General features: G+C 41.0%; 1 protein-coding gene across 5 annotated transcripts; it reads right to left on the reverse strand.

Moving 5' to 3' along the window:
* On the reverse strand, window positions 29,049-53,767 carry LOC109834211 (internal alternative NAD(P)H-ubiquinone oxidoreductase A1, mitochondrial-like). Of its 5 annotated transcripts, none has more exons than XM_020402182.1 (9): window positions 53,723-53,767; window positions 52,340-52,930; window positions 51,223-51,436; window positions 38,193-38,353; window positions 38,043-38,108; window positions 37,784-37,947; window positions 37,582-37,696; window positions 36,531-36,710; window positions 29,049-29,449 (listed from the first exon to the last, which is right to left on the reverse strand). In XM_020402182.1, the coding sequence occupies exons 2-9, from the start codon at window positions 52,898-52,900 to the stop codon at window positions 29,294-29,296; spliced, it is 1,617 nt and encodes a 538-aa protein (XP_020257771.1). In that variant the 5' UTR covers window positions 52,901-52,930; window positions 53,723-53,767; the 3' UTR covers window positions 29,049-29,293. The 5 variants fall into 5 exon arrangements, with proteins under 5 accessions (XP_020257771.1, XP_020257769.1, XP_020257768.1 ...); XM_020402180.1 differs by lacking the exon at window positions 53,723-53,767 and adding an exon at window positions 53,613-53,640; XM_020402179.1 differs by lacking the exon at window positions 53,723-53,767 and adding an exon at window positions 53,524-53,606.

Below are 72,089 nucleotides of genomic sequence, written 5' to 3' on the forward strand. Positions count from 1 at the left end.
ACTCGGTTATGAAAAAAGCCAAGTCTGTATGCGGGAGAGTTTTAGTTGAGATCATTTTCATCATTTTTGTTCCACTTAACACAAAAATAAATGTTACACTAAAATTGGCATCAAAGTGATATGGGTTTGAAACTTTATGGTATCGAAGTGCTGAGATACATTATGGTATCATACTATCATAGTGATGAAATTTCTAACTTTAGGACGCGAAGTGAATCGAAGCCATATATATACGTAAAGATGAAAAGTTGCTTTAAAAAGATTGTGAATACTGTAATTGTTCATTTTTAGTTTGTCATGATAAACGTACTCTATAATTTAGTCTTGCCTTTTAAAATCTTTAGGCCTCAACATATAAGGTGCGTATAATGAGTGGATTATATCTCGCGAGTCAAGTGCTCAGATTGATAGAGGCACAATGGAACCGAAGTATACCAGGTGCTATCGATCTGGGGCTACAGATAACTGCTTTGATTACATATTTTTCTCCGGTATGTAACTTTAACCTTTTATGCTTATGAGCATTATACCATTATAATACATCTTCTATATTAGTTGTGTTTTATCCAGAGAATGCACTATCATGCCTTGGTGTGTCCAAGTTGTTTAGAAATGAGCCTATGCCATCTTGGACGGTCGCGTCCGACCACCGAGGGATGGCTGCCTTTTTGCGTGTTATATCCGGTTTGCTATTTAATTTAATATTGGCCTAGAAAGTTGATTATTACTATTTAGGATTTTGATATGGTATCAAACAACTAGAATGCTTTTGATATGTATACTATTTTGCCTAAGCTAAGACACCCCGAGGTGTCTCGGCCCAACCGAGACACCCCAAGGTGTCTCAGTTTGGCCGAGACACCCGCGGGTGTATCGGCGCGACACCCAAGGGTGTATCGGCGCTGAGACGCCCGAGGGTGTCCTGAGGCCCTAAAAAGTGGTTTTTTCGTTGTTATGCGGTTTTAACCGCCTGGATTCCCCGGAGCCTATAAATACAGCCCCAGGGCCCTCATTTTTTCGGATAGGAATTTTTAGAGAGTTGGCGAAGCCCTGCCGGATTAAAGATTAAAAGTGCACGAATTTCAGAGAGGAGGAGGAGACTTCAACGGATTCTTCGTCATAAAGAAGAGGAGTTCGTCAGATCTGCAGCCCGGTTCATCCCTTAAGATTATCCCGTTGCGGTGATCTTAAGAAGAGCAATTATCTCGCTGTTGCCGAGATAAGCGCTTCAGCTTCTTGATTCCTTTACGAATCGACAAAGCTCCGGATCTGATCTGATCGTTTGGTGGTCCACGGATATCAACGTCCTCGTCACAGGCCAAGATCCCACGCAAGCAGAAGACCGATAAACGATCTCTGTGCTGTTTGACGAGAGTTGTATTTTTCTTATTTTCATTGTGTAAGAAAGTCTTATAAAAAGACTAATTTTATTTTGAATCTGTAATTGATAAACGTGTAATAGATTCAGCAATGAAGATATCAACTTTCACCCCAAACAAACGTCAGTCAACGCGTTACGATAACAAAGTCAACGCTAGGCGATCCGAAATCCTAGGTCAATGCCGACCAACGCGTAACCCTAGGTCAACGTCAGTCAACGCGTTGCGATGAAAAAGTCAACGTCGGGCTAGCCGAAACCCTAGGTCAATGTCGGTCAATGCGTAACCCTAGGTTAACGCCAGTCAACGCGTTTCGATGAAAGTCAACACAAGTCAATATATCGTGATAGAGATGGTCAGTTCAAAGTCAACTCGACAATATGAGCCAAGATCAACTCACCAGTTTTGATTTGAGATTTCGACGACGGCCAGAGGATAAACGTAGCGCCGAGAGAACTTTAGCTATTCGTTAAAATATCAAATAGATTAAAAATCAAAGGAGTCAAGAATCAAGGCTAACTACGGGTCCTTTTACACCTACTGAAGGTTGGACTGATCATATCCAAAGTATTTCAGGCTCATCTATAAAAGAAACAAGACCGAAACACTTTAGAGGGGGTATCTATAAGCGTCAAAAATTACCTATAGATCCCTGCACATGGCTCGAGACAGAGAGAAGACGATGAACGTCGCTATTCGAGTCACAGAAGCTCATTTAACGATGAAAAACGCATAAAGTGAGCTGACGGACCACGCGAAACAACAAAACTTCGGAATAACAAAAACATGAACTGATCGGGAGCTCCGCGTCACTTACGAAACACGAAACACCCCTCGTGTCCCGTCCCGTTTACTCCACATGTGATTCAATCATGGAAGCTTGTAGATCTCCTCATCGGCTTTCCAATGCATATTGAATCGCGTAATTCTGAGTTCGGATGATGAAAATACAGCAAAAACGGATGGAATACACGAAACTAAGCTCCGAGCCAAACCAAGACACCCACGGGTGTCTGTAACCCAAAAAAGCTGATTTTGGTTGTTTTTGACGGTTTTTCGATCGTTAACCGCCTGAATTTACTCCAACTAATAAAATACCATCCATGAACGTGATTAAGTGATTACAACTGAGGATAAGAGGGAATCATCCGTTCTTATCTGAAAACAGGGGTCCCGAAGCCTATAAATACAGCCCCAGGGCCTTCATTTTTTTCAGATCTGGAATTCTCGAGTGTTGGCGAAGCCCTGCTGAATTGAAGACTCAAGGAGCACGAATTTCAAAAGAGAGGAGGAGATCGGATCGAGTTCGTTAGTATAAAGAAGAGGAGCTCGTTAGATCTACAGTTCCCGGTTCCTTCCCTTGAGATTGCCCCATTACGGTGATCTCGAGAAGAGTAGTTATCTCGCTGTTGCTGAGATAATTGTTTCAGTTTCTTGATTCCTTCGCGAATCAATGAAGCTCCGGATCTGATCTGATCGTTTGGTGGTCTACGGATATTAACGTCCCCGTTACAGGCCAAGATCTCACGCAAGCAGCGGGCGATAAACACCCGTTGTATTTGTTTGAAGGTGATCGTAATTTTAATTTTATTGTGTAAAGGTCTTATAAAAAGACCGATCTTTTTTTTAACTTGTTGTAACAACTAAAGTTGTAATAAGTTATACAATAAAGAAATCGATTTCCCACCCAAACAGGTCTTCCATTTTCAAGTTATTATGATAACACAAAAGTTTGGCTAAAGCCGTTTCATCAGATATATTATCAATTATCTAAGGCATGCATTCTTCATAGGGAATTTTCAACATTCAAGAGATTAAACTGAAATCTTAAAGGAAATACCGTCGTAGGTGTTCAATGTTCCATGGATGACTGAGGATTTGGCCATGTGGAGCTCTCAACTGATAGGTGCCGGCTCTGAGTTCCTCCATAACAGTGTAAGGTCCCTCCTAATTGGGAGCCACCTTCGGAGGAGATTGGTCCACTCCTCGCTCAGAACTTATCATTTTTTCTCAAAAAGAGGAAAGTAGCCCCACAGTGGGCGCCAAATTGTTGATGCTCGTAAACAAACAATCGACGGGGGTTGTCGAGTTATTGGATCGTCGAGATGTTGAATCGTCGAGAGGGGGCCGCTTTCCTTCTTCGACTTTATGCGTGGTTCTTAGAGCTCGGGGCGGACGAACCACCTGTACGTACAAGAATCGTGGGAGTACGGGGCTTGTTTCCCTCATGGTATCTCCGACGATCAAGTCAACTATCGGACTTGGGTGGGGGTGAAGGAAGAACAGTGTATCCTCCCCAAAATAAAAGGTGTAGTTTTTAAGTAGTAAGGAGAATCCAACCTCCAACCTCTTTTCATGACGAATAGCATATGTATTTATATAGGATGCTAAGAGCCGAATCGACATCTAATGAGAATGCAGTTTATGATGATGGCGAGGGGTGAGCTGGAGTCTGAGTCACCCTCTATTCGATACATGTTGATTGGTGAGTGACGTGGAGTCACTACTGTAGTATGGGGAATCAGCAGCCGTCGAGGCTTGTCAGCGGGTGATGTAGGGTCACTTCTGTGGTATAGGGAATCAGCAACCGTTGAGGCTTGTCGACGAGTGATGTGGGGTCACTTCTGTGGTATGGGGAATCAGCAGCCGTTGAGGCTTGTCGGCTGGTGACGTCGAGTTGTAATAATGATCATAAACTGTTAAAATAATGCTGAGAAATAATATTCCGAGTCGCCCTTGGGAAAAGTGTCGGTTGATCGATTGTGTATCATCTTTTGCTCGACTGAGTCCGCCCTTCGAGTCGTCTTGGAATGAAGTCGACTCGACCGACTGAGTCCGCCCTTCGAGTCGTCTTGGAATGAAGTCGACTCGACCGAACCTACTCTCGGGATAGCATATTTGTGGGGAACAGGGAACACCCCATAACAAACATATGAGCTCTTCGTTGTCCTCCTCTGGCACCGTCTCCTCTGCCTCATATTTCACCACCTCTTTGCCTTCAGTGTCAGAGATCGATCTGTTGTTTCTCCTCCGACGAGAACTTCGACGAATTTGAGGGTTTCGCCATTGCCATTGCTATTACTGGCCAAATTTGGGCTTGTTTTGGTCTTGGGAGGAAAAGAAAGAGAGAGTGGAGGAAATTAGTGAGAGAAAAAAATAAATAATATAGAGTTTTTTCTAAGTAATATACCCCCAAATCATCACTATGGCCGGAGCGTGCACCTAAGTTCAGTGGTGACGGAAGGGGATATCAGCGTGTCTGAGAGTAAAAGGAAGAAGAGGGAGAGAGGAGGAAGGAGATGTGTTAGGAGAGAGAAGGAAGAAGGAGCCATGACCAATAGATTTAGAGAGAAAAGAAAGGAGGAGATAAGTGCATTTTGGATTTTTTTTAATTGTTTTCCTCTCTGTGTGCTTAGTTAGCAGGGAATAATCGCTAATGAATGGTTGAATCACATAGATCTGTAGTTTAGGGGCTGAATCACATGGAAAAAAATTGAAGGGGTTGATCACATTAGGTTCTAGAAATTAGGGCCTTGACACACTTTTCCCTTTATTTTAAATAGTAGAATTTTTTAACAAGTCCTTATAATCTTTATATAATCTGGAAAAAAATATTTTCCGTGATGATCTCAGTTGATATTTAGTAGATGAAAAGCTACATTCTCATGCTTGAATAGTGTGACTAATCTAAGATTTTTAGAAAGTTGTGTCGCTACATAAATAAAATTTTGCAATTGTTCTAACGAATTTTAACATTTATATAAAAAAGTTTATAATTACATAATTAGTAACAATATCAAGTATGCTAGTAGTAATAAAAAAGTTTATAATTACATAATTAGTAACAATATCAAGTATGCTAGTAGTAACAGATTCTAGATTATGAACTTGAATTGAAAGATGAGCTTTCTAGTGGATAAACTTTAGGGAAAAATTCTCCTTAAGTTTTGCCATTTCTCAGATAAGACCCCTCTTTCAAACTACCAAAAACCCCTCGAGTTTTGGGGTTCTCAGAAAGCCCCTTCACCTTTCAACATCTTTCGAAAGAACACCTCAACAGTGTTAATCACATATTTCATGTGAGTGCGTAAAGTTAAACAAGGAGATATTTTTGCTAGTGAAAAGTGCGCGCGGTTCACACTTTCAGGGTTTTTTTAAACAAGAATTAAAACTTGAAGAGGATTTCCTAAGAGCCTCAAACTCTGCTCGAATAGGATTATAGTATTACATTTTTATGACAATTATATCTTAATTATTTGAGTATATTTGAGCAAACTTAATTAAACTTTGAGGTGTAAAAGCCAAGAAATTAACAAACGCGGGTTCTAACTCGTTTCATGATATAAAATTTAGAATAAATAAGTTTAACGTTTACGGCGCGTGCATCTGCACGTGCGACGGTGCTGGTTACAAATAAAATGTTTTTCACAAAGTGGTCCGTCCCTCTCTAAAGCGCTAATAATGTAGTGCGTACTAAATTTTTTTTTTTTTTTTTATTTAAGAAAACTACTAAAACGTTCTGTACAAACTGTGAGCACAGTGCCATGCCTGCGCTCGCCCTGCTAATAAATGTTAGTTAATACTAAGTCCAGCTACGTACTTCAATTGACAAGAATACCCTCCACAGCGCATGTCCTTCGCAGTATTATTATTTCGTGACTCCACATATTTTTTTTCCAGCTTCAGCACCACGGAAATCAACGCAAAAAACGGGTCCGATCAAAGGAGAGAAGACCAGCTTGCTTCTCTCCCGTCTGAAAAAAAAAAAAAAAAAGAATCCTATTTGGAGCCCTCTAGCAGAAAAACGTACAGGAAATAAACGTATAGATCTAAGCGAAAGCTTAATGTACTCATTTCTGCGGCTACTGTTGGAAGGTAAAAACTTCACATAGGTCCCTCTATAGTTAAGAATTTGCAATATCGGCCGCGTGACTGGGCCAAGTAGATGTCAACAATTAATGCCTGTTTTTTTTACATCTATAGGATATAGGATTTCATTTTTCCTCTCTATTGAATATCGTAACGATTAATCGATTATGCGATGCGCTACCTAATGCCACAATAGTTTCAGTGTGTGGATAATCACATTAATTTAGTCGCGCATAATAGCAAACTGAGAGAGAGCTTATTGTCGCTTCATCCCTCGACGCTTTGTCTTCAAAAACCCATGTCCTTGACACGGCCAAGGCCAAATCGGGGCATCCAAAGTCACTTTTCACCTCGTTTCTCAGATCCAATGCCGTCAAAATTAAGTTTGAAAATAACAATCAACTTGGTTCGAAAATAATAAAGGAAGATAGGCTCGCTACTAACGTCGACAAACATATGTCACGCGGTAAACTTGACATGAGAAGTTAAAGCCTCTCGCCTGTTCTTTCTCGGATACGATATTGGACTAAACCCCCCCTATTATGACCCGGCTCCAGACACGAGCAAGATATATTGAATTCAGCAAAACTAATTAATTATATACCAAAAATGGTTGCATACCCGAGCAAATAACACCAATGTGCTCCGCTGCAAAAATGAGATCATCATTTGGTACTCTTGATGGGAAGGACCACTGGCACTGGTAGTCTTACTGTACTAGTGGCAGCACGGTGCAGGTTTCAGTACAAAAAATGCAACACGTCGGTGGCATAGTCGTAATATCTACCCCAAAACTAGGTCAGGGTTCAGTGGCAAAAGCCTTTATATACCTGTGATTGATCTCAAGAGCTCTTCTCACTTACTCCGGATCAAACTATCAACCAACCCCTCGTCAGAACACATACACAGACAGCAGAGATGGCCGCTGGGAAAGCAGTGAGGAGCCGGAGGCGCCCTGGCCGTCCGATCCCGAAGAGGGGCCAGATCAAGGTTGCGATAGCCGTCGGATTGGCCCACTCGGTTGCTTCTCTGTTAACTCGCAGTGGCCGGTCCCTTTCCTTCCCGCGACTCACCCGGGCAAGCAACTGATGAGAACGAGAGGCGAATGAAGGGAGGGGGGGAGGATATCTCAGCATTAATCAGCATGCGTGCCTAATAAGAAAGCCATACATGAATAGACTCAATAGTCACATGAAAGAATATTTATTTACCCTTCATTTTTATGTTATTTTTAATGTGAACCGTGTTTTTTCGTGAGCTTAATTTTGTTAGAAGAGCAAAGAGAGTGAGCATAAAGCTGAGCATCCCTTACTCAGCACCCCCACATTGCAGGTCTTGTTATTTCAATACAAGGTATAATTGTAACGCACAGTCTTTTTTTTTTTTTTTCATGTTGCCCGTGATATTATATCAAATCACATGTTAATGTGTTAATTGCGAATAGACCTCCTGTAGTATTGCCAAATTACAGAAGGGGTCTATCCACACAGAGGGTCTATCCGCAACTGAGCCATACTACAGGGAGTCTATCTGCATTATTAACCCTTATATTAGCATGCTGCACTCTCTGTGCAGTCAAACTTAATTGGTGCACAAAAGTTTTTCACCAGACACCGTCTCCTTGTTTTCTCATTCCAAGTGGTATATCAAGGATGTGTCATGGAAAGAGCAGAAGCTGGTTGCGAATCAGGTAAGAGTTAAATCAAAAGAACACCATTAGCATCCTCTGAAAACATGGATTTGCAATGTAACTCTTTTTTGGACTAAATTCCCCGAAAAGGGAAGGAAAACATCGCATTTCTGCACAACTCTTACCAGAACCGATAAAATCATGTAACTCAACTGAAGGGGGACCTCAGTGAGAAGCAGAGGAAACCGAGGCAATAGCTGTTAGGGTTTTTGATCAAACCCCCTGATGCGATTTGGAAATAGAGATGAAAGAGAAAGAAAACAATCACAAACACACAAGATTTTACGTGGTTCACTTTTCAATGTGAGAAGCTACGTCCACGGCCGCCGCAGGAGAAAAATTCACTATTTTCGTCTCTTTTACAAGGTGCCCTAATCACCCATTAATAACTTAGGGGTTAAAACAAAACAAAGTTCAAACAGATAAAAAAAAACCCGACATAAGCCAAAACCCGACTCGCGGTCGACCGCAACGAACGATAGAGAGCAGAAAATGATTACAGGGTATCGCAGTCGATCATCGCGGTCAACCGTCGAAAGTCCAGAGACCAACCCAGATTCCTGGGCCTGGCGCGGTCGACCGTAGAAAATCCAGAAGCCACCTTGAGTCTTTTGCACATTTGCGGTCGACCGCGCGCTACCCGCGGTCGACCGTGAATCTGCCAAACTGAATCCTCGTCATTTTTTCTTGAACTTCTTCGCCGTTGACCCTGTTCCTCCAACTTCTTCTGTTTCCTCCTCAATCTAGAGTATAGGACAGGTCTGATAGGCTTCACATATCCTAACAATCTCCTACTTGAAGACTAACTATCAATCTCTATCACCTCTCTCTGCGACAACGACCTCCATATCATCATGTAATGAGGCCAACTGAAGTTGAACACAACTTCAGTTTCTCCGTAGTAACAACCTTCGTAAGCATATCAGCCGGGTTCTTACTTTCTTGAATCTTCACAAGTTCTAACATGTCATCATCCAATGCTGACCTTATGAAGTGATAACGGACCTATATAATGTAAAACAATATTCTCACTTTTCTGCCCCAACTCCTCCAGGAATCCCTGCAACCATATTAGCTCTTTGCTAGCCTCTGTCATAGCAACATATTCAGCCTCTGTAGTCGATAAAGAAACAATCTTCTGTAACTGGGAAACTCAACTGATAGCTGTAGTACCCAAAGTAAACACGTATCCTGTAGTGCTCCTCCTCTGATCTATCTCACCAGCATAATCTGCATCAATAAATCCCTACAGAACTAACTTGCCTCTCTTGAAGCATAAATAATTTTTTATAGTACCCCACAGGTACTTAAGAATCCACTTTACCGCTTCCCAGTGCTGCTCTCCTGGATCTGACATGAATCTGCTCATAGCTCCTACTGCATGGGTAACGTCAGGTCTCGTGCACATCATGGCGTACATAAGGCTTCCAATGGCTGACGAATATGGAACCTTCATCATATAATTTTTCTCCTCATCAGTCACTGGACACTGCTCCTTAGTTAACCTGAAATGACTAGCTAAAGGTGTATTGACGACCTTAGCACTACTCATTCCAAACCTCTCAAGCACCTGTCTAATATAATCGGCCTAGGATAACTACAATGTGCCCAAGAGCTTGTCCCTGCTAATCTTTATTCCCAATATCTGCTTCGCTGTGCCTAAGTCTTTCATGTCAAACTCACTCGACAACTGTTTTTTCAGCTTCTTGATCTCACCCATATCCGAGCCGGCAACTAACATGTCATCGACATACAATAGCAAGATAATATAACTGGTGTCAAACTTCTTGAAAAAACAACAATGATCAGCATTGCACCTGGAGTATCCGTTCTTATGCATGAATCCATCGAACTTTTTGTACCACTGTCTTGGAGCTTGTTTCAGACCATACAAGCTCTTTTTTAATTTGCACACCATCTTATCTTTGCCTTTCTGAGTGAACCCCTATAGCTGCTTCATGTATATCTCTTCCTCTAAGTCACCGTGGAGAAAAATTGTCTTTACATCTAACTGCTCGAGGTGTAGGTCTTTGATAAACACGTAAAATATGCATTATCTTAGTGTGTTTCAAGCATGATTTACGAGTGTTTAATGCATATTTCGTGTTTAGATCGAGGATACTGCTGTGGTTTGTGTTCTTATATGTAGGTATTGGCTTAAGATTGAAAGATTTGATGATCGTTGGAAGTTATACAAGAGTTTGAAGCAACAACAAGATTTCGAAGGCATGATTCGTGAAGAAAATGGATGCATGAGTATGAAGAACTGGAATTTCGACCATGATGCAGTTCGAATCAAGAAAAACTCAAAAAATAAAAGTTGTAGATCTCTTCAACAGATTTCCAACGCAATTTGAATCACCTCATTCCGAGGTCGTACGTAAAAGTTATAGCCAAAATACCGAAAACTGAAGAAACAAGCACAAAATCAGCAAAACAGCCCCTACCACACCCTGGTGTGGTGCAGACCACACCGGTGGCGCGGGAATTAGTTATTTTCTAGATTTTTGGGGACATATAAATAGATGTTTTGACTTAGGATTTTGAATATCTTTTGTTATGTTCTTTTAGCCATCAACTAGCAACTATTCTAGGGTTCAAGTATTAAAGGAATACATTAAGCTCTTGTAGAAGATTGGATTGCAAGTTCTTATTTTAAAGATTTCAATTGAAAGACGGGTTAATTCTTTCCTCTCTTTGATTTATTTCTTCTTATGATTGATTTGCATAATTATTTGATGTCTTCTCTTATTCCAATCATGTGTGAGTAGATTTCTTATCTAGGATTGGGAAAGAACCCAACTTTTTGGTGATTGATGATGAATTGATATAGGTTCTTGGTGAAAGTTTAAATCTTTGAACTTGATTTCTAGTGTTTTAATTTTGTTGATTCGCTTGATCACCGTATTAGCAATCATAGGTAATTAATTGAAGGACTGAAAGGTGAAGATTAATACCGGATCTCTAGAAATTAAGCAGGGAGCTCGAACCACGAAAGTAGGCTAGATTCCTTGGGGATTTGATTTGGATTAGCATAAAGCTTAATGGGTTTAATTTAATCTTGATTCCACGAAAGTGAAAACGTGAAACTTGGTAGATAACCCCTAGTCCTTGTGGGATCGACCTTGATAGCTACAACGAGTCTGTGCGCTTGCAGATTTTTCCTATCAGTCTTCAGCTGTAATAATACTCAGAACCGATCTGATGGTAGTCAATTTGACTACAGGAGAGAAGATTTCCGTGTAGTCAACTCCTTCTTTCTGCTGAAACCCTTTGACCACCAATCTAGCGTTGTATCTCTTGGAATCATCATGTTCCTCCTTGATTCTGTACACCCATTTGTTACTCAAGACTTTCTTTCCTACTGGCAACTTTACAAGTTCCCAAGTCTTGTTAGTGCTCAAGGACTTTATTTCATCTTTCATAGCAAGCTCCCACTTGCTCGCATCATCCACTCGGCATGCTTCATCATAACTTTCTGGCTCTCCACCGTCACTCAATAATATGTAATTCAAATGAGCTTTGGACTGTAGTGATGGATACTTCAGATTTGGCTTGGGAACTCTTGCTGATCTCCTCAACTCTCTAGCAGGCAAACCAAGCTTTGCATCTGCATTTGTCTTTTCTGAAGTAATGTCCTTCATCATCTCTTCTTCAGCCTCTTCTGCAGCTTCCTCATCAGAACTGGCCTCAAGGTTGCTTCCATCCGAAACATCATCTGACTCGAAATATGTAGGCTCAGGTTGTACCGAACTAGTGGACTGAACAGCATCACGATCCTTGTAGAGGATTGCTTCATTAAAGACAACATCCCTGCTCCTGATGACTTTCTTGTTCTGCTCATCCCAGAACTTGTAGCCAAACTCATCACCACCATAGTCAATGAAATAACATTTTAGTGACTTAGAATCAAGTTTGTTTCTAACATGATCATTCAAAAGAACATAAGAAACACAGCCAAAAACTTTTAGGTGAGAAAGATTTATCTTCTTTTCACTCCATACTTCTTCAGGTATTTTGGCTCCAAAGGCATTGATGGTCCCCGGTTGATTAGATATGCAGCCGTGTTAATTGCTTCTGCCCAGAATTGCTTTGGGAGCCCAGCTTGAAGTCGCATACTTCTAGCTCTTTCGGTCAATGTTCTGTTCATTCGTTCTGCTATGCCATTCTACTAGGGTGTACCTGACACTAATCTCTCCAATCTGATGCTACTATCATAGCAAAACTTCTTGAACTCCGAATCTTCATATTCACCTCCATTATCTTATCGAAGCTTCTTGACCTTCAATCCTGTTTCGTTTTCTATCATAGCCTTCCATCTCTTGAAGACTTCAAACACTTTTGATTTGTGTTTCATGAAATAGACCCAAGTCTTCCTCGAGTGATCATCTATGAAGGTCACAAAGTATAACCTTCCACCAGTGGACTGTACTAATACTGGGCCCCACACTGTGTGAACTAGCTCAAGCTTCCTTTCCTTAGGTGTCCTGCCGATCCTTTTAAAGCTTATTCTTTTCTATTTCCTGAATATGCAACTTTCACATAAGTCAAAATCAGCTGACCTCAAACTTGGTAGCTTTCCATTCGACTACATAACTTTTAGGCCTTTGTTGTTCATGTGACCAAGCCTCTAGTGCCACAAATTTGGATCTTCTTTGCTTTCAACCACTATAATAGATCCATGTGCATCTGTTGTCATGTAGAGAGATCTACTCTGTAGGCGTCTAAAATACCTATAGGTGTCCGCACACAGCTTGAGACAAAGAGAAGGCGATGAACGCTATTATCAAAGTCGAAGGGGATTGTCCGAGTCAAAGGGGATCATCTGATGCTGACAAGCGCATGAAGAGAATCGGCGAAACGTTGATGACGTGGCGACGAACCACCAGAACGTCCAACGCCAGGTGGCCGGCGTGCTCACTGGCCACCACCAAGTAGCCCGCATGCTAATCAACCACCAAAATAACAAACCAAGTAGCCCGTATACTAATCAGCCACCAAAATGGCAAACCAAGTGGCCCGTATGCTCATCAGCCAACTCCGAATGACCCGTACGCTCATCGACTAGCTCCAAGTGGCCAACACGTTAACCGGTCACCTCTAATTGGCCCGCGCACTCATCAACTAGTTCCAAGTGGTCCGCGTACTCATCGTCCACTGTCAAGTGATCCGTACATTCACGAAACACGCATAGCGAACCGAGGAAGCGTACCAGTCAGCGAAACAATGAAATACGCGTAAACAACGGAATAAGTCAAAGCCCGGAAAACCAAGAAAGCCCCTGGGGGCCGAGTCACGTCAAAACGACCCGGCCAGGCCAGTGGCTCGGCCATGGGTCGCAGCCACCAAATGGCTGCTCGACGGCCGAGGCCATCAATGTAATTCGGGCCCGTTCGATCCAAACCGCCGACGCCAACCAAGTGGCGATTCGGACAGTTCCGATCCAAAACTAGTTTTTTTTTATTTTCGCGGATTCTTTCGGGATTTGTTTGTTCCTGAGCGTCCTAACTGATCTGATACTATGGTTAATCAGTTATTAACTGAAGATAAGAAGGAATCCTTCATTTTGATCTAAAAACCCCTCAACCGGAGCCTATAAATACGAGATCGGGTGCTTATTTCTCAGGATCTGGAGATCAAGAGGTGAAACGCTGCCGAAGTGAAGAGTGGAGCCACGAATTTACAGCGAGGGTTAGCAAATCTTGACGAATTCCTATGCATAAAGAGTGGAGTCCGAGAGATCTGAGACCTGTCCCCTATTCCTCCGGATTTAAGCTTGATCTTAAATCTCGAGAAGAGTCGTGATCTAGCTTGGTTGAGATTACCGCTGCTGCGATTACTTTCTTCGTGAAGTAAGAGCTTTGATCAAATTAATCTGTTAACCGGATCTGATCCGCGGTGGTCCACGGATATTAACGTTCCCGGCACAGGCGAAGTTCCCACGCAAGCAACGGGTGATAAACGTCCATTGCGCTATTTGACAAGAATTGTACTTTTTGTATTTTTATTGTATAAGGAGATCTTATAAAAAGATCGACTTTTCTTATTTATTTGAGTTTATTGTAACGACCAAATTTGTAATAGATTCGATGGCAATGAAAACAGCGACTTTTGACCCAAACAACCTGGCGACCACAGTGGGAGCCAACAGCTTTGCTGCTAAAGCTGTCGTGTCGCAACCACGGATCCAGATCCCGGTTAACGAAGAAGTTGAGTACGAATTCGACCAACTAAAATTTGAGGAGTATCTGTCGTCGTCCTCCTCCAGATCCTCCGCTCCTGACAAGTGCAGGAAGATCAAGGCCTCTATTACTGCTGCCATCTCGCCTTGCAACATCCCTTCGGCCTCCAACGAGGTCGAATCTATAGATCTGGACTCCTCCTCAATCATGGAGATAGTCGTTGTAGCCACGCCAACTTTATCGAAGAGAGCTCGCCAAAGGAAGCGTCAACGCCTCACGCGCTAATTCGCAAGGGCTTTGGAGCCTGTTGACGAGATCTGCTATGAGACGTATCTGAAACTCAGAAAGAACCGAGTGCCCCAGTGGTAAACAGATACCCTCTCCTCCAAACCAACAGCGAATGAATGGATCCAAGTCAAACGGACCTGCTCAACCCTCAAGGAACGCATTCAGAAGCGCCACGCCTTGATTGCGTACGTACGAATTCTCGTGCAAGAAGCGCAGAAGTTGAAGCAAAAAGAGGCGATCAGGAAGCCACCGAATCCACACCAAGTCTGGAAACTAAAGTCCGAAACGGCATCAATAAAAATTCAAACAGCGCCCGAAACTGTCAGAATGCGTGAACCACCATCTAGTGGCTCGGCCAAAACCAAGCCACCAAATGGTGGCTTAGCCAAGGCCGAGCCACCAAGTGGTGGTTCGTGCCGGTTCATGCCCGGTTCGGTTCGGTTCGTATCTAATTCGGTTCGGTTCGCACCAGGTTCATCTCCTGCAGTCCCGTTTAAGCCTCCGACAGTCCATGTTTCTGTCCCGATGAATCACACACCTCCGGCAGAGCCCCGCAGCAGCATGGACTTGTCCCGATTCAAGATGAGGATGGCAGATCGCCTGGGTCCTTTGCACGAGGATCGAGGCAAAGTTCCGATCAAAAAACACTTGGGTCCGGTGACTAAACCCCGAGCAACTACTCAAGCTGGGGGTCACACATGCCCTCACAACAATTCAGAGCCCTTCTATAATGGAAAAACTCTTGTAACTGACTGCCTCGGACTGCAAGTCAGTATACAAAAGCCCGTTAAGGTCCCTCGCTCACGAAAGCGTGGCTCCAAACGTGTGACTCTTGAGAACACTATCAAGGCAACAAGTCCTCAGAAGGAAACGTGTTCGTCAGATGACGATGTTATACCTGAGAAGTCATGCCAACACGCGATAGATTGCTTCGGTCATCATGCTGATGAGTTGTACTATCGGGCTGGGGGTACGAATAGATCTCGAAAGAGATATTTCCGAGAGATGGACTTTCATTGTCCGTGCATCAAAATTATCAGGGCAATATTATCAGCATGTAGCTGTCCCAAGACCGCTCCACGGAGGGTCTTGGTATTCCAAAGGCTTTCTTCTGAAGCATCGAAACTCAAATCAAGGCGTTTTCATAAAAGAAGATCAGCCATTCGAGATGACGAATTCCCAGAAGTTACCATCAATATGGTCAGTAAGGGAAAGTCTCCGATTGTTTCAAGGGGTTCTAGCCCCGACTTTTCTCCAGGAAGAGGAGTCAATTCGGGAATAGCCCAACTAATGTCTCGGCTTCAGTTAGAAGTTGTTGGACCTAAACAATCCGCAGTCACGATTAACATGGCTGATAAGGGAAAGTTGACTCGACATTCTAGTTCTGACCCGCTCATATCGCATCGTCTAACCCGGTTGCAATCGGGAACCATTAGGCAAAGGGATTATCAGAGGATGAATAGAGATCTATCCTCGGATGATGAGGCATTATATGCTAATTTTGCAGTTGCTTCGGATAATACAGTATCCAGCCCAGGATAATCCCGTGAGGTATTCATGATCAACGCTGAACAAATGACCAAAATCATCGAGGATGCTTTGGCTAAGCAAAAAGAGAACTTCATGTTCGAATTAGAAATGGTCATGATGCAGATGAAGGAAGAGCATGACCAACAGATTCGGGATCTGTCTAATCAACTTGGTGAATCCAGCCGTCGCAATGTTGCTAACCAAGCAGGTAGCGATTCAGATATGGATGAACATCACAATGTTGATAACCCCCCTATTGACCAAAATGCTGGGGGTGGTCTCACTGAGAATAACGACGCCGGGGGTAGTCCCACCAATGATAACAACACTGGAGGTGGCCCTGTTGTTCCTCTCAGAAATCGTCTGAAGTATGATACGGACGAGGACGAAAAGATGAAGGACCTCAAGAGCAAAATCAACACTCTGATGCCTGATCAAGAAGTAAAGAGAACCGGTATTTCGTGTCCCTATCCAAGAAAGTGGGATTCAATAGCATATCTGGAGAAGTTCAACCTGATCAACTTCACACCATTCGACGGGAAGGGTTCGCTCACTCAACATCTGATATACTTTAAGTCTCACTTAGGCATGATCTCTGGCAATAAGGCATTAATGGTCCGGTCATTCGTCGGCACCCTTCGTGGGCCCGCTTTCGATTGATACCACCGTCTAAAGCTTGGAAGCATCAACAGCTAGGATGACCTGGAGAACATGTTCCTCACTCACTTCTTTGATGATGATGCCGATGTGTCAATCAGAACACTCTTCGATGAGAAACAAGAAGACGATGAGACGATCGACGACTTCGTCAAGCGCTTCCAGAATAAAACGATGAATTGCCAAGATCTGATTACAGAGGACTTCATCCTCCAAACCTGTCATAACAACCTCTCTTTGGACGTATTGGAAGTTATGGGAGTAGCACCCTCCAATACCTAAAAAAAGTTAAAGATACGCGGAGAGCGGGCCGAATGCTTCCTCAGAAGGAAGAAGGCCGAGAGGAGCCAACCAACGGCTAACCATCCAAATTCAAGTTTCATCTCCCGTGATAAAGGGAAGGCCCCTGCAGCTGCTGTTGATGCTAATCAGACATCACAACAACAATCTCGGAGACAACAAAATACTTCGGATCCGAGATTCCAAAAAGAGTACTCCTTCAAGGACGAATACATTCCAGCCATTTTCGAATCCCTTCTTGAAAACAACAAGATCAAGCTACCACCTATCGCAGATCAGGAAAAAGCTGATAATACTTCGGATCTAAAGTACTGTGCGTACCACAGGAGGGTCCTTCATCCTACCAATGCTTCCTTTGCTCTCAAAAATAGCATCCAAACCTTGGTTGAAGCTAGCGTTCTAATGCTAAATTAAGCCGAATGACACTCCGAAGAGTATACTAGTATAAACTGTTTCTCAATACTCTAACAGGTATACGAGTCTAAACTATTTCCTAATTTTAATGGGAAGTTCCTGGAAGAATTTCTCAATACTCTAACAGGTATACGAGTCTAAACTATTTCCTAATTTTAATGGGAAGTTCCTGGAAGAATATCGTATGTGATAAAACTATTTCCTAATTTTAATGGGAAGTTCCTGGAAGAATATCGTATGTGATATTCTTAAGGATAACCCAACCATTCAGCTGAGTACAATGTTAGACCCAGTCTCACAAAGAAAGCTTAGGATGGATGTAACAGGAAGTTCCCGAAAGAATGCTATATGTGGTATTCTTAGGGATAACCCGATCGTTACAAAAGGGGATAAATAAGAAACTCCCACTTGAACTCTAAATGCTTCCAAGAGTGAAACACGTCCAATTGCCGGGATCAGTTTCACCAACTTCCAAGCACTCTTTTGCTGAGACGAGATTTGATCACTTCGTTGGATCAATCTTTCCTCATGAAAAACTCCCACTGTTTTTGACGATTTACAATCTTCCATCACAAAATCCCTCACTGATTAAAGTAATTGATAGTGGGTCTACTAAAATTCTTTCTGGTTTAATTCATTCAAACTCACACTATGTCTGTGCACTCAACACTCTCATTGTTAGAGTCAGGACATAATGTTTGGAATTTTAGTCTACTAATCTTTGACAATTGTCAAACCCCTTCGTGTTAAGTCTTTATCACTTGACACCAAGAACCCATACTGAGTGATTTGTATAAGTCAACACTCTCATTGTGATTTGTACTCCCACTCCCACTCCCACTCCTACTGTCCACTCGGTCAAACCTTCCTACAGTTAGGACCACAACCAAAATCTCCTCTCGATTCCTTCCATGAACGAGATGTCCACTTTCAAATTGAGCGATCAAACCTATAAAAGTTAGGATCGTCTTAATCCTCCCACTTAGTCAAACCTTCCTACAGTTAGAACCACAACCAAAATCTCCTCTCGATTCCTTTCATGAATGAGAGGTTCAAATCGAGCGATCAAACCTTCCTACAGTTAGGGTCGTCTCAAACCTCCTATTTGGTTAAACCTTCCTACAATTAGAGCCAAAACCACAGTTCACTCTCGATAAACGAGAAACACACCTTTAGTTCGGTAATCAAACCTTCTGACAGTTAGGATTATCCGAATCTTTTTTATTCTCAAAGTGAAGATCTCACTCTTAGTTTCACATTCCCGGATTCTAGAAGTGAAGATCCTACTTTAAGTTTTCGTTGGCAACTGGAGATAAAATATAAAATTCTTCTTCTTCAGCTTTGAGAGATAGAATATAAAATTCTTTCTCTCCCGTATCGGGTTCGTCTTTGCCCCAAGAGAAGACATAATCTTTAAATATTATAACTCCTAAAATCCGTGCTTCACACGTACGAGGAATTTTATCTCGAATTCTAAGTTGGGATAAGTCAACGCCTAACACACGTTGTCAGTTTAGTCTTTCACCGATTGAAGAAGACACCAGAATCCCAATATGGAAAATTTTATCCTGAAACCTAAGTAGGGATAAGTCAGCGCCTAACACGCATTACCGGTTAGTCTTTGATCGTAAAAAGGACAAAAGCCCACATATTCGATATTGTGGAAGGTTGTTATTAATAACACCATAATCCGTGTCTTACACGTATGAGGAATTTTATCCTGAAGCCTAAGTAGGGATAAGTCAGCATCTAACACGCGTTGCCGGTTAGTCCTTGATCGTAAAAAAGACAAAAGCTCACATATTCGACATTGTGGTAAGTCGTTATTAATAACGCCAAAATCCGTGCCTTACACACGCGGGGAACTTTATCTTGACTCCTAAATAGAGATAAGTCTACGCCTAACATGCGTTACCGGTTTAGTCTTTCGTCGAGTGAAGAAGATACCAGAATCCGAGTCTGGGGACTTTTATCCTAAATCCTAAGTAAGGATAAGTCAGCGCCTAACACGTGTTGTCGGGTAGTCTATTTTCGTAAGAAAGACGAAGTCTACGTATTCAATATCGTAGCACTAAGAGAGTTAACTCTCTTAGCATAACGTTAAGTCTACGTATTCAATATCGTAGCACTAAGAGAGTTAACTCTCTTAGCATAACGTTACATGCAGAACGGACTTAAACAATCACAATATCGTAGCACTAAGAGAGTTAACTCTCTTAGCATAACGTTACATGCAGAACGGACTTAAACAATCAGCATGCTAGCCCGACTCGAACGGTAGTCGGTAAAGGCACGCTAAATCCGTTAAAGGCTAAGGGTTTGCCAAAAATCCTAAGTCTACGTCTAACAACATGTCACCGGGTAGTCTATTCCCATGAGAAAGACAAAGTCTACGTATTCAATATCGTATCACTAAGGGAGTTAACTCTCTTAGCATAACGTTACATGCGGAACAGACTTAAACAATTCGCATGCTAGCCCGACTCAAACGGTAGTCGGTAAAGACTCATCAAATCCATTGAGGGCTGAGGGTTTGCCAAAAATCCTATAAAGTGTGAGAGTCATTGACGTACCAGCTTCATTAGTTGGTGTCATAGCTTAAGGATCCAATAATTTCAGAATAAGAGCCATACATGCAGATGAATCAGCTTTAATAGTTGGTCCTACAGCTCCAACATTTGGGACCACCGTACCCCAATGTCTTAAGAGCTTAAACTATGTAAACTCCAGAAAACGTACGAGTATAAACTGTGTTAACGCTGGTCAGCGCGTTACAGCAAAGGTTAATGTCGGTCAACACAAAGGTCGTTGCCGGTCAACGCGTCGATGATTTCACCAAAATAAGGCTAAGGAAAGATTTTGGGTTAGAGGATGATTCCAGGGAGTTCAATCACATTCATATATGAATTTCCGACAAAGATAATCAGTTCAAAGTCAACTCAATGACAAGAGCTAAGTTCAGAAACTTACGCATCAACTTCAGTTCAAGATTTCGACAATGGTCAGACGATAAACCAAGTGCCGGAAGAACTTTATCTATTCAACAAAATACTGAATAGACTGAAGGCTGAAGAAGTCAAGAATTGAAGCCAGCTACAGGTCCTTTAAAACCGACTGAAGGTGGGAGCTATCATATCCAAAGTATTCCAGACTCCTCTATAAAAGAATGAATCTAAAATACTTTGGAGGGGGTATCTGTAGGCATCCAAAAATACCTATAGGTGTCCACACACAGCTCGAGACTAAGAGAATGTGATGAACGTCATTATCCAAGTCGAAGGGGATTGTCCGAGTCAAAGGGGATCATCTGATGCCGACAAGCGCATGAAGCAAATTAGCGAAACATTGATGACGTAGAGAAGAACCACCAGAACGGCCAACGCCAGGTGGCCCGCGTGCTCACCAGCCACTACCAAGTGGTCCACATGCTAATCAGCCACCAAAATGGCAAACCAAGTGGCCCGCATGCTAATCAGCCACCAAAATAGCAAACAAAATGGCCTGTGCGCTCATCAGCCAACTCCGAATGGCCCGTACGCTCATCGGCTAGCTCCAAGTGGCCAACATGTTCACCGGTCACCTCTAATTGGCTCGCGCACTTATCAGCCAGTTTCAAGTGGTCCGCGTATAGCATGCAAAGGTAACCTTTGACCCAAACACACTCTTCATACCACGGGAAACAACCATCGACCCTTTGGTAACCTTCCATGTATAGCATGCAAAGGTTGTTATATATCCCTCTTTAGCCAGCTGTCCTATAGAGATTAGATTCTTCCTCAAGCTAGGAACATGTCTCACATCATTCAACTTCCATATAGACCCATTGAGTTCAATTTGCACTACTCTTTTTCCAACTATATCACACGGTTGATCGTCGCCAAGATAGACCTTTCCCAAGTTTCCTGAGATGTAGTTCTCAAATGGATCTCTATTTGAGGTAGCATGAAACGAAGCTCCTGAATCGAGCATCCATGATTCTGTCTTGCTCTCCAACAAACAAATAAGGGCATTATCTGATTCTCCTGAGACGACGTTTGCTTCAGTCTTGTTCTCCTTGTCTTTCTTGGGTTCCCTGCATTGATTCTCATAATGCCCAAGCTACGTTTGCTTCAGTCTTGTTCTCCTTGTCTTTCTTGGGTTCCCTGCATTGATTCTCATAATGCCCAAGCTTGCCACAATTCCAGCAATCAATTTTTGTCTTTCTTGGGTTCCCTGCATTGATTCTCATAATGCCCAAGCTTGCCACAATTCCAGCAATCAATTTCTTTCTTGTTTTTCCGATTCCTGGATCTTGACCTTCTGTTCCTCGAATTAGGTCTTTGTCGGCTATTCCCTCTATTTTTGTTTCTATTTCTGCCTCTGCTCTCAAAATTCAATGCCGACCCTGAACTAGAAATTCCTTCTTCTTGTCTTCTTATTTCCTCATTCATTATCATGTCTACAACTTCAGAAAACTTCAGTTTTGCTTTTCCACATGACCCGCTAATCGAAATAACGGTGCCCTTCCAACTTTCAGGCAACTGACCAAGTATTAAGAGGGCTTGTTTTTCATCATCAAATTGAATGTTGATGGAGTTTAGTTGATCCGTGATCTCATTAAACTCATTCAGGTGTTCCTTGAATTTTTGGCTTTCCGACATCCTCAAATTAAACAACTTCTTTATGAGATGTACCTTACTTTCCACAGAGGGTTGTTCATACATGCTGGATAGCGCAGCCATGAGATCCGCCGTCGAATTCTGATTCTTGATGTTGAAAGCTACAGATTTGGACAAGGTTAACCTGATTGCTCCAAGGGCCTTCCGATATAATAGCTTCCACTCTGCATCCTTTATATCGCTTAGATTCTCTCCCAATGACAAGTATAAATCCTTCTGATAGAGGTAGACTTCCATCTGCATCTTCTAGAACCCGAAGTTTGTCCCATCAAACTTCTCAATCTTGGACATCTCCTTCTCAGATCCCATGTCTCTGACCTCAAATCGCCTGCGTCGAACCTGGTCGCTCTGATACCACTTGTTAGGGTTTTTGATCAAACCCCCTGATGCGATTTAGGAATAGAGATGAGAGATAAAGAAGACAATCACAAACACATAAGATTTTACGTGGTTCACTTCTCAATGTGAGAAGCTACGTCCACGGCCACCGCAGGAGAAAAATTCACTATTTTCGTCTCTTTTACAAGTTGCCCTAATCACCCCTTTAATAACTTAGGGGTTAAAACAAAACAGAGTTCAAACAGGTCAAAAAAAAACCCAACATAAGCCAAAACCCGACACGTGGTCGACTGCCGCGATCGGCCACGATGAACGACAGATAGGAGAAAATGATTACGCGGTCGACCGCCGCGGTCGACCGCCGAAAGTCCAGAGACCAACCCAGATTCCTGGGCCTAACGCGGTCGACCGCCACGGTTGACCGCAGAAAATCCAGAAGCCATCCTGAGTCTTGTGCACGTTTGTGGTCGACCGCGCGCCACCCGCGGTCGACCGTGAATCTGCCAAACTGAATCCTCGTCATTTTTTCTTGAACTTCTTCGTCGTTGACCCTGTTCCTCCAACTTCTTCTGTTTCCTCTTCAATTTGAAGTATAGGGCAGGTCTGATAGTTAGGCTTCACATATCCTAACAATGGCACCATTAATAGGAAAGCAGTAATGGAAGAAGTCATTTACAAGCTACAACTATGACTTATCGTGAAATGCGGAAAAAATCCATGTGAATTATTTCATATACAAGAGACAGAAACAAGGGTGCTGAATTCAAATTTTAGGGAAATCAACACGTTTAAATCGATATCCATTACGAAGGTCATGAAAACAAACTCAGAATTGCATTGCAAGGGACTACTTCACAATTTTTTGTTACATTAAGAAAATTGCTACCTAAACAATGAAATGTACTACCTCTGGATATATGCAGATGACTCCCCTTTCCACAGGAAACAATCCAACTCTTTTTGGAAAGAGCCCTTTCGATGGATAGGAGACGATGTTTTACCAATCAGTAAAACTTTTATTATAGTGTAACATGCAGTTTCTTAAGTATTAGCCATCTTAAAATATGTTGATACATACTAAGGGCAAACTAATAACATCTCACTCCAGAGTAAGAATCATTCATAACAGAAGAACAACCATTCTGTTTACTGTGCAGGTACAGAGCACGCGTCCTCATGTTTGAGCCACGTATAAATTAGGACAAAATATTCAATTTTAAACGATACATAATGCAGTTGCAAGTTGGTTGTGAACTTTTTTTATAAATTGTGAGATATCTCACGGTCTAATATAGACCAAAAGTAAATTGAATTAGAGCTACATGCAGCTTAAACTAAAAAAGATGAGTCTATTATCGGTCTTGGTTCGATGCAGTGAACCCTTACTAGTTTCCTTGCGCAAAATGTCATACAAAAGTCTACCAAATGAAAAAGTTAATAAAAAAAAATCGACAGTTGCAGCTGTTGCGCGCAGCGGAAATTTCGGCAGCACTTCGGCAGCACAACAAGAGAGTCAGGTCGCAATAAGAATTCTTGTTTCTCAAAGGAAATAAGAATCTGAAGCCTATATCCTATCAAAGTAGGATATTAGCTCTTCTTCTCGTCAGCTCTAGGACTGCGCGTCGAGGGACCCTAAAAGCTATTACAAATCACACAAAAGCAGTACAATCAATTTTTACGTGGTTCGGCAAATTGCCTACGTCCACGGGGCAAGGAGGGGGGAGATCTACTAATAGAGGGAGAGATACAACTAGGGTTTACAATTACTCTCAATCTAAACCCTCAAACAAACTCTCAAACCCTCACACAAATATCTCTCAAAGGGATGCACAAAACCCTAAAAGGGATTCACAAAAATCTCCACGCTCACAGCCGCAATCACAAAAACCCCTGCTTCGATTTTTCTCGCAGCCGCAACAAAAAAAATCAACACCTCCTTCGCTCACTGTTCCCGAAAGAAACCTAGGAATATATATATCCTTGTGATTATTCGGGTGGGCCGGCTTGGCTTCGTGTACTCATGCGAAGATGAAATAAAAAACGTCCGGCTCCATCAATTCACGCAGAAACATCACGTGGGTGGCCCCCACGAGTAATTGATGCTCACGTTCACAATTATGCTCACGTTCACAGCAGCTTACCAATTGTAGAGAAGATAGAAAATAACCTCCGACTATTCTTCTGCAGACTGATACAAAAAAAAAAAAAAACAGTCTACTCAAGAGCTAGTACAAAATACAACCAAGAGACATCAAAATTCTCACGAAAGAAACCTTCGTTCTGTAGAAATACAACTGAATACAACAACATCGAGTCAAAACTGGAGAGATGGCCTCTCAACATTTGATATCAAAATTGAAACTAAAGATAACTGTAATGGAACATGTGAATCGTTTAAATGGAGCTGATGTTATCCAAACGATATTCAACTCATTGGAAGTATATTATTAGCATCAACTGTATCCTTTCTTCAACAAGTATCTGGCGACATCATTGATATATTTACCCAATCCTGGAGTTATCACGGCCGAACACAATGGTGGTAGCCCAGTTAACAGCTACATAAAACCTGTTCCTCCAGCTAACTACTCGAGTCAGATAAGCTGAGCGCCATATAAACCAGCTGATAAACCCAGCCATTGACAGGCCCTTGGCATCCTACCAAGTGAGTAAAGTACACAAATAAATAAGACTCAGGTCAAGAAATAGATTAAAGCCTGATTTTTGTTTACGTATACATAAGTAAAACCCTCTCGTATGAGTTTTAGAGTTCTACCTTTCTTCCAGAATTGGAAGCCTCATTTACATTCTCTCCACAGTTCGCCGAGCATCTCTGCTTTGGCCCCAAGCGTACACAATTTTAAAGATCACTACCCATGAAATTCTAGCTCGGTTGATCTTTGAGTAAGAATTACAGCGCTATTGATTAAGAATTACAGCCCTAGTGAGCATTTGACATAATTATCATGTCCTATGATAAGGAATTGGCTACAGCTGAAACCATACATCATTTATAGTCTGGCTTAGCTAGATTGACTCACATGTCAAACCTAAACCCAGTTATAACCATGTCAACCAACTTTTTTGGAGGAAAACCGCGTCGGCCAGTTTATAATATGCATAACAGTACATGGCACTATAAAGTATTGCATCATAATATTTCATGTTGCATCTCTCATATTAAAACTGTTAACGAATATTGTCGACACAACTTGATAATAAGCAGTTCATTTTCATTGTTTTCCGTATTTAACTTTCCCTGCACTAAAGTTGTACCTATTTGTGTTGTTGTGCGTAAAGCTAAGCCACATAATAGTTTATGCTCTTTCCCCTTTCCATATTTTCCTACATACTTTTCTTTTATATTTAAAGATATACAATTACCCTTAGTTTTTCTCCAAAAAAGACAGGTGATTTATTTTATTTGGCTGTGTTGAGTTATTTAGATAGTAATTAGTCAATATTGTAAGGACCTATCTGTAAGAATGCATTTCTATAAAAAGGGTACCTCTCTATGAGAGTAAGTAACCCTAATTTTCACCCAAACACAACATGGTATCAGAGCCGCCGCCACTGTTCCTCTTCTTGTAGACTGCTGCTAACCCTAGACTCCTGCCTCTTCTTGTAGACCGCCGCCCAAACACTCTCCGACTGGCGACTGTTCCTCTCTATCACCGCCTTCGTCGCCTTTCCCTTCGCCTTCACTAGCTCCGTCGCCGGCGCACGAGGTCCAGAAGTCGGCGGCGGATCTGGCGGGAGAAAGCTCGGGGGAAGAGAGCGGCGGATCGGAAGGTGGAACGAGAGACCGGGGAAGGAGACGGCGGTGTCTGCGCAGATCCATCAACGTCGTCCAAAGGAGACGGATATGACGGCGATCTAGAGAGGAGGTGATGATTTTCGGATCTGAAGGTTCGGATCTTAGCTTGGGATCTTTGGTTCGGATCTTAGTGAGGGGGGAGAGATCTGGGGATCATCCTAGAGGATCGGCTTTTGGGATCGCCTTGATTTTGGCTTTGAAGGTGGGATTTTCGAAGCATCTTGATCAGCTCCAGTTTAACTTGTCTAGAAAGTTTATTTCAGCTAAAAGGGATTGAAATCTCTTTTTCAAATCAACTCTTTTGCAGAGTTTTCAACTTGCTCGTCAAGTTCTTCTAAGCTCGTTCAGAGTTCTAAAATTTGCTTTGCAAGTTCGTCCAAGTCGTCGAGTCAAGAGGCGAAGACCAAGTTTCACAAGGTGAAGCATTCGGATCGTCAACGGGATACAAGAATCAAGCTCCCATCGACACCAAGAAGAACCTAGTTTTAAATAAATGGCAGGGTCTCTGTTGATCCCTTCTCTCTTTTGTAAATCGAGAAACCGATATATAGGAGTTATAATTTCTTTTTCTAAATCAGTTAGAGAGAGATTGCAAAGAGAGATTGTATTCATTCTTTTCCTAAGTCAGTTAGGGAGATTAATACAAAATTTTATTCTCATTTCTTCTTTAATTTTTCAAAGAACAATAATCAAATATCAAGAACAATCAACAAGGAATATGCAAGATATTATAGCAGTTCGGATGACAATCCTATGTCTACTCTTCCTTTTCAAGAAGAGACTTGTTCGTTATGCAAAGAGCTAACTTGAATCACAATCCCGATTTAGTAAACTTACAAGACCACACATTAGAATCCGTACAAAACCATTCGTCTAACCTAACTCCCACAATGAGTAACTCCAATTTGAGTACATTGTCAAAGAAGCTTAAAGCAAAACCAAAAACAATAATTAAAGCTTAGCATATAAGAAATATCTTATAGTCCTTTTGTTAAACAAACTGTCCTTCAAAAATATAAGCGTAGCTCGATGAGGAACAGTAAAGAAGATCAATCTAACAGCAAATTTCCTTGTTGAAAAGATATGAAGATGTTGTGCGTGACGAGTGAGAACTTGACGATGCTTCAATGGTAAAACTCTTCAACATAATCTCTCACAAATCAAAACCATAGAATTCTTCCCTCTCTTTCAATGATATAAAATTTCCAATAGGACAGGAAAGAGATATCCCAAACGTGATAGAAGTTAGAGAATATATAAACAATGAACAGTTGAGATTAAATATGAAAAATCTATAGCTAACATGTTTGCCATCTATGATGGCTCTCAACCATCGACAGTGTCGAGGCCCCATCAATGGTTGAGAAGCTCATCAATGATATAAAAGTCTCTGAAGTAAAAAAATCATCAATGATGTATTTTGACCATCAATGAGCTCTTCTTACCATTGATGGTCAATGCCTACCATAGACGGTAGAAATGCTGAAATTTACTTTTGAACTTGTTTTCACGTTGTTTCACCTCGTACACTTTTATACCTGTATTTACCTGTACTATATCATCTCAATTAATATTACTACCAAATGAGAGTTTGTTATTACTCAAACCAGAGATATGGTAAGGACTACATCTTAACAAAAGAAACGATTGATATTGGACTTGTTGCATCCTAATTATATTTTAACACTATTAACTATGTAAGAATATCTTAAAATAAAAACAGATTGGGATCACATTGTTAGCACCCATGTACATCCCTAAACATCATGTTTGCTACCTTTCCACTCCTTTTTTTAAACCACTTCAACAAAATTCACATTCTAGATCGTGGGTGTTCAAAGGCATGAGTATGGCCTTTTTTCAAAGAGTTCAAAATTTGTAGGCTGCACCTTTGACGTGATTTTTTCTGTCTCTCACTTTTCTACAAGGCAATGAGCTTTACACGTCTCAAATAAGTAGATGACTACATTGATATATAGCTCCCATTTATATAGTTCATATAACAACTTTAATTACATCCTTAATGAAAAAGAGAATGGTAGGTAGACTAGACTCAAACCACTTTGTTGTTTTTTTAAATTGTTCTCATAACATATTTGTCCTTCCAATAGTCCTTCTAATAGTAATACCGTTGCGCACAGCGGAAATTTCGGCAGCACTTTGGCAGCACAACAAGAGAGTCAGGTCGCAATAAGAATTCTTGTTTCTCAAAGGGAACAAGAATCTGAAGCCTATATCCTATCAAAGTAGGATATTAGCTCTTCCTCTCGTCAGCTCTAGGACTGCGCGTCGAGGGACCCTAAAAGCTATTACAAATCACACAAAAGCAGTACAATCAATTTTTACGTGGTTCGGCAAATTGCCTACGTCCACGGGGCAAGGAGGGGGGAGATCTACTAATAGAGGGAGAGATACAACTAGGGTTTACAATTACTCTCAATCTAAACCCTCAAACAAACTCTCAAACCCTCACACAAATATCTCTCAAAGGGATGCACAAAACCCTAAAAGGGATTCACAAAAATCTCCACGCTCACAGCCGCAATCACAAAAACCCCTGCTTCGATTTTTCTCGCAGCCGCAACAAAAAAAAATCAACACCTCCTTCGCTCACTGTTCCCGAAAGAAACCTAGGAATATATATATCCTTGTGATTATTCGGGTGGGCCGGCTTGGCTTCGTGTACTCATGCGAAGATGAAATAAAAAACGTCCGGCTCCATCAATTCACGCAGAAACATCACGTGGGTGGCCCCCACGAGTAATTGATGCTCACGTTCACAATTATGCTCACGTTCACAGCAGCTTACCAATTGTAGAGAAGATAGAAAATAACCTCCGACTATTCTTCTGCAGACTGATAAAAAAAAAAAAAAAAACAGTCTACTCAAGAGCTAGTACAAAATACAACCAAGAGACATCAAAATTCTCACGAAAGAAACCTTCGTTCTGTAGAAATACAACTGAATACAACAACATCGAGTCAAAACTGGAGAGATGGCCTCTCAACATTTGATATCAAAATTGAAACTAAAGATAACTGTAATGGAACATGTGAATCGTTTAAATGGAGCTGATGTTATCCAAACGATATTCAACTCATTGGAAGTATATTATTAGCATCAACTGTATCCTTTCTTCAACAAGTATCTGGCGACATCATTGATATATTTACCCAATCCTGGAGTTATCACGGCCGAACACAATGGTGGTAGCCCAGTTAACAGCTACATAAAACCTGTTCCTCCAGCTAACTACTCGAGTCAGATAAGCTGAGCGCCATATAAACCAGCTGATAAACCCAGCCATTGACAGGCCCTTGGCATCCTACCAAGTGAGTAAAGTACACAAATAAATAAGACTCAGGTCAAGAAATAGATTAAAGCCTGATTTTTGTTTACGTATACATAAGTAAAACCCTCTCGTATGAGTTTTAGAGTTCTACCTTTCTTCCAGAATTGGAAGCCTCATTTACATTCTCTCCACAGTTCGCCGAGCATCTCTGCTTTGGCCCCAAGCGTACACAATTTTAAAGATCACTACCCATGAAATTCTAGCTCGGTTGATCTTTGAGTAAGAATTACAGCGCTATTGATTAAGAATTACAGCCCTAGTGAGCATTTGACATAATTATCATGTCCTATGATAAGGAATTGGCTACAGCTGAAACCATACATCATTTATAGTCTGGCTTAGCTAGATTGACTCACATGTCAAACCTAAACCCAGTTATAACCATGTCAACCAACTTTTTTGGAGGAAAACCGCGTCGGCCAGTTTATAATATGCATAACAGTACATGGCACTATAAAGTATTGCATCATAATATTTCATGTTGCATCTCTCATATTAAAACTGTTAACGAATATTGTCGACACAACTTGATAATAAGCAGTTCATTTTCATTGTTTTCCGTATTTAACTTTCCCTGCACTAAAGTTGTACCTATTTGTGTTGTTGTGCGTAAAGCTAAGCCACATAATAGTTTATGCTCTTTCCCCTTTCCATATTTTCCTACATACTTTTCTTTTATATTTAAAGATATACAATTACCCTTAGTTTTTCTCCAAAAAAGACAGGTGATTTATTTTATTTGGCTGTGTTGAGTTATTTAGATAGTAATTAGTCAATATTGTAAGGACCTATCTGTAAGAATGCATTTCTATAAAAAGGGTACCTCTCTATGAGAGTAAGTAACCCTAATTTTCACCCAAACACAACATGGTATCAGAGCCGCCGCCACTGTTCCTCTTCTTGTAGACTGCTGCTAACCCTAGACTCCTGCCTCTTCTTGTAGACCGCCGCCCAAACACTCTCCGACTGGCGACTGTTCCTCTCTATCACCGCCTTCGTCGCCTTTCCCTTCGCCTTCACTAGCTCCGTCGCCGGCGCACGAGGTCCAGAAGTCGGCGGCGGATCTGGCGGGAGAAAGCTCGGGGGAAGAGAGCGGCGGATCGGAAGGTGGAACGAGAGACCGGGGAAGGAGACGGCGGTGTCTGCGCAGATCCATCAACGTCGTCCAAAGGAGACGGATATGACGGCGATCTAGAGAGGAGGTGAGGAAGAGAAGGAGAAGAGGAAGCAACGCCGCCGCCGTTGATGAAGACTTGCTGCTGCGGTCACTGATCTGACGGCGATCTGGAGAGGAGGTGAGGAAGAGACGGAGAAGAGGAAGCAACGGAGGGATCTAAGGAGCAGCAGATCTAGAAGAGAGACTGGGAGATCTATAGAGAGTTTAATTTAGTTTTTTTTTGAGAGGTGTGATGGGAGGAAGACTAGTTTGCTTCTAAACAGTAGTTTAATTTCATGTTAATTTTTGGGTGGCCAATGTTGTGGGTAGTCTTTGGTAAACTTGATGATGAGATAGATGTTGTAATAGATTGTTGAAAAAAAAAAAAAACTCTTGGTTGAAAACTTTAACCTTCGGGTTTATTAACCTTCGGGTTCTTGAAAACTTTAACCTTCGGGTTTATTAACCTTCGGGTTCTTGCAAACTTTAACCTTTGGGTTTATTAACCTTCGGGTTCTTGAAAACTAACCTTAGGGTTCTGAAAACTGACCTTGAGCTTGGTCGAGGAGTTGTAGAGTGAGATCTGAGAATCTAGGGGTTTGGATCGAGATCTACCCCTCGGATCTGATCAAGGAATGAAAAGGTGAAGAGAAGGGGATCAACTGTGAAGATGGGAACACCTGTGACTAGTCAGGAATTGAAGGAGATCCTGGAGGGGGTGGCCAGGGTATTTCAGACAAAACTAGAAGAGAATTCTAGTAGGTCGGTTGTGAACGCATCGGAGTCGGCGCATGTAATGGAGAGGGTAAAGTTGCTGCCGAATGACATCAAGCTTGAGGGGACAAGAAACTATCTGAGTTGGTTTCGTAGGGCATTACTGAACCTTCGAATCAAAGGACTTGAAAGGTATGTGAAGGGGGAACGCACTGAGCCGGAGAATAAGGCGAGTGCTGAGTGGAACACATGGAGTAATACTAATTCTCTGGTGGTTTCTTGGTTGTTGACTTCTGTGTCTCCAACCATAGCTGGGATGGTGGAGTCTATCTCAAATGCAGCTGATGTCTGGAAGACATTGGAGGGGATGTACTCTGGAGCTGGGAGTGTGATGATGATGATGGAAGTGGAGGAGAAGATTGATGCTACCACACAAGGGGAGAAGACAGTCCACCAGTATGCAGCAGAGCTACGTCACTTATGGGCGGATTTGGATCACTATGATCCATTATCACTACAAAACCCAACAGATGTTCTTTTGGGGAGGCAGTATCTTGAGCGCAGGCGTGTGGCTCGTTTTCTTAAGGGCCTGAACCCAAAGTTTGAGGGAAGGAGGGCAGCAATGTGCCATCTGTCATCTCTCCCCTCCTTGGATGAGGCTATTGCATCGATGGAACAAGAAGAGATCAGACAGAAGGTGATGACAGGTGAGGCCTCACCCGTTGTTCGCTCAGCATTGGTGGTTCCAGATGCTCGTATCAGAGATGATAGAGAGTGCTATAATTGTGGAAAGAAAGGGCATCTCAGCTACAATTGCCCTCAACCCCGCAACACTAGTGGAAACCAAGGAGGCAGAGGACAAAGAGGTGGCCGTACAGGTCGTGGAGGCAGGGGACGTGGAGGCCGAGGAGTTGCTCACCTAGCTGTGGCAGATGAATCCCAGACTACTGCTGGGATGACTGGAGCTGAAATAACGGAGCTGGAGGAACTACGTTTGTTCAAGCTTCAGGCTGAGAGTTCGAAGGGCAAGGGACAAGTCAACCAGGATCTGGATACCACTACATGCTTTGGTAACTTTATTGATTATGCTCATGCGAACAAAGGTACACAGGTTCAGGCACTTGCATCCACTAAAACTCATGTTGATTGGATCATAGACTCAGGTGCATCTAGGCATGTCACAGGAGCATCTAGTGAGTTTGCATTATATTATCCGAGTAAGCATATGCATCCTGAGACAGTTCAGACTGCTGATGGGACATCCCAACCCATCAGGGGTACTGGCTCGGTTCATTACACTTCATCTGTTACCTTGTCATCTGTATTGCATGTTCCTTCGTTTTCAGTTAACTTACTCTCAGTTAGCTCTCTCATTGATCAATTAAATTGCACCGTGTTATTTGATCGAGATTTGTGTGTCTTCCAGGAGAAGGAAACGGGGAGGAGGATTGGGACTGGCATCAGGCGTGATGGTCTTTGGTACTTGGACAGAGAGACTACAATGATTGCTGCTGCTGTTAGCGGAGGGCCAGAGGCAGAAGCGATGCTTCAACATTGCCGATTAGGGCATTTATCTTTTGAGAGTTTGAATAGATTAGAACCTGAGTTAATGAAAAAAGTGGATAGAAAAGAGTTATTTTGTAATGCCTGTGAACTTGGAAAACATACTCGTTCTACTTATAGAATGATTGGTCTTCGAAGTTGTGAACCATTTGCACTTGTCCATTCTGATATTTGGGGACCATGTCCTACTACCTCTATTAGTGGTTTTAAATGGTTTGTTACTTTCATTGATTGTTATTCACGTATGGTCTGGATATACATGATGAAACAAAAATCTGAGGTTTACAAATGTTTTCAAGACTTCTCAGCCTATGTGAAGACGCAGTTTGGAGTGCAGGTGAAGATTCTCCGAACAGATAATGGGACTGAGTATGTCAACAAGGAGTTTGCCGCTTTCATCTCTAGTCAGGGAATCCTTCATCAAACCACCTGTCCAGACACCCCTGCTCAGAATGGGGTAGCTGAACGTAAGAACAGGCATCTACTGGAAGTGACCCGCTCATTGATGTTGATAATGAATGTACCTAAGTTTTTATGGAGTGAGGCTGTCATGACAGCAGCTTATTTGATCAATAGAATGCCATCAAGAGTATTAGGGATAAAGACACCGTGTGAGATGCTCTTGGGCTCGAATGTTTTTGTTGTTCCACCAAAAGTGTTTGGATGCATATGTTATGTGCGAGATCACAGATTGATGGTGAGTAAACTGGATCCGCAAGCAGTTAAATGTATCTTTGTTGGCTACTCATCAAGCCAAAAGGGATACAAGTGTTGGTGTCCCACTGAAAGAAGGTTGTTTGTCAGTATGGATGTGACTTTTCGGGAGTTTGAACCTTTTTACGGGAAGAAGACGGAGTTGAGTTCCTTGTTTGGAGATGGCTCTACTGATGCTAGTAGAGAGGAGGAGAATGAAAATGAGAATGACATCATGGTTGGGATGATTCCATGTCCTCTTGAGTCACCAAGCAGTGATGGTACACCGTCGGGTAGTGGTGGCGACTCAGGAGGTGACAATCAAGGTCAGGGGGAGCTGAGAGTATACACGAGGAGACAGAAACAGCAGCATGAGCCGTCTCCTGTGCCTACGCCAGTGCCCACAAATGTTGATGTCCCAAATCCATCCTCTCCAGTGACTTCTCCACCTGAGTCGATAGGTAACGAGTTCTTCCCTGATACTTCTAACACTCCTGTCTTACCCCGCAGAACCTCCAGGGTCAATGCTGGAAAACCTCCAGCTAAGTTTGGTAGTTGGGATACTGACATTGCGAATTACATTTCATATGCATCGTTGCATTCAGTGCATGTACCTAACAACTGGCAGGACGCTAAGCAAGATCCTAGGTGGTTGAGTGCCATGCAAGAGGAACTTCGGGCCTTGAAGAAGAATGATACATGGGAGCTGGTACCTTTGCCAGCTGGGAAGCGTGCTGTTGGATGTAAGTGGGTGTATACGGTTAAGCAAACTCCAGAGGGCAAGATCGACAGATACAAAGCCAGATTGGTTGCTAAAGGCTACAGTCAAACGTATGGCATTGACTATGACGAGACATTTGCTCCAGTAGCAAAGATGAGCACTGTTAGAATGTTGGTGTCATGTGCTGCCAACTTTAATTGGCCACTACATCAGCTAGATGTCAAGAATGCATTTTTGCTTGGAGATCTCCAGGAGGAGGTGTATATGGAGATTCCACCAGGCTTCGCTACCTCTCAAGTAGCTGGGAAGGTGTGCAAGTTGAAGAAATCTTTGTATGGGTTAAAACAGTCTCCGAGGGCATGGTTTGACAGATTCAGGTTGGCAGTCTGCGGTATGGGGTACAAGCAGTGCAATGGGGATCATACTGTGTTTTACAGGCACTCCAAAACTCGTATCACTATTCTGGCAGTCTATGTGGATGATATTGTAATCACTGGAGATGATGTTGAAGAAATCCTACGGTTGAAGAAGAAATTGGGAGAGCAATTTGAAGTTAAAGATCTGGGACAGTTGAAATACTTCCTCGGAACGCGAAAGGGTATAGTGCTTTCTCAGCGGAAGTATGCTCTGGATCTTCTCTCAGAGACAGGGATGTTGGGGTGTAGAGTTGCATCTACTCCTATCGAGCAGAATCATAAGATGAGTGCCGAGGGTGGTGACCCAGTGGGTAAAGAGCAATATCAAAGATTAGTTGGGCGACTTATATATTTATGTCATACGAGACCTGATATTACTCACGCCGTGAGTGTGGTGAGTAGATATATGCATGATCCCAGAGAACAGCATATGGAGGCAGTTCGCAGAATTCTTAGATATATTAAGGGAAGCCCAGGAAAGGGGTTGCGGTTCAGAAGTTCTGGACATCTGAGAATTGAAGGCTACTGTGATGCTGATTGGGCGGGTTGTATGGATGATCGTAGGTCCACTACAGGCTATTGTGTATTTGTTGGAGGCAATCTCGTATCCTGACGTAGCAAGAAGCAAGATGTGGTGGCTAGGTCTACAGCTGAGGCAGAGTACAGGGCTATGGCAGTTGGTCTGTGCGAGTTGATGTGGGTCAAAAACGTATTATCTGAGCTGCGCTTGTTTAGAAGAGACTCCTTACAACTTTGGTGTGACAACAAATCGGTAATTAATATTGCAAATAATCCAGTTCAGCATGATCGCACCAAACATGTGGAGATCGATCGGTTCTTTATCAAGGAGCAACTGAATAGAGGAGTTCTGACTTTGAGCTATGTGAAATCAGAAGAGCAGTTAGCTGATTGTTTAACAAAAGGATTAGGTTCTAGAGAGTATGATATCTTTTGTAACAAGATGGGGATGATTGATATCTATCGCCCATCTTGAGGGGGAGTGTTGAGTTATTTAGATAGTAATTAGTCAATATTGTAAGGACCTATCTGTAAGAATGCATTTCTATAAAAAGGGTACCTCTCTATGAGAGTAAGTAACCCTAATTTTCACCCAAACACAACAGGCTGAAACCTCAAACTTACGACAATAGCGGATAATATAATAGGTAACATTATTCCATAAGCAAGACCAGCGAACTATTTTATTTGGCTGAAATCTCAACTTTAGACAATAGATATAATCCGGTTATGAACTAACTCATGTAATGTTTTGTGCATGCCCTTTTACCTAAAATTTTTTGTATAGCATGTAATATTTAGCAGTGTCCTTTTACTAGTAAATTTTGTATTATGACAACATGAAAGCCTTCGTCCCAAACTTCTGGGATGGGTTATAGGAACAGCATTCTTTCATTTTATATTTGCCAAAGATTCAAAATAAAGACATTGCTTTGTTGTCATCATCAAGTAGCCTTGATGAGTTGGAAGGATATTCTTGGACAAGATACTTGTGGCAAAATAGGCAATTGTTCCGAAAAGTGTCATTATAAAACAAGGACAACCCAATTAAGCAGGTGATTATTTCTAGCAATATTCACTTTGTGTATCGAGGACCAAACATGTGAGACAGGGTGCCAATATGCTCTTTTAGCTCAAGATTGGTGAGAATTTATCGTCCACCCTTGAACTTCTTGATTTGTGATACCGGCTCCTCTTCACATTATAATGTAGTCTACTAATATGCTGGACAAAAGAGAACAAAAGAAATCCGACAGTAGATACAGGACACACCTTGCTTTGCCTCAGGTCAACCAGTGCCTTGTAGCGTCCTACTGACACCATGCTTCCAAGATGCTTGTAGACGAAAGGCTCACCAAAGGATATGCTTTTAGCACTATAAGCTTTTCCACCATTCTGCTTTCCTACCTTTGTAAATAGACCTGCTAAATATTTGCCTTGCCTTTCTGCAACCTGTTGGACAGACTAGCGTTTCAGACCCTTGAGCAAAAAATGAGAAAGTTTTTATGCTTAGTTGTATGCTAAAAAGGTTTCACAACTCATGATAGGAGAATTATATTGTATTATTGACCTCACTATAAAAACTAGTTGGTATTGCAATTTTCTAGGTAAAGAATTGTGTTTATGGCAAATAATCCATATACCTACGACAATGGCAGAGAGAAGACTTAATGATCACCCTTGGTCTACAGTAGATGAAATACGACCTTTATAATCTCCACCAGTCTAAGACAACAAAGACCAATTGGGCTGGTAGCTATTGTCATGTAGTATTTTCTAAATATGCGTAAATCCTATAGATTTATGTGTTTGTAACATGTTGTCCTTTATACCTGATTATACTAATTTATGTTTTTCCACTTTCCTCGATTTTCCATTATACTATATATAGGAACCAAATTCGATTCATGATTCAATGTATTTAACCAGCATGGAATAGACTGTACAATAAATATATGAATTTGTACCACCTGCGCACCCATATCTTTGAACTCCAAACTATTAGCCCTTTATTAGATATCTACTTGGAGAATTCCTTTGCCAAGTATTTAGTTGTAATCTACAATGCACAAAACTACTACTTTATCGTTATACTAAATAGAATTACCTCCTAAGATAAGATGGGTGGCAGTAAAATTAACATGAACCATAATGCTTAACGAGTAGGACTTGTGAACTCCCTTTGAACCATATAACTAGTAGACTGAGAAATTTATTGTTACTGTTAAAACTTAAAGTTTCTAGCGTGTCACTGAAAATTGACCTACTGCTCAAAAGTAGGGAAAAAAAAAGAAAAATAAATGTATAAGTAAAATAGACTTACCTGTGCCAAAGCAGGAAGCACTAGCTTCCCTGTTTGTTCAAGAAAACCTGCACAGTCACCAAGTGCAAATACATCCTCCACAGAAGGAACTCGTAACCATTCATCAACACCGATTCTGTGTTGTGGCCATAGCAAAAAAAGATGTCAAGACCATGGAATGAATGCATAGTCTTTAATGGTTATTGATGCTCCAGAAACAAACCTTCCGCCAGGAGATTTGGGAAGATCAAGGGATTTAATTAACTCAGAAGGCCCGACTCCAGTAGACCAGACTAAAAGGCCATAAGGAACTCTAGTTCCATCATTTAGAAGAATTTCCTTCGGAAGTACCTCTTTCACAACACCTCGCAAAAGGTGAACTCCAGACTGTGTGCATTATAGATTTTATTAAATTGGAAAATTGCTTGACGGAAAAAGAACTTTAATACAATATCATAGCAATTAAGAATATCTTATGTCACCTTCATCAAATGATTAGTTGCATACTGCCTTAGTCCCACATCAAAGGAAGACAAAATTTCATTTGCCTGTATAAAGTAGAAAAATGGGATTTATTGATGAGTGAACTTGTTGCTTCCTCTTCCCAAATGCATGCTAAGCAGTAGGCTTACCTCTATGAGAGTGACACGAATATAATCCTTAACATGAGAGTACCTCTCACGGACATCTCTAATTATAAAATCACTCAATTCACCACTGAACTCCACACCAGTAGGGCCTCCCCCAATAACAACACAGTGTAAGAGTTGTTTCCTATCTTCTTCTGATATGCCTGCCATATACCAACAATATTCATTCTTACAGCATCCTCTCTTAATATATAGGACAATTGTCAAGCTCTGTTGAGAAAATCACTACATATGAAGCTTTAACTGCTTTATTTGTAAAAATGGTAACAGGGAAGTATAGGATTTAAACATTTCCAGCTAGTTTCCAAATATTAATCATCAGGAAAGGAGCATGCCTAGACTTTAACAAACCAACAAGTCTCGTGAAAAGACATATGAAAAAGGCAACAAAGATATCTGGAGAATTTACATGCCAAAGCTGTCAACTGTGTATAACGTAACTGGAAACAATATAAATCGTTCCCTTTATAGAAATGTCTGGCAAGATGTGGACTTCAAGCTTCTTGACAAAGAAACGTTAGATTTCAGCCAATTGCTGCAAACTAACTTCGTAAGTATTGGCTCAACGGATGGCTAAAAGATAAATGCTCAAACATTTCATGGAAGATTTTCCATGTAAACTTGTGCTCCATAAGGAGCCACGTTCTGATGTCAATTTAGCTTTAAGGTAACCTTATTGACCCAAGCTGTTTTCTTAGTTGTATGCCACAGTCAATATATGTCAACATGGTCACTGTAGGCGTATAAAATTGCTTATAGGTCCCTTAGCATAGCTCGGCACAAACCGACGAACCAACGAGGCGACGAGGTTGACGAATCGCACGCAAGCAACGGAATACATCCATTCGCGCGTGGGATCAAGCCAACAGTTCGGGGAATCAACGAGTCATTCAAACAAGAGCGGACTCGGATGAATCACGACCGAATCAAGATCAGTTTCAAACTCGAACCCAGAAGTGGATTTACTGCCAAAACAGGAATCAGATTCACTGCCAAATCAGATCAACAGATCAGAGTCCAAATCAACCGCACAACGGGAATCACGGAGCAAACGACAAAACGACAAAACCCAAGGGTGGCTCGGCCCAGTGCCGGCCACCCATGGGTGGCCGACCCAGATCTGTGCGCGGGCACAGTTCAGAGAGCCTATAAATAGGCTCCCCTTTGTTCATTTGAAAAGATTGGAACTTTGAGAACCGAAACTCTGCCGAATTGAAGATCGAGCTTAGAGTTTTGAAGACTTGAGGACTTGAAGATTCAGATCTGATTCTCGGCGAGCGTCCACGTCACAAAAGGCAGGTGTTCGAGAGGTAAAAAGCAGATCTAAGATCTACACGAAACTACACTCCGGATCAAAGCTTGGCCTTTGATCCCGAGATTTGGACGATTATTTTCTTGGTGAACTAATCCTCCCCGGCTATTATTCCCTTCGCGGAATAATACCCGTCCAATCGTGTAGATCCGACCGGATCTAGATCGCGCGGTGGTCCACGGATTAACCCCGGCGTCGGCAAAGAACCCACACAAGCGAGCGACCGCAAAACAGGAGCTGCGATTTGTTCAAAAGGAGAAAGTTATAATTTTTTTTATTTCTTTGATTTCTTGTAACCGGATCTAAAAAAGACCGGATCTTTTGTAACTCAAAAAGTTGTTATTCAAGATGACAATGACTTCAAGAAAGCTACAATTTTCACCTGTGCGAACAATCTGGCGACCACAGTGGGAGCCACCGATCTCGCTGCCGAGATCGTCACGTCGCAGCCGCGGATTCCGATCCCGGTCGAGGAGGAGGTCGAGTACGAATTCGACCAGCGCCAAGTTCGAGGAATACTTTCATCCTCGTCCGGATCAACCTCCCCCGCAAGTCCAAAGGAAGTTACTCCTCCAGGAGAAAAGCTCGTTGGTTTGAAGAAGTTCAGAATACCAACGATGCTCTCACCCCAACTGACGCCAAAGTTGCGTCAGGTGAAGTTCCACCGACCTCCAACGAGGTCAAACCTATTCTTGCCGACGCTTCTACTGTTGAGGGCGTTGTGACTCTCTCAAAGAGAGCCCGCCAGAGGCGACGTCAACGCCTTGCGCGGCAATTCGCCAAAGCGATGGAGTCTACGGACGGGGTCCGCTACAACGCGGATTTAAAGAATAGGAGAGGCAAACAGCCTCAACAACTGAAGAATGGCGGTTCCTCCAAGTCGCCGACGAGCGAATGGATCCGGGTCAAACGGAACCGTTCGACACTCGAAGAGCGGATTCACAAACGCCGCGCACTGCTTGCACAAGCAAGAATCCTCGTGCAGAAGGCCGAGGAATTGAAGAAAGGAAGAGTGGCCAAGAAGCCGCCATCAACCCGCCAAGTGTGGAGGCCGAAACAGCCTCTAACCAAAGTTCAACCTCCGGTGAATCAACCAAAGTCGCCGGTAATCCCAATAGCTTCTCCGGGAGATCATGCAGAATCGTCCCAAAGGAAGAAGCCAGTCTTGGAGCACCTCGGTCTGGTTCCCGACGAGAGAGGCAAAGCTCCTGTTCAAGATCGTTTGGGTCCGATGAAGAAGCCCCGGACGACGCAACATGCTGGGGGTCGCCGTCACCTCCAACATCACAAAGAGACCAGGACAGATACCCGCATCAACTTGCGCATCGAAGTTCAGGAGCCCGCCGAGAACTCACGCCCAAAAAGGCATGTTTCGAGGCGTGTAACTTTCAAAAACCCTAAGAAGGTAATTCCCCCTCAGAAGGAAACATTATCGTCTGATGGCGATAGCGTTATACCTGAGAAGTCGTGCCAACACACGATAGGTTACTCCGACCGTCAAGCAGACGAGTTGTACTATCGTGCTGGGGGTACGAATAAAACCAGGAAAATGAGTCCCCAAAAACAAGAAACTCAGTGCCCTTGTTCAAAGCTCATTCGGGCGGTACTGTCTAAGTGCAACTGCATCAAGACGGTCCCCGAAAGAATTTCGGTTTTCGAAAGGCTCACCACCGAAACGCCAAAACCAAGGCCTAGGCGTTTCCGACAAAGAAGAATGGTAGTCGAGGAAGGAGAATTTCCGAGGGTCACCACGAATATGACCAGCAAAGGGACGTCGACACAGGAGAACCCCGAGTCAATTCCGGAAGTACCCCGGTGTGTCGAAGATGAAGAATCGGATTCCTGTTCTGCTGTCGCATCAGACAATACAGTATCCAGCGAGGGACAACCCCGCGAGTCATTTATGATAAGCGCGGAACAAGTGGCCAAGATGCTCGAAGAAGACATGACTAAACAACAGGAGAGCTTCAGGTTCGAAATACAGATGGCCATGCAGAGTATGAGAGAAATGCATGACCAACAAATTCAGGCACTGACGAACCAGCAAGGTGAACCAAGCCGCCGTAACCAGGTCGTTCAGGAAGAGGAGCACACGGATACGGATGAAGCTCACAATGCCAATAATCCTCCCGTCAATGCAGGGGGTGGTAATGAGGATGCTAGTCGTAATGTCACACTTCCGCCTCAGAACGAAAACACAGGCGAAAGTCTGAAGATCAAAAACCTCGAGAGCAAAATCAACACATTGATCTCCGCTCAAGAGACGAAGAAAACAGGCATTCCCTGTCCATACCCAAGAGAGTGGGAATCGATCCCATATCCGGCGAAGTTCAACCTAATTAACTTCACGCCGTTTGATGGGAAGGGTTCGCCCACTCAGCATGTGATTTATTTCAAATCACACCTAGGGGTAATCTCTGGCAATGAGCCTCTGATGGTGCGGTCATTCGTCGGCACTCTTCGCGGAGCCACCTTCGATTGGTATCACCGCCTCAAGCCAGGTAGCGTGAACAGCTGGGACGATATGGAGACCAGGTTCCTCACCAATTTCTTCGACGACGACACCGAGATATCTATCGGATCATTGCTCGATGAGAAGCAAAAAGACGAGGAGTTAGTCGACACCTTTGTCAAAAGGTTCCGGAACAAGGCGATGAATTGTCGGGACCCGATCACTGAGGAATTCATTCTCCAGACTTGCCACAACAACCTTGCACTGGACGTGTTGGAAGCAATGGGAACAGCACCGTCTGACACTTGGAAAGACTTGAAGGTGCGCGGTGAACAAGCCGAACGCTTCCTCCGAAGGAAGAAAGCCGAGAGGGGTCAATCAACAACTAAGCCTCCGAATTCTAACTTCGCCTCCCGTGGTAAGGGCAAGACACCTGCAGCGGCTGTTGATGCTAATCAAACGTCGCAACAGCAATCCCGGAGACAGCAGAAGACTTCGGATCACAGGCTCCAAAAAGAGTACTCTTTCAAGGACGAAGACGTTCCAGCCATCTTCGAATCCCTCCTTAAAAATAACAAGATCAAGCTGCCACCGATCACGAATCAGGAGGAAGCTGACAATACTACGGATCCGAAGTACTGCGCATACCACAGGAGGATCCTTCTGTTGGATTTAATCTAATAATTCTAATTGTGGGCACATATGATTAATCAATGTGTATTGCTATCTTTCATGATAACCCACTGAAGTGATTAATTAAGTTGGGTTAATGGGTATTTAAATATAATCATGGGGTTATATGTGCAGATACCAGGTTGTAATTGTGATTTATTGAGGGGCTAAATTACAAAAGTACAACATCTATAAATAAGGGGTTATGGTCCCTAACCTAGGGTTACATTCTCTAATTCTCTTCACCCCCATCTAAGAGAGAAATTCGGCTAAAGAGAAAACCCTAAGGTTAGAAGATCCAAAACCCAAAATCAAGATCAAGCAATGGATTCAGGTATAAGCTTCCGCTCTTTTAGTTTTTTGTTAATCTCTTTGAATTAATCATGGCTATATGGTTTTAGATCTCAAGTTTTATGATGTAGATCTAACAAGTGGTATCAGAGCCACCTTGATAATTCTTAGGGATTTAAGTTTTATTGGGTTTTTTGATCTTAAATCTCTGGTTAAAGATTCATTTTTTTTGGGTTCGGATGAACATTAATGTTCGGTGAACAGTAACAAAAAATTTTTCCGGGTGAAAAGTAAAGTTTTTTTCGGATGAACAGTAACTTTTTGGAATTTTTTGGATTTTTCTTTGATTTTTTCTTCAATTTTTTCCAATTCTGGATCTGTTTTGAAAATAAAAATCAAAGTTTTTTTTTGGGTTCGGCGGCGGTTTCAATTTGAAACCCTAAGGGTTCATGGCGAAATTGAGGAGGTGGTTACCTTCAAACGAACCTCGCGTTCGTTCAATTTTAACCGAGCTTCGCGCTCAACGAACCTCGCGTTCGTTCTAAGGTGAACCTCGCGTTCAACTCAGGTGAGCGTCAAGCTCAATTTTAACGAACCTCGCGTTCGTTCTAAGGTGAACCTCGCGTTCAACTCAGGTGAGCGTCAAGCTCAATTTTAACGAACCTCGCGTTCGTTCTAAGGTGAACCTCGCGTTCAACTCAGGTGAGCGTCAAGCTCAATTTTAACGAACCTCGCGTTCGTTCTAAGGTGAACCTCGCGTTCAACTCAGGTGAGCGGAACTCTGTGTTCAATTTTAAACGAACTTTGCGTTCGTTCTCAGGTCGAACTTTGCGTTCGTACTCAGGATGAACTCTGCGTTCAATTTTAAACGAACTTTGTGTTCGTTCTCAGGTCGAACTTTGCGTTCGTACTCAGGATGAACTCTGCGTTCATTTTTTAAACGAACCTTGCGTTCGTTCTCAGGTCGAACATTGCGTTCGTACTAAGGTTGAACTCTGCGTTCATTTTTTAACGAACTTTGCGTTCGTTCTCAGGTCGAACTTTGCGTTCGTACTCAGGATGAACTCTGCGTTCAATTTTAAACGAACTTTGCGTTCGTTCTCAGGTCGAACATTGCGTTCGTGCTCAGGTTGAACTTTGCGTTCATTTTTCAAACGAACCTTGCGTTCGTACTTAAGTGAGTCTCGTACTCAATACAGTCGAACCTCGCGTTCGAAGCTAAGGGAACTTCGTGTTCATTATGGTTAAGCCTCGGCTTTTCATGGGTCCACTTTGGTATACTTAATTTATTCAATTAAGTTATGGGCCCTAATTAAGCTGTGAGACCCCAATTAAGTTTAGGAAATTCAGTTGATTTAAAAAAAAATTTCTTAAATCTAAATTCGGTTCTTAATCAATTATTTAATTCAAATATTATGACACTAAGGTATTAAGGTTGTCTCTCACTCCAATTGATTAATTGAAACAAGAAGTTGCCAAAGTAACCTCTCTTGTGTAGGTTGTTCATAAGGAATGTGAGATGTTTGTGTGTATTTTCGTATAAATATTTAATCGGCCCAAAGGAAGGTTAATATTTATTTAGACTGTATACACATCTGCGATGATAAGCGTGTGACAATTATAAGGTTTACATGTGAATAATGAATCGATCCAAAGATAGTTTTATTATTTGACATGAGTTATTGTCAGTGTTTGATCATTGCAACAATGTATCACTTACAAGTTAATATTACTATTCAAAGACTTGATATTAATGTTGTGCCCGATATCTTGGATGAGGACTGTCATTATTTGAATGATATTGATTATGGTTATTGATGTGAGCTTCTTTTGTTTTATTTCAGCTAATGCATCTGCTGCAACAATTTCTGCTAACATCAACTCAATTCCCATGCTAAATGGGACAAACTTCAAGGTTTGGAAAGAGAACATATTAATTGTTCTTGGCTGCATGGATCTTGACTATGCATTAAGAACTGAACAACCCCAACCTCTCAATGCGGATAGCACTCCTGATGCAAAGAAGGAGCATGAGAAGTGGGAGCGTTCAAATCGCATGAGTCTTATGATCATTAAGCGCGGCGTTCCGGAAGCCTTCAGGGGCATAGAATCCGAAGGGATTACTAAGGCTAAAGATTTCCTTGCCGAAATTGAGAAGCGTTTTGCGAAAAACGATAAGGTAGAAACAAGCACGCTTTTAGCTCGCTTGATTTCAATGAAGTATAAGGGCAAAGGAAATATCAGGGAGTACATTATGGAAATGTCTCATATTGCTTCAAAGCTTAAGGCACTTAAACTCGATCTTTGTGACGAGTTATTAGTGCATCTGGTTTTGTTGTCTCTTCCTGCACAGTTTAACCAATTTAAGGTCAGTTATAACTGTCAAAAGGAGAAATGGACTCTAAATGAGCTCATTTCATACTGTGTGCAAGAAGAAGACAGGTTGAAGCAAGATAAGACAGAAAGTGCTCATTTGGCCTATGCCTCTAAGGATAAGGGCAAGAAAAGGAAGAATGATAAGGAAGCTGCTAAGGGTCCAGTTGAGAAGAAACAACATAAGGATAATCAGGGTTGTTTCTTCTGTAAGAAGCCTGGACATGTAAAGAAGGACTGTACAAAATATCACGCCTGGCGTGATAATAAGGGTACGTTCCTTGCTTTGGTCTGTTCTGAGGTTAATTTAGCTTCAGTACCTAGAAACACTTGGTGGTTAGACTCTGGTGCTACTACTCACATAAGTGTTTCTATGCAGGGTTGCCTGAGCTACCGAAAGCCAAGTGATGTTGAAAGACACATCTTTGTGGGCGACGGACAATCGGTAGATGTGGAAGCAATTGGGCACTTTAGGTTGTTGTTAGGAACTGGTTATTATTTGGATTTAAAAGATACTTTTGTAGTACCGTCTTTTAGACGGAATTTGGTTTCTGTTTCTGTATTGGACAAATCAGGTTATTCTTGTTCATTTGGAAACAGTCAATTCAGTTTATCTTTTAATTCAAATGTTGTGGGAACCGGTTACTTGAGTATTTATGACAACCTATATTTGCTTGATACAATTGCTTCTTACAATGAATCCTTGCATGTGGAATCACGTGGTACTAAGCGTAAATTAAATAAGGAAAATTCGGCGACATTATGGCATAAGCGCTTAGGTCATATCTCAAAAGGTAGAATTGAGCGTCTTGTGTCTGATGGCATTTTGGATTCCCTTGATTTTTCGGACTTCGACGTATGTGTTGAATGTATCAAGGGAAAACAGACCAAAGTGAAAAGATTAGGTGCCAACAGATCTTCGGATGTCTTAGAATTGATACATACGGATATTTGTGGGCCATTCCCTACGGAATCCTGGAATGGTCAACAATATTTTATATCATTCATAGACGATTACTCACGTTATGGGCACCTATATCTTATTCATGAAAAATCTGAGTCTCTGGACATGTTCAAAGCCTATAAAGCTGAAGTTGAGAATCAACTCAACAGAAGAATTAAAACCGTCAGATCTGATCGTGGTGGTGAGTACTACGGTAGATATGATGGTTCAGGTGAACAACGTCCAGGACCATTTGCTAGATACCTAGAGGAATACGGTATCGTCCCACAGTACACCATGCCGGGTTCACCTAGCATGAATGGTGTAGCTGAAAGACGAAACAGGACTCTTAAGGATATGGTAAGAAGTATGATTGCTCATTCTTCTTTACCAGAGTCACTCTGGGGAGAAGCACTTAAGACAGCAGCTTACATTCTGAATAGAGTACCAAGTAAAGCAGTTGCTAAAACACCTTATGAGCTTTGGACTGGTCGAAAGCCCAGTTTAAAGCATTTACATATTTGGGGATGTCCAGCTGAGGCAAGGCCTTATAGGCCAAATGAAAAGAAATTGGACTCCAAAACAGTTAGCAGCTACTTTATTGGATACTCTGAACGCTCTAGGGGCTTTAAGTTTTATGATCCCACTATAAGGAACATTTTTGAGACGGGAACAGCAACATTCTTTGAGGATGTTGAGTTTGGGGGGAGAAATAAGGTTAGAGACATTAGTTTTGAGGAGGAATTGGCTTCAGATCCAATCCATACAGTTACTTTTGACAATATTCAGGTTCCTATACCTGTTGTTGCTCAAGAAGTAAATCCGGAACCTCAAGATGATAATGTTGAACAACTCCCTGTTCCAGAAGAACAAACTCAACAACCTCAAGAACCAGTGCCATTAAGGAGATCCACGAGAGAAAGGAGAAATGCTATTCCGGATGATTATATTGTATTTCTCCAAGAACATGAGGAAAGTAGTGGAATGTTAGAAGATGATCCAATCAACTTCTCTCAGGCCATGAAAAGTTCGGAAATATGGCTGCGAAATTTTGTCACGGGACTGCGCATTTTGGAAAATATTGAAAGACCACTAAGGCTATATTGTGACAATAAATCTACAGTAATGTATTCCAATAACAACAGGAGCTCAACTAAGTCAAAACATATTGACATTAAGTTCCTGGTTGTGAAAGAAAGGGTACAGAGTGGACAGATATCCATAGAGCACATTGGGACAAACTCCATGATAGCTGATCCTCTTACTAAGGGATTGCCACCTAAGGTCTTTCATGAGCATACTGCTCATATGGGTGTGGTATTATTTGAGGATATTATGTTTTAGTGGGAGTTTGTAATTGTGGTGCTTTATGTTTGGTTGTATTGTCTGATCAGAATAAAGTATTCAGTTAAGACACTCTGTTACATTATGTTTGGTTTTGACCTCACTAAGGAGGACCAGTTGAAAATAGACATGTACTGATCACATTGCATGTAATTTTCATGCTGCACATCCATGATTGATCTATGTCGTTTGATTGTATTGGTATATGTGACCATTGATGGGTCGAGTCACGATAAATGTGACGAAGGCCGCTTTGATCCTATATTGATATAGTCAATGGATGAGATTGTTCGGAAATACCTTTTCAGTGATAACATTTTTTGAGCTCATAAGGTTATACACAATTTAAGGAATCATATGGTGCCCAAGTGGGAGATTGTTGGATTTAATCTAATAATTCTAATTGTGGGCACATATGATTAATCAATGTGTATTGCTATCTTTCAGGATAACTCACTGAAGTGATTAATTAAGTTGGGTTAATGGGTATTTAAATATAATCATGGGGTTATATGTGCAGATACCAGGTTGTAATTGTGATTTATTGAGGGGCTAAATTACAAAAGTACAACATCTATAAATAAGGGGTTATGGTCCCTAACCTAGGGTTACATTCTCTAATTCTCTACACCCCCATCTAGCTAGAGAAATTCGGATTTAGAGAAACCCTAAGGTTAGAAGATCATCAAAAACCCAAATCAAGATTTCATCCATGGATTCAGGTATAAGCTTCCGCTCTTTTGATTATTGTTAATCTCTTTGAATTAATCATGGCTATATGGTTTTAGATCTCAAGTTTTGATTTAGATCTATCACCTTCATCCCACCAAGGCCTGCTTTACTTTAAAGAATAGTATCCAGACTTTGGTTGAAGCCGGCGTCATAACGCTAGAGTAAGCCAGTTAAGAACGGCACCACTCCGATAAGTATAAGAGTATAAACTGCTTCTTAAGACTCCGATGAGTATACGAGTATAAACTGCTTCTCCATCTTACTCCGAAAAGTATACGAGTATAAACTGCTTCTTAATACTCCGAAAAGTATACGAGTATAAACTGCTTCTTAATACTCCAATAAGGTATATGAGTATAAACTATTCCCTATTTTTGGTTGAGAAGTTCCTGGAGAATATTTTTATAAATATTCTTAAGGATAACTCAACAACACAACGCCGGACAACGCGTTGCACATAAAAAACTCGACGCCAGCAATCGATGGTCAATCCCACGAGCTGAAAATCAAAAATCAGGAATCGACTTCAAGGTTCAAAATCTCCGACAAACGGTCAGACAATAAATGCAGCACCGGAACCCTTACAGACATTCGACAAAGCACCGAATAGCCTGAAGGATTGAAGGAATCAAGAACAGAAGCCATTCCAAGGTCCCGTTACACCGACTGAAGGTTGGGACAAGCATATCCAAAATATTCCAGACTCTTCTATAAAAGAACGAGACTGAAATACTTTGGAGGGGGTATCTGTAGGCATATAAAATTGCTTATAGGTCCCCTAGCATAGCTCGGCACAAACCGACGAACCAACGAGGCGACGAGATCGACAAATCGCACGCGAACAACGGAATGAATCCACCCGCGTGCAGAATCAAGCTAATGAGTTGAGGAATCAACGAGTCATCCAACCGAGAGCGGACTCGGACGAATCACGATCGAATCAAGATCAATTTCGGACAGCCACCCATGGGTGGCTCGGCCCAGTGCCGGCCACCCATGGGTGGCCGACCCAGATCCGTGCGCGGGCACAGTTCAGAGAGCCTATAAATAGGCTCCCCTTTGTTCATTTGAAAAGGTTAGAACTTTAAGAGCCGAAACTCTGTCGAATTGAAGATCGAGCTTAGAGTTTTGAAGACTTGAGGACTTGAAGATTCAGATCTGATTCTCGGCGAGCGTCCACGTCACAAAAGGCAGGTGTTCGAGAGGTAAAAATCAGATCTAAGATCTACACGAAACTACACTCCGGATCAAAGCTTGGCCTTTGATCCCGAGATTTGGACGATTATTTCCTTGGTGAACTAATCCTCCCCGACTATTATTCCCTTCGCGGAATAATACCCGTCCAATCGTGTAGATCCGACCGGATCTAGATCGCGCGGTGGTCCACGGATTAACCCCGGCGTCGGCAAAGAACCCACACAAAGCGAGCGACCGCAAAACAGGAGCTCGCGATTTGTTCAAAAGGAGAAAGTTGTAATTTTTTTTTCTTTGATTTCGTTGTAACCGGATCTAAAAAAGACCGGATCTTTTGTAACTCAAAAAGTTGTTATTCAAGATGACAATGACTTCAATGAAAACTACAATTTTCACCGCGAACAGTCACAAAGATATTTCTTACAGAACATTCTGATTTGAAAAAGAGAAGTATTGTACAATATTTAGTGCAACATCAAAAACACATTGCTCTAGTCTCCATTGTATAAAAAATCGAAATAAAATGAAAATTCCAATACTTTTTGCTGTTAGCCAGGTCTAGAAGAATCAAATCAGCACTAAAAATACTAGGATTCATTGCTTTCTATGAATCAAAGAGCTCATACCATACCAATGTATGCTTTATTGCATTCTTGGAGGATACAATACAACACATTGTAACATATATGTCTGTCCGTCAAGTTACCTTCAAGCATTCTTTCCCAACAAAATAGGAAAATATAATATTTATTTTTATTTCTTTAGAGAGATATTCCAATTGTGTAATACCCATTTACTATAGCCTTCGAAGGACAAATGGAGCTGAAACTCAATACAATTCAATAAACTGATCCAATTCTTTCACTTCTAGATCATAATGGAAGATAGCAGAGACAAATATGCTACCATCCAAGAATATCATTGTCCTCAAGTATAACAATCACATGCATGGAGAGTTAAGTTGAGAACACACAATCAAATTTTAGAACATTGGTTTCAGTTTATTAGTGGCCTAGTGGGCAGTAAAATAAAAAAAGAGAACTCCAGTTCTCCTATGGTTTTATAGAGTTATGATTTCAGTATAACTATATAAACCTACGTTACAGGGATACATGCACCATTACGGGTACAAAACACGGCAAATTTGTAAAAGGTAGGGTAGGAGGGCTCGTTGTATTGTGTGCATATATATTGAGATTAATAATTTCCACTAGATCAATGTTGTTTTTCCATTCACATGTTATGAGGAATAAAATTTATATAACATCCTCTATGCTTCTTTTATGATGCAGATATTAAACTGGAAAAGTGTATGTTTTTTAACCATGTACTCAAAGGATCTATGTCCAAACCCGAGCCATGTCCAAAGAGTTCACGAGATTCAGGAAGTGGATGTGAGGTGCAGGATATATGCCCAAGAAATGTATGACGAGTGTTCTAGCTTAGAACATGCACATCACCGAATAAATATATGCATATATCCAAGAGGTGTACAAGGAAGTTTCGGTGCGAGTAGGGGTATCTGTTCGGTACAGGTACGACATCAGATAGAACTACCCAAGTAACATAGATATAAACATAGAAATAAAAAAATAAAATAGACATTATTATTCACTGAAAGTAAATTGTCCATTGTTTCTTGATCATGAAGAAACAGTAAGACATGTAGAAGTTACTCACAGTAAGTAATTCTACTTACCAGGATTTTCAGAGAGCATAAGGTTCGACAATAGCTTCTTTCTTATTTCTTGTGCATGATTTACTTCACGAAGGAAAAGTGCATGCTCCTTGACTCCCTTAATGTTAAATGTCAAAGGCTCAGCTCCAGCTGCAATTACCAGCTTATCATATGCAACTTTAAAGCGGTATGGATCCCTCGGTAACCCAGCACCTGCAGCAACTTCACAGTATACCTAGAGGATGTGAAATTATCAGAGAACAAACGAAAGACTAAGATCAAAGCTCTAGAAATTAAGGCATAAGGTCTTGTTTAGCACAAGGCTAAGTGAGAGGTTAAGGAAGTTAATCCTTCCTTAACCTGTCAAACACAAAAAAGAAAATCACAGGGAACAAAATGAGTTAACCTGTAGTAATTGCCTAATGCAAAGGGTTAAGGTAAACACTCTACAGGGATTAAAATGAGTTAATCCTTCAATTTGAGCGGTTTGCTAATCAACCTCTAGACGGGTTAAGAGATGACCCCTTTATTTATAAAGAAAATAGTACCAATCCTCTTTATTCTCAAACTAAAGCAGAGCATAAGGATTAAACAAATCTCACCCAACGGGTTAACCAATTTAAACCTTATTTATCTAAATGGATTAAAAAGTTCCTTCTCCCTAATCTCTCTTCCTTAAACATTTGCCAAATGCGCCAGCATTTGCCCAAGTCACTGATAGTCCTCTACCTAAATCCACAAATATAGGGTTCTCTCAGTTTCGTTAGCAAAAGCACCTTACGTTATTCTTTCTGCTGTAACCAATTTTGTTCCTCCTCATGCTACATGCACCTTCAAACTATAATCCTAATTCTCATCCGAACTCAGGCAACCATGCACCAAGCTTGAATCTTACTAAATAAACCTTCATTTCTCAAGAAACAACTAATTTGTTTCTTTATCTACTCTCATATTCATCCTCACTCAAACTACCAAAAGAGCTTTGCAAATAACTAAATTGGAAAGCCTATACAAAACTAACATAATTATCCACGATGCTTATTAACAAAAATTACGGATATGAATATCAGGCACCAGTTCACAATTACCAATCAACAATACTAAACACACAAAGAAAGATATCCTAAGTTTTACTTACTTCGTGCTTATCAGTGTCAATGCCGGAGCAATTAGCCAAATAGAAATACGAATTTGGAGCTCCCGCGAGAGCTGACTGGATCTGGCTAACAGGTTCAGCAACAGACCGGAATTCCAAGGTCCCCACACATGTAGAAGCAAGCAAAGGAGTGAAGACCATATGATTCCTGGGAGATATACACACTATATCATACATCTCAGTGTCCAATTCTTTAAGAAACCGGCACCCAGCCCACCCGGTGCCAAGAACCACCACTCTCGGCTTCTCTCCGATCTTTGTAGGCCCCAATCCTGGTAAGTCCTCACCGGTGACATTATCCTCCAAGTCTGAAACATCTTCGATAACTCTCTCTGCTGAAGGAAATTGGTATTCATGGGTCGTAGTTATTCCTCGCCTTCCAAATTTGAAATCTCCCATATTTTCCATGTTGCAAGGATGTTCCATGTTGCTTGTCATGATGGGTCTAAGCAAGGAAGAGCAAGGTCTTGCACTAGGAAGGAGGCTATATCGGTAAATGCCATTCGATCTGAATGCTCCACGAGCAATTCTTGACCAAGCCATGATTCAAACTGATCCTCTAGAGCCTCTCTTCTAACAATTTTAAACAGAAGAATGCAATTAATGTCAAAATTATATGGTCAAAGAGGTATTGAGCACACATTTATAATTAGTAATGAGAAGATAAAAACAGAGCAACTACTCTTGCAAACATCTGGGCATGCAGAATACAACAAGAGAAGGGCGATTGGAAATTTGACAGAGTACAACGGTACGCACCGTTGCATGCAAGAGGTTGTGAGGACGGAACAAAAGTTCAAAATAAAAAAATGAACTTTTCTATAAACTGAATTCAGCTATACAGAAATAACGCCTATAAGATGAATCAAAACACAAGTTTCAGGACTGCAATTATTAACAATTATACTTCCACATATTCATAATATGTTAATTCGAAGTGAACAAAGAAGGAAAATAACTGCAGTCAATGATAATTGCAGACCGTGAAGTAAAAAAAAAAGTGCATTTATGCCAGAGAGAACTAAACCCTAACAATTTCCAATAGAAACCAGGAAAAAATACACACACAAAAAAAAAAACTAGCTAAAGTAAATTCAACATAAAAATCCAACAAATACCGCACCAAAAATCAAAAGGAAAACAGAGGAGGGCTCTCGAGATCTCACTTCCGAGGATTTTTATCCGAAGTAATTGCCTGTGAGCTAATAATAAGGGAGCAAATAAACAAATAAAAGAGAAAATAAAGTTGGAAAACCTCGTGGAGATTTTGACTTGTAGGCCAAGAAAACACTCACGTTTTCCTACCGACTCCCTTGGAATTAAATATTCGTTTTAATTGCTTTTTTTTTACAGAAAAGGACTTACGCCTGCTCAAATGTCGGGAACCGAACGCGATCACAGAATTTGACGGGTAACTGAATTCTTAATTTGCAAGAGGCTACGTACGAGACTGCTGAGATCAGGGTGTTGGGTTCCGTAATTTGTTAGTTCAGTGTGGGGTTGAAAAGAAAACGTTGCCCGAAAGCTGACGCGTCAACTACCAACGTTCCTCCTCCGAGGTTTCTGGATTATGAAGATTTAGGGGGTGTTTGTTTGCATGCAAGTGAAAGATGAAAGTAAGAAAGTTACTTTCATTTAACAATTAAGGTGTTTGTTTACATGTAAGTGGTTATGAAAGTGAGATGTAAGAAAGTTGCCACATAAGATTTAATGCAATTTTAACTTCCCCTAAAAAAGTGGTGAAGTCACATGAAAGTGACAAAAAAGTAACTAATTTAATTAAATAATTTTAATTATATTTTCTAATTAATCTTATTTTGCCACATCATCTTCATATTGCACTTTCGATAATAATTTAATTTTTTAAACAAACACTGTATTTCACTTGCGTGCTGACATGGATGTAAAAGTTATTTGTAAAAAAAAAAGTAACTTACATATTTTAAATTCACTTTCAGATTACCAAACACCCCCTAAAAGATCGTGACAATATGTAAGCATAGGGGCTGTTTGTTTCACCAAGGGCTAGGAATAGGATTAGGAATCCTATTTAATTTATGGATTCCAACCTAATCCATAAAAAATTTATGGACAAGTTTTAGTTTTATGGAATCCCACTTTTTTTAGCTTTCAATGTTTGTTTCACCCAAAGGATAAGTAATCTTACTTTTAGGGGGTGTTTGTTTCAAAAAAATTTTGGCATTTGGGTGGGATTTCAAATTCTAGGATCAAAAAGTGAGTTTTTTTGGGTTTTAGAATTCCATAAAACTTATTTGTTTCAAAACAAATTTTAGAATATCAAATCCCCAAATAATAAAAAAGTATTATATTTAAGGATTTGTGAAATCCTCTTTTTTGGGTGGGATGTGGGGTGGATTTTAAAAGTGTTAGACAAATTAAGGATTTCAAATCCTAAAAAGTTTGAAACAAACAAAAATATTACAAATTGTAGTATCTCAAATCCCAAAATATTAATGAAACAAACAACATTTTAGAAATCTCAACATATAACAAAACACCTATGGATTTCAAATCCCATGGTGAAATCCATATCCTAAAATTATAGGATTTGAAACAAACACTCCCTTATAGAATTGGTCCAATTCCTAATACCATGTTTGGTTCAAGAAGAATCTTTTTCTTGGGATCGTTACTGTAGCAATGGCTATCTCAATTTACATTTAAAAATCACTGTAGCAACGGATTTAAGCCCCCAAAATCAGATTTCAAGCAGCAAACACTGTAGCAACGGCTATTTCTAGATCTAAAAACTCAGATTTCAATATTCTTAGGCAAATCACTGTAGCAACGGCTATTTCAGGGCCATGGTGGCTATAAATTCACCTTGAGGCCTCACAAATAATCCCATCATTTTCATTTTTCAGCAATAATAAAATTCTCAAGCTCTTCAAATTGCTGCCCCGACATCAAGGATGATATCAGAAGAGTGCTGGCAGAATTATGAAGTTTATTGCGACTGCAAATGATATCAGAAGAGTGCTGGCAGAATTATGAAGTTTATTGCGACTGCAATCTCCGAACACCGATGAAAGTGTGCAAGAATGGTAAAAATAAGGGTAGGTGTTATTGGGGGTGTGCAAAATTCCCAAATAAAGAATACAATTTTTTCGAATGGGCTGAAGAAAGAGGAGAGTCATCAAGCACCCAAGGAAGCCAATATGTTAAAGAAAATAGGTACGGAGATAAATATATTTTGCAATCAAAGAAGCTGAAGAAAGAATTGAGACTTGTCGGAGATAAATATATTTTGCAATCAAAGAAGCTGAAGAAAGAATTGAGACTTGTCGAAAATCAACTACTAGCTTGGAAAATTTCTGCAATTTTCTTAGCAATTTTTTGTGTTATTTTAATTATTACAAACTTCATGTCATGTACTTGTAATTGCAAAAACTATTGAGGATGTAATGAAAACTGTTGTTTGAATTGGGTACAAATTCTAATTGATATTGTATGGCTCAGTAATAGATCAACTTGTCATCATTGATTGCCCCACCTATAACTTACATGTTTATTACAGATTGCATTATAAGGATGAATTGCCTCACCTAGACATTGTCAATTCAATGTAGGCTGCAATCTCATCCCCTTTTTGCCTCATCTGGATATAATAAACGATGTAAGTTAGATTGCATTCTCAATAAACGCTAATCATCATCATTGCCATATATCAAGTGCAAGGAGCTGCACAAGCTCAAAACTAAACAGCAAGTAACCCATAGGCTCGGAAAAACAAAACAGCAGCATGGTGAGAATGTATGATGGGGAAAAACAAGCAACAAACCCCAGCTCCTGCAAGCACAAACCCAGCAACAAAACAGCAACAAACCCAGCAGCAGCAGGAGCTGCAAAACTGAGGAAAAATAGGCACAAACCCCAGTTAGCAAGGAGCTACACAAGCTCAGAACGAAACAGCAACAAACCCCAGCTGCAAGGAGCTACACAAGCTCAAAAACAAAACAATAACAACCCCAGCAGCAAGGAGCTACACAAGCTCCAAGAACAAAACAGCAGCAAACCCAGCAGACAGGGGGTAAACAAGCAACAAACCCCAGCTCCTGCAAGCACAAACCCAGCAACAAAACAGCAACAAACCCAGCAGCAGCAGGAGCTGCAAAACTGAGGAAAAACAGGCATAACCCCCATCTAGCAAGGAGCTACACAAGCTCCAAGAACAAAACAGCAGCAAACCCAGCAGACAGGGGGTAAACAAGCAACAAACCCCAGCTCCTGCAAGCACAAACTCAGCAACAAAACAGCAACAAACCCAGCAGCAGCAGGAGCTGCAAAACTGAGGAAAAACAGGCACAAACCCCAGCTAGCAAGGAGCTACACAAGCTCAAAAACAAAACAACAACAACCCCATTAGCAAGGAGCTACACAAGCTCTAAACAAAACATCAGCAACCCCAGCAGCAAGGAGCTACACAAGCTCCAAAAAAGCAGCAACTAACCCAGCTAGCAAGGAGCTACACAAGCTCCAAAAAACAGCCACAAATCCAAACTCAAGGAGCCACACAAACCCAAGAACAAAACAGTAACAAACCTGATGGCAAAAAAAACCCAAAGACAAAGAGCTAATAAAGCAAAGGAGCAACATTAAGAGCTCATTGGTCATGCCTATCCATACTTACCTGCACCAAAAGTTAAAAAGTACCAATTCATTAATTACATGACGTCATAGCGTTTTCATAACAAGAAGTATTGCAACATTAATAGTTTGCAAATAACAAAATGATATATGCGCAACAACATATACGTGTGCACAACAAAATGCTCCATCAACATGTAATCCAAACCGCACAAATTAGTTAATAGACCAACCTTGGTCATTAATCAGGTTGGTAATGTACCTCTGCTGACCTTCCTTTCCTTTTATGAAAAACCTTCTAGCTTCACGTTCATTGTCATATAAGTGATCTAAAATCCTATCTAGGAATTCCTCAGAGTATTCATTCCTATGTTCCTTCAACGCTGTAGCCAATTGCTCAGTCCAATGAACAATGTGTTGATTTCTTATGGACTGAGACATTGAGTCAACAAAGGCACATAACATTTTCTCTTCACGATTTGATTTTTTAGGTTTCTTGTTAGAAGATGAATTCATGTTGTCTTTACTCTTAGACTTACATCTAGTTAGTTGTTGTTGGTTACAAGCATCAGATTGTGGTGTAGTTCCACTCTCCTCTGGAATTTCACTATCATTTTCATGAATAGGTATGGACCTACTAGACCCAATGTTAGCATACACAGGCCTAACAAATTCACCCTTAGCTTGGTCATCACCCATGATAGTTTGTAAATTTTTGAAGTGAGGTAGGGGTTTGTTTATGTACGCTTTGAACTTAGATTTGGATTTGTCCTGCAACAACAAATAATCATAAGTTGTGAACCAAATGTATTAATTACTAACAATAATGTAGATGCTGAATGTTATACCTGAGACCACGATTTCAAGGTTTCGTCATCCAGTGTAATCATTTTATTTATTTCATCCCACCCAGCTCCACTTATATCAAGGCAAGCCTTCATGTCATTGAATTTGTTTCTCAAGCATTTCAAGTGGTTAATGACATGTATATGAGTGAAATCAGTCCTAAATTGCATGTTGATTTTCATCGCTGCCATTTTATAAGCTTCTGCCTTGAAGTTATTATCTGGCTTTAGCCCATCTAATGCTAATTCTGCAAGATAAGGAATGAGAACGTCATCGTGCTCTGGAAGCCAAAACTTATTAGCCACACCTCTTGAGTTTAACCTTGCCCCCAGTCCCGATTTCTTATGAGCTAATTTTTTCCCTTTTTTTATTGGTGACGTGTGCTCCTCACCATCAACATCATGAATAACCTTCTCTGCTGAATCCCCAGTGTTTGGTGAAAATTGATTAGGTCCACTACTTTGAGAACTAGCTGTGGGAAATAGCAAACCTTATGGGTTGCGTAACATGCTCACGTATGACATTGGTTGCTGTGTCATTCCACCATAATTAGCATCATATAATGAGAATGGTTGTGTCATTCCACCATAATTAGCATCATATAATGAGAATGGTGAGAATGTATGATGGGGTGAAGAGAAAGGTTGTGGTTGAACAGATAATGAGAATGGTGAGAATGTATGATGGGGTGAAGAGAAAGGTTGTGGTTGAACAGGCGTGAAGTTCAAGTTTATGTTAGCAACTGGATTTGGCGGAGCATTAGAATGAGAAGGCAGGGGCTGCTTATCTGCCTGATTGTTAACCATACCTAAGCGGAGCATTAGAATGAGAAGGCAGGGGCTGCTTATCTGCCTGATTGTTAACCATACCTAATATATATTGAACAAGTAGACATTATTATTATTAACCATACCTAATATATATTGAACAAGTAGACATTATTATTAAAGAAAGCAAAATCAATATATAATACGTATGCATTTAGCAATTTGCGTTAGAAAAGGAATATACAAAACGCCTACATGTATAGAAACAACATGAAAAGGTCGAAGATGATAATCGTAGTAATGTTTAGTACATGCTAGAAACAACATGAAAAGGTCGAAGATGATAATCGTAGTAATGTTTAGTACATGCTAAGAAACATTAAAATGGATAGTTGCGAACAGTAAGAAAATAATACAAGTTATTACATCGAGATAGAATAAACATCACATTAAGCTAAACCACTTTCCATTGTGTTACTACCATTATACTTTGCACAATAATCCACCCACATCGCCCAAGCAATTTGATCTCGTAGCTCCTTCCATTCATTTCTTGAATCTCGATCCTCTCTCTGTGTCCTAGTTTGAGTATAATCCACCACACTTGAGTCATCTTCATTTGTCACTTCCCCATTATCTTCATCAATGTCTATATTTTCATTTAAAATATCATCATCTGGATCTTCTATAGCAATGAAATTGTGTAACACGGTACACGCTAGTACAATGTCCACTTGAGTGGGAAATGGATAATTTGGCTTCGCCGATAGTATTTTAAACCGGTTCTTCAATATACCAAATGTGCATTCAATTTTTGATCTTAAACTTGAATGCCTTAAATTAAACAACTCTTTTCTATTCTTTGGTGTCCTACCGGTGTGCTCTTTTAAATGATATCGTACACCGCGATATGGGGATATGAAGCCTGGCATTGTGGTGTATCCCGCGTCACATAGGTAATATTTACCTACATTACAATTAAACAATATCTTCATATCACACTATTAACAAGTATTTAATTTTTTCTTAATTGTGAACAAGTAAGAATTAATACCATCATAAACTCAAAGCCCGTAAGGCTGTGGTCTTGACAAAGCATCTTGTAATATCCTATAGTCATTTGCTGCTCCCTCCCACCCAGCTAGGACATAGGTGAATAGTTTATTAGGGGTGCATGCTGCTAGGACATTTTGTGTCACACCTTTTCTCCCTCTAAAACGGGCAACTAGGTTACTGGGTAATACTGCGTCAACGTGTGTGCCATCTATCATACCAATGCAATCCTATAAAAAAATATAAGTTATAATATATTCAATAAAATACATATTCACTTTAAAACAGATGTTGAGGTGTATGTATTATTTTTACCTTGAAGTAAGGAAAATAATTTGGGTTGTTTGCAATCTCTGCAGGAACTTCATTTGGAGCTTGCTTCATATAGCGATCACGTAACCCATTCATTGCTTGTAGGACTTTATTGAAATACCTACTCACTGTTTCTCCCGATCTTATGAACTCAGTCCTTATTATTCTATTTTTAGTTTTATGCCCCACTATACTTAGGAACATAGCAAGCTGTTCTTCGATTTGAACATGTCTGGAATCCTCTAATAAACCATTTTCTTTCATTACTGCAGCAAGTTTAAAAAAGGCACTCGGTCTCATTCTAATGTAAGACCGACAACAATCACTATAGCCTTCCAATACACGTTTGAAGTGAGCTTCTCTGCAATAAATTTTTTGGATTTTTTCCTCCTTCGTACAAGATGAAATTCTCTTGCGCTTAGCACGCATTCTCAAAATACATGTTATTATTATGACCACCGTAGACACAGCTGTATTAGCACACATCCTCTTCAATTGTTCTTCATCTATGTTATCTAGGGCTGAGCATATTCGGTTCGGATCGGTTTTAAGCTCAATCCGCATCCAATCCGAATTTTCCGAATTCTCAAAACTCTCATCCAGATCCAGAATTTCCCCCCTTCATCCGAATATTCGGCCCAACCGAAATTCGGATCGGTTCGGATCGGTTTCGGTTTTGGGCCGAATTAATTCCATTTCATAAAAATCTGCCCACACCTGAGATCATTGCCTATTAATTTCTGATGAAGTATCATTATTTGTCCATTTTGTCTAGTGAAATGAGCGCAAACTATATCAACAAGAAAAATGGAGTTGGAGGAAAGAAATCTTATATACATCTTGCACAAAGAAGAATTTCTCAAAAAAGAAATACAGATACTACCAATAATTCTTGGTACCGAAGCAGCTTAAGCACTTTTCAACAGAGGCATATTCAAATGAAAAAGACAGATGGACTGGACGCACACTCAACTGCCCACTTCAAATGAATAACAAACTCCTTCGAGTTTGTCATTTGAATATGCCACATATAACTTAATCAATTAAACAAAATTCGGTTCGGTTTTTTTCGGGCGGTTCAGGGGTTCAAACCAGATCCAGACCGGTTTAATTCGGTTCGGGCGGTTTAGAGTCTTCTTCTCATCCATTTAATCCGGTTCGGTTAACCGGCCCACTTTTTCGGGCGGTTTTTTCGGTTGAACCGGTTTTTTTCGGTTTTTGCCCACCCCTAATATTATCCATCTAAATCCATTGTAAAATTAGCATATATTTACAACTTAACAGTAATATTGTTTGGAAACTAAAGATAATTAAATAACTAATAAAAATATTAAAATCGTAAAACCATATATCTACATATCCACAAATATATATAAAGTAGTGAAACAACTATTTCATATTTTGCACCCTAAGCATGCACGCTGATCAAACAAATATAATTAAGGTTTTCATTCCATGGTTTAGTCATTTGAAGGACTACAACAACAACAAGCCCAGAGAACCAAAGCTCACTAATCAACTATATACCAAAACGCCACTGACAAATAGATGACAAGCAGTTACGAATGAAACCCTACTAACAAATAATTCTAATAAAATCAGTAATAAACTATATACCAAATGAAACAACCACCGAACAATACCCTTGTTTCAATAATTAAACATATACCAAATTCAATAATTCCACTAGCAATGTTAATTTAATCAGAGCAAGCACAATTAAATAATCACATTAAAAGGGTTAAATTGATTTATACCTGCAGATGCCAAGCTGTTGCGAAGGGAATAATTCAAAAATTGATGTCGTTACCAACAAACCCCACCGAACGGAACAACCAGCAAACCGAAGAACCCAACAACAATATCAAAGATCAGCGGGAGAAGAACAGCCAGCAAACCCAGAAATTGATGTCGTTACCAACAAACCCCACCAACAAAGATCAAAATCGAAGAACAGCGGACAGCGGGAGAAGCCGAGCCCAAAATCTAGGGCAAATCCACAAACGATCAGCGGGAGAAGAACAGCCAGCAAACCCAGAAATTGATGTCGTTACCAACAAACCCAACCAACCAAGAACAATATCGAAGAACAGCGGATCGCGGGAGAAGCCGAGCCCAAAATCTAGGGCAAATTCACAAACCGAAACCCAAATAATATCGAAGAACAACGGGAGAGGAGGCGCGAAGAACTTGGGAGAGGCGAGAGAAGAAATGCCCAGTTACGATTCCAGAGCTAGGGTTCGAAATCGAGAGGATTAGGAATCAGAAAACGAAAACCCCAGAACGATGTCAGAATTCTCGCCCAAATCCTCCCCCCCGATTTGGGTTTCTTGAAAAAACGCAAACTGTAGCAACTTTAAGGATTTCGTAATTCATAAATTTTTCCCCAGCCAAACTCTAGATTAGGATCCACAAAGATTTTATAAATTACACTTTTGCCACTGTCAGACCCCAAATACTAATCCTTTTCTATAAAAGGGTGAAACAAACAGCCCCATAGAGTACCTCCCAGTCCTCATTAATAGTTTCAACTCTTACTGCAACTTAGAGCGACAAGATCATTTGAAAGCTTGTTATCTTCTATTTGATTTAGCATAATTTTTTTTAACACTATTTCTCAAAATGTCACGAGACGTCATTTCTTTTTTCTCATAATTTGGTTCCAAAGCTCAATTTTGTAATAAAAGATTGGTGCACGTATAAAAAATCGGTGCACGTAGATGAGGATCTCTACCTCTACCACTTTTTTGGATCAATGAATTTCTATTTTTAACAGTCGAATCAAACAACGGATTCACAGGAGATATTTTCATTCATATTTTTAGATTGCTGGATTGCACTTAAATATCCTATAGTTTCCCCCAGTTTGCACTTATATACACTCACTTCTTATTGGTAGTAGTTGTACACCCTAAAATTTTGAAATTTGCACTTATATATATATCCTAAGTTGTGAATTTCTTCACGAAAATTCTCATGTAACACTCGTATGTTAGTTTTAGAATATTTTAAATATTAGTTTTATCAAATTTTACTAGTAAATCTATCAAATTTTTATTTTAAAAAAAGAACTAGGTTAAGTTTATAGATTATGGTAGTTTTAACAAAAATTATGGCTTAAAATGTTTTGAAAATGCCTTCTTTTTGTGCAAATTTAAAAAACATCCAAGGTGTGAGAGAATTAAAAAAATTAAGGCTTAAAATTTTTTGGGGCGAAATTTCCGCATTTGCATAGCTGATATTTAAGTGCAAAGTTTGAAAAAAATTAAAGTATACAAGTGCTATCAAATAATAATAAATTTCATAGAAATGTTTTGTAAATCATGAGAGAAAAAATACTTTTCACACAGATAATAATTTTACCTTATTAGCTTCAAAACAACCAAGCATGGATCAAGCAAATAATCATGATTTGTGGCGGCAATAAAACCGAAAATGGGCCAGCCTAAGGTGGCCCAATTAAAAGCGTTGCTTTTGTAGTTACACACGGAAGGGCTTGTCGGACATTTGTGAGTAATTGAGTCAGAATCTACAAATGAGTGTCTCGGTGTTTGGGCTTTCCTGTTCCTAATTCAGTTGAGGGTCATGTCAACATTTGATATGCCAACTGATCCACACATATTGGCATCTGTCATTCAAGAAGCAAGTCCAGACATGTTCAGCTTGGAAAAGAAAAGAAAAAGAAAAAAAAAATCGAGCTTGTTCACTCTCAACGGCTACTTTTTTTCCCATCCGGAATAGTTGCTGTTCATTCTACGTATATCACTCACATCATTCATGTTTTAATTTACACTCACTCAAAGGTAAATTCATGATTATTCACAAAATTAATCGATAGTTGTGATAAAAGCAGTGTTGCATAATGAATCCAAATTCAAATAATATATATAATATAATATATATATATATATATATACTATATATATATATATATATAATATATATATATATAATATATATATATATTATATATATATATATATATATATATATATAGTATATATATATATATATATAATATATATATATAGATTTTCCCAATGTACTCGGATGGTTTTTTAGATATGATCTCTTGTATCCTCCATAATTTGATATGGTCCCCTAAACCATTGATATTGTTGATAGCCACGAAGCCACAAGGATTATTGTTATCTGGTCTTATGTTAGTTTTTTGTTAAATTTGTAAGGACTAGTCGGGTCAGTTCTTAAGTTAGCATGGTCAATTACTAAAATACCATCATGATAGTTATTTTTGAGAGAAGCAAACATTATGAAAAACGGGAAGTTGGTTCGGAGGACGTTTTAACGTTGGAGAAGATGAAGATGTGAAAACGACAAAGGAATTGAGAAAAACGTGAAGAATAAGCAAAACAGACTCCACCACACCCTGGTGTGGTGTCTGCCACACCGGTGATAGAATCTATCATGTTTGTCTTGGGTGTGGTGTCTGCCACACCATGTGGTGTCTGTCACACCATGTGGTGTCTGTCACACCTTGGTGTGGCAGAATCTGTCATGTTTACCATGGGTGTAGTGTGTGCCACACCAGGGTGTGGCAGACTCGTTTTTAGAATCCTAATCTATTTTGGATTGTGTTTTGTTATAAATAGAATCACGTTTTTTAGGGTTTCTCAAGGAGAGAATTAGCATTGTTTTGAGCACTTTGAGAGGGAGCTATTGTGAGGGAGTTGAGAGCTTTGGTTAGGGTTATATTTGAGTGATTTTGTGAGTTGTAACCCGTTGTATTTCTTCTCCATATAGTAAAATCTCCCCATCCTCTTCCCGTGGACGTAGGCAATTGCCGAACCACATAAATTCATGTGTTTGTGTGTGATTTTGATCGTTATTTTGTGAATTACACTCGTATTTGGTTTTTGTTTTCTTCTCTCATCGCTCACCGACTCGTTTGGTTGTCGAGCACGCTTCCGCACGACGCGCAACAAGTGGTATCAGAGCACAACAATTGGTATCAGAGCTCAGATTTCAGATCTAGTGTTTTGGATTAGGTGGAGGAAGATTCAGTTGGAAGCTTGGTTCTTGGAGTTCTAGGCTTCGGTGGAGTCAGTTGGAAGCTTGGTTCTTGGAGTTCTAGGCTTCGGTGGAGTTAGGGTTTGAAGTTGCCGTTGAAGATCTCGCTTTCCTCGTGTGGGTTTGAAGTTGCCGTTGAAGATCTCGCTTTCCTCGTGTGGTTAGGAGTTCTATTTGGAATCTAATCTAAGGTTCAGTTGGGTAACTTCTAAATTCTATAAAGTTTGAGTTTTTCCTTGTAATTTGGAGTTTGTGATTATGGGTGAAGAAGTTGATAAAAGTAGCAAGATGACGGGTACAGTTCAAGTTGGGTTTCAAAACACTAAGATTAGTATGGTGAAATATGACGACAAAATCAATTTTGGTTTGTGGATGAGCGACATACAGGATGCGCTCAATGTTCAGAATTTAGAGGAGACCATCATGGTCGATGAGAGGCCACTTAAATATGAAGAGATGATATGAGAAAAGATGAATAGGAACGCTTGTGAGGTGATCAGTTCTTGTTTGGAACAGGAGTTGAAATATGATATGATTGGGGTGTTGTCTGCAATGAAGATGTTGAAAATTCTCAATAATAAGTATCTTACGAAGAGTGTTGAGAACCGTTTGCACTTGCTGCGAATATTGTTCAGATTTCAGATGTCCCGAGGCACCTCACTAGCGGCTCATGTGAACATCTACACTAAGTTATTGTCGGACTTGGCGAACGTGGATGAGAAGATCACGGATGAGTACAAGGCTATTATTCTTTTGGGCTCCTTACCGGATGAAGAGTATGATACCTTCGTGCTTACTTTGTTGAACGGGAGATCTTCTATCACTTATAGTGAAGTGACTAACGCATTGACGAACTATGATTTGAGGAGGAAGGATAAAGAGACTTTCCGCGCTAGTACTTCAGGAGAGTCCTTGTCGACGAGAGGTAGAAGTCCATATCCGAATAGTGGTAATAGAAGAAGATCAAAGTCAAGAGGTCGTCACCAGCTAGCTAAGAACCAATGTGTGTTCTGCAATGAGCTAGGACATTGGAAAAGAGACTGCCCAAAGGTCAAGGAGAATGAGAATAGCAAGAAAAAGGGCTCGAAGGCCAATGAGGTAACTGTTGCAAAAGGCGATAATTCCGATGATTCGAGCTTTTCTCTTTTGATTACTCCGGAGGTAAACCATTTGGATGCAATAGATTGGATGCTTGATTCTGACGCTACTTATCATGTGACCCCTAGGTGAGATTGGTTTGCATCGTTTGAGAGACTCGATGGGGGTGTTGTTATCATGGGAAATGATCAATCATGTGGTATTTGTGGGATAGGTACTATGAGGATTCGTATGCACGATGGAGTAATCCGCGAATTGAAGGAGGTGAGATTCGTTCCTCAGCTGAAGAAGAATCTTATCTCAGTTGGAGCTTTGGAGACGAATGGATTTAAGGTGACCTTTGAGGACGCTATAGCAAAGGTTACTAAGGGATCTTTAGTGGTGATGAAGGGAGTCCATAGTCGAAACTTGTATTATCTGAAGGGGAGTACCGAGGTTGGCCAGGTTACTTCAGCTATTTCAGAGGAGGACATGAGTAGGCTTTGGCATTACAGGTTAGGGCATACATGAGAGAAGTCATTGCAGGTTTTGTGCAAGTAGGGGCTATTGAAAAGAGCCAAGAGTAGTAAAGTGGAATTCTGTGAGCAATGTGTTCTTAGTAAGAAGACGAAGTTGAAGTTCGGGATGGCCATTCATAGGACGAGGGGCATCCTGGACTACGTGCACACAGATGTTTGGGATCCCACCAAGACTGCATCACTTGGTGGTCGACATTGGTTCGTCATGTTTGTTGATGACTATTCTAGGCATTGTTGGGTGTACACCATGACAAAGAAGAGTGAAGTCCTAGATATATTTGTGGAGTGGATGCAGACTGGGAGAAAGATCAAGACATTACGATCCGACAACGACGGCGAGTATACTTCAGACCCCTTTCAGTAGCTATGTCGAGACGAGGGCATAAGAGACACTTGACAGTTAGTCATACACCGTAGCAGAATGGGGTGACAAAGAGGTTAAATCGGTCTTTGCTGGAGAAGATTCGATGTTTATTAGCGCATAGTGGTTTGGAGAAGATCTTTTGGGCTGAGGCACTTTCATATGCGAGCTACCTCATTAATAGGCTGTCTTTATCTGCGATTGAGGGGAAGACCCCTATGAAGATGTGGTCGGGAGAGACAGCACATGACTATGACTAGCTCAAGGTATTTTGTTGCCCTGCATATTATCATGTTAGAACTGATAAGTTGGAACCTCGAGTTAGGAATGCCATATTTATAGGATTCAAGCGTGGTGTCAAGGGATATAAGCTTTGGGATCCAATTGATAAGAAGATTATGCTGAATAAGGACGTCACGTTCGATGAAGCTTCTATCTTGAAGCTTCCCAACTCTCATCATGTGGAGAGCGACCCGACAGAGAAGACATCGCAGGTGGTGGAGATCGATGCAGCTCCACAGTATCCAGATAGTGCAGTATCTATTAGAGGGCCGACTGAGGTGACACCAGGCGAGCACAAAGGTGACACGGAGGATACAGGTACTGATGTGCAGGATCAGGGATCGACGGCTCAGGTTCAGGATTCTATTGCGGTTCGGAGACAGAAGAGAGACATACGGGTGCCAACACGGTATGCCGACACAGTTACGTATGCACTTCTAGTGGAGAGTATCGATGAGATGGTGCCTACTATATTCAGAGAGGCCGAGCAGAGTTCGGAGGCTGATTCGTGACAGGTAGCTATACAGGAGGAGATGGAGTCTCTTCACAAGAACGATACATGGGAGCTTGTTGAGCTTCTAAAGGGGTGGAAGGCAATTAGGTGCAAGTGGGTATACACGAAGAATGAGTGCATTGAGGGCACTTCATTGAGGTTCAAGGCTAGGTTAGTTGCGAATGGCTATGCACAGAAGGAATGTATTGATTATAATGAGGTTTTCTCTTCGGTGGTGAAGCATTCTTCGATTCGAATTTTGCTAGCTTTGGTGGCACAGTATGAATGGTAGTTAGATCAGTTGGATGTGAAGACGATATTTCTTCATGGTGATCCTGTTGAAGAAATATATATGACTCAGCAATTGGGATTCCGAGCTGCAGGGAAGGAAAAATTGGTTTGCAGATTGAAGAAATCGCTATACGGTTTGAAGCAGTCTCATCGACAGTGGTATAGACGATTTGATGGTTTTATGATTGGTCATTCGTACACTCGGAGCTAGTTTGATCCTTGCGTATATTTTTACAAGTTGAAAGGAGGTGCGTACATCTATTTATTGCTTTATGTCGATGACATATTGGTTGCTTCTATTTCCAGATCGGCTATAGATGAGTTGAAAGTTTAGCTTTCAAATGAGTTTGAGATGAAGGACTTGGGTGAGACCAAATGCATTTTAGGGATGGAGATCGGCAGATATAAGAAGAAGGGTAGAATTTTTTTAACACATGTGGCTTATTTGAAGAATGTTCTACAACGATTTTATGTTAGCATGGATACGAAGCCAATTAGTGTACCATTGGGAGCCCATTTGAAGCTTTCAGCTGGTCTTTCACCGAAGTCAGTTGAAGATTGAGAGTTGATGTCGAAGACTCCATATGCGAGTGCGGTTGGGAGCTTGATGCACGCGATGGTATGTACGAGGCCGGATTTGTCACAGGCGGTGAGTATGGCTTCGAGATACATACATGATCCAGGAGTGGGTCATTGGAACGCCGTGAGATGGATTTTAAGGTGCATTAGAGGTATGCTCAATGTTGGTTTGGTTTATGAGCGGGACACTATAGGTGGACAGCTATGCATTGGCTATGTTGATTCGGATTATGTCGGGGATTTGGATCAGCGCCGGTCTACGACGGGGTATGTGTTCACTTTGACCCGTGCGTCGGTGTGTTGAAGATACACCTTACAGTCGACGATGGCTTTGTCTACGACAGAGGCAGAATATATGACGATTACAGAGGCTGTGAAGGAAGCTATTTGGCTTCGAGGACTTTTGGAGGAACTTGGTATATCGTAACGGTCCGTCACCATTCATTGTGATAGCATGAGTGCTATCTATTTGGTGAAGAATCATATTTTTCATGCGAGGACGAAGCACATTGACGTTCGTTATTACTTCGTTCGGGATGTTCTTGAAGATGGCGATGTGAATATTGTGAAAGTCCACACGAAGGATAATCCGACGGATATGCTCACTAAGGTTGTTCCAAGCAACAAGTTTGATCATTGTCGAAACTTGTTGCACATTCGTGATTGTTGAGACCGTTGACGACCATTTGGATGAACTACAGGCGGCTTGATCCCTTGGAAGAGGGGGTACATAGACAACCACATTGGTGCAGCTGAGTTTGGAGAGACAACGCATTAGTGCTCATGTTGGTGTTGGCTCAGTGTTGGGAACACTTCGCCGATGTGGAGAATTATAAAAACGGCGAAGGAATTGAGGAAAACGTGAAGAATAAGCAAAACAGACTCCACCACACCCTGGTGTGATGTCTGTCATACCGGTGGTAGAATCTGCCATGTTTGTCATGGGTGTGGTGTCTGTCATACCCTGGTGTGGCAGAATCTGTCATGTTTGCCATGGGTGTGGTGTGTGCCACATCAGGGTGTGGCAGACTCGTTTTTAGAATCCTAATCTATTTGGGATTGTGTTTTGTTATAAATAGAACCACGTTTTTTAGGGTTTCTCAAGGAGAGAATTAGCATTGTTTTGAGCACTTTGAGAGGGAGATATTGTGAGGGAGTTGAGAGCTTTGGTTAGGGTTATATTTGAGTGATTTTGTGAGTTGTAACCCGTTGTATTTCTTCTCCATATAGTAAAATCTCCTCATCATCTCCCCATGGACGTAGGCAATTGCCGAACCACGTAAATTCCTGTGTTTGTGTGTGATTTTGGTCGTTATTTTGTGAATTACACTCGTGTTTGGTTTTTGTTTTCTTCTCTCATCACTCACCGACTCGTTTGGTTGTCGAGCACGCTTCCGCACGGCGCGCAACAAGTGGTATCAGAGCACTACAGAAGAATGTAGGTTACAACCTGTTAAAGGAAACTTTTATGTTTCTAGCACGCCGATTTTGAGTTTAAAACATGTTAATGCAACAGGTGGGTGAACATAATTGAAGAGCATAACAGAAACTTCAATGTAAAAAAAATTAGATGTGAGGGAATATTCCCCTCGGATCTAACATACGCTAACTAAAGGGACAAAATCTCAAGTACCCCTATGATCTAAGCAGCCTAATCATTAATTTCAACGATTTGAGAAACTAATATTAACTTATGGGAGACGTGACTAAGCACTCATCTTAAAGTTAGTGATTGCAATTGATTATGGTCTCTTGTACAGTTATAATATTCTGTTTTCATTAACACTAAACTGTCTACATGTTGTCTGTATTAAACTTCAAATTGATGCCAAACACCCTTCCTCTCTGTGTGATTTTTTTTATTTGACCAACAATTAAGGAGTGTTGACTACATGATCCTCATGAACCCAAATATGTCAATTAATAAATAGATAGATACTTGTAACTTAGAAAAGAACATAAACATGAGATTCTTAGGCTTGTTCCATTGGAAAATGCTAGAAGCACACCCCCTAACCACACCCCCAACCACACTCCTCTCTCATTACAGTGCTGTAGGTGTAAATTTTGATCTCCCGAAAACAGGAAATTTTGTTTGTATTGATAAGAACAGCTTATTACAAACTAATAATCAAATGTTTATAATAGAAGCGGAGGGAATGCCCTCCTTGTTTAACGTGGGTTCCTCGGTGGCGATAGGACGCCTCGCTCGGTGCTCGTGCCGAGTATGCTTCCCTTGGACGATCCGATCGAAGTTGCTGCCAGAGCTTCAGTTCTCAAATGAGGGAGCCTTTGGCAAAAGTCCAGGTTCAACCTTTGGGAGATTAGCCAGCAGAATATGCAACAGCCAATCCCCCTTTCATGCTGGCTGAAGATGGGTTTTAATAGGCAAGGGATGGCATGGGCCATCCATTGATTCGTGGGATTTGACCACTAATAGAGGCGAGGGAGCCAGCCGCCCTAGCTGTGGGATGTGACCACTTAGGGGGTCCTGTCATCCGCCCTATTCTTGCTAGGGGCCTGTTTGTTTACACGGAAGTAATTGTGAAGTAGCTGAAGTAAAAGAAGTAGAGGCTACTTCTGTTACTTCCAAGCAAAAAAGTGTGTTTGGTTCTCTGAAAAACTTACTTCCAATACTTCCCTAAATGCTTATGTGGCGCCTACGTGTCATCCTTACTTCCAAAATATTTTTCCAATCCTCAATACTCAGAAGTAGCTCGGAAGTAGTTGAAATGCATATTAATTATGACATAAATAATTTTTTTATTATTAATATTTCCTTTATTAGTTACTTCTAACAACTTTTCATTGATAAAATTACTTCCTAATAATATTTTCAAATGTTATCCAAACAAAAAAAGTAAATGAAGAGGAAGAAGTTCTACTTTCATTACTTCTAAAAATATATGAAACAAACGAAAAAAAATGCTATTTCCACTACTTCCGACTTCATAGCTTTGAAAGTTATTTCTATAACCTACTTCTTACTTCAAATACTTCAATTATCCAAACGGGCCCTAGGTGAGGAGCGCCATGCTTTCTCCATTGATTTGTGGGATTTGACCACTAATGGAGGTGAGGGAGCCAGCCGCCCTAGCTGTGGGATGTGACCACTTAGGGGGTCCTGTCAGCCGCCCTATTCTTGCTAGGTGAGGAGCGCCATGCTTTCTCCTTTGATTTGTGGGATTTGACCACTGATGTAACGGTTCCCATACTCCAAGTGGGCAGTTGACAGTGAGTTGGCGAGTCTGTAGCTTGGGTCTGCAGGCGAGCTTGGGACTGTAGGCAGACTTGGGTCTGCAGGCGAGCTTGCAGGCGAGCTGAGTCTGCAGGCGAGCTTGGGACTGCAGGCAGACTTTGGTCTGTAGGCGAGCTTGGTCTGCAGGCGAGCTTGTGACTGCAGGCAAACTTAGGTCTGCAGGCGAGCTGGGTCTGCAGGCGAGCTTGTGACTGCAGGCAAACTTAGGTCTGCAGGCGAGCTGGGTCTGCAGGCGGG

Source organism: Asparagus officinalis, chromosome 3, assembly GCF_001876935.1.
Source record: "Asparagus officinalis chromosome 3, Aspof.V1, whole genome shotgun sequence".
Taxonomy (NCBI): Eukaryota; Viridiplantae; Streptophyta; class Magnoliopsida; order Asparagales; family Asparagaceae; genus Asparagus; species Asparagus officinalis.

Bases quoted from the DNA above. Each gene is read 5' to 3' on its own strand.
- LOC109834211 (XM_020402182.1), bottom strand. From the start codon at position 52,900: ATGGCTTGGTCAAGAATTGCTCGTGGAGCATTCAGATCGAATGGCATT. The intron at 38,354-51,222 runs GTAAGTAGAATT...GGTATATGGCAG, and splicing joins TATGCTCTCTGAAAATCCTG to GCATATCAGAAGAAGATAGG. The intron at 38,109-38,192 runs GTAAGCCTACTG...TACTTTATACAG, and splicing joins TTCGTGTCACTCTCATAGAG to GCAAATGAAATTTTGTCTTC.